Here is a 72,089-nt window from a genome sequence, read left to right as displayed (position 1 = left end):
ACTGACCCTGTTTGTTATGACCTTCACCTCTAAACAGGATATGTCAGTCACACGGAGGCATGTGAGGACCCTAAATGAGGTACTGAACCCTTGATCTTAATCCAAAGCTGAGCTTCCCTGCTTTGATCCCTCAAACAGGAAACAGTCCTGCAAAATGCCTTCACTTCCCAAGGTGACCTTATGCACTTTCATAGGTCCTCATTATTAAAGTTCCTGTTTCTTAAAATATCCTCAATCCTAAAAAAAAAAAAGTAAATGTTTTAAAATCATAAAAATTACTTTTAAATAAAAATCATCTTTAAACAAAATGTTCAATTTCAAAAACATGAAAAACTAAAAAAATATCAAAGAAAAATACAGAAAATAAAATCTCTTTGATTGTCACAAGGAGAAGACATGAACTACCTCCAACGTTCCATGTGCTTGTACACAACAAGGTGACAAAGAACCACCCACACACACATTCACACACAGAAAGCACAAAGGTACATCACATCCTTCATCCCCATCTCAACCCAAGAGGAAACAGACAGATGAGAGAGCTGTGAATCATACCTCTGAGTTTCTGTGTGTTGTACTCTGAAACATGATTCAAGATTCTACGAGTTTCTTTGTAGCGTATCAACAAAGGGTCATCTGAGCGCAGAAATACTTGGCAGGTAAGCATCTCCATAAAATAGACATAAAATAGATAAATAAAAACTCATTTAAAAGAAAAATGAATAAACTATATATTTATTATACACACAAACACACATCATGAAAACATTATATACATGTCCGATATCAGACCAGTCCTCACAAAGAGAAGGCCAAGACCAACATTCCCACAGTGTCTTGTCATTAGTGACCACCATGTGGATCTGCTGTGACGGTTAAAGCAACCTCTCAAACTCCAGACCAGGACATTAAAGGAAAACTGCAGTTTATTTAACGGCTCCAGCCGTCAGCCTTAGCAGTTACAAACACATACTTAGGGATGATCAAGTGCACCAACACCTGAATCTGGATCTGCTATTGTTATGACCCTGGCTCATAATTTGTATTGCATATTTCTGTAAACTACTGTTGGTCCCCTCCCTGCCTGCAGGTGGTGCTGTCTGTTTTGTTGTGTTTTTCTTGCCTTGTTTCTGAGCTCCAGGAAGCAACTGCTTATGGATGGAGAGACTAATGGACGTCCTTTGACATGGCACAGTGTCAGCTAAGCGGGCTTCTTTCTGTCCCTGGATCCCCGTCAGACCCTGCTCATCCTGTCCTCTGAGTTGTTTGTCGCTGCAGATCACGAAGTTGTGTGCAAATACAGACAATAATTCTGATCTACACAAGCAGTGCTCAAAGCTCATCATCCTTGTCTGATCAGCACTTCCTGTCAGGCTTGTTTTTTTGGGGCAACAAGAAATTATCAGAGCACTAAAGCGCTGACACTTGACATATGAAAGAGTGGCTGCTTGTTATGTTGGCAATGAAGGAAGAGCAGCTTTTTACTCTCACTTGACCCAAGATAAAAGCATCATCACATAAATGCAACAGGAGACGCCAAAGAGGCTGAACTAACCCGCACTCACTTATTCATTAGAGTGTGTTATCCCACATAGCGCTAACATCTCTCTGTGAATGTGCTCTGCTCTTTTGACACTTAATGGTGTTTTGGATAAACGCCTCTACTAGCTGACACAACATGGTGTACACTCCTGAGTTCTTCAGACAATTGTGAAAACTACTCTGTTTAAAAAGGTGACGGGAAGCAAAGAAACTTGACATGTGACATGGTGCACATTTGGAAAAGTGCTATAAATCTTTTTCAGGCACAGTCAGAATATACACACAAGGTTTTTGAAAGCACATATTTTAATAGTTTGTGGGCTCGGGATTTGAATGCAGTCGCTGCTTCTGTTCCTTTGGTGTAGGTCAGGTGGAACAGAAAGTTCCAGAAAGTGTAAGCAGGACTGTCATTCAGCACGTTGACCAGTTTTGTTTTGTGAGGCTGGAGCGCCCTGCCATTCGTCCCTGGATTGTGTCATCCATATGACCAACGCCACGCCAGTGAGGCCGGTCACGAGTGCTTTCGGAGTGCACGCACTCTCCCGGTTTCGAGCGCTCGTCTTGCTGCACACCTGTCCTGCATCAGCCTCGTCAGTCCAGCCCTGTTCTCTGCGCTTTCCCCAGCCAATCAGCTCCTCCTCTCTCCTCACCTGTGCTTCTCCACCTGCAGCTCATTCCCTCGTCAGCTCAGTTTGTACTTCAGTTCTTTGTCAGGCCATCTGCTCTGTTTGCCTCCTTCTGTTTATCTGCCATCTCCTGCATTTGGCTCTGAATGCTCCACTCAGACTTGTTCACCTAGAAATCTGCAGTATTAACTGCAGTAAAAAAACCCTCCTCTGTCTTGTTGAGGCCTTGCTGTAGAGTAGATGAAACTCTTGCTTGAGCAACTTATCAAATTGCAATTTGTTGCATCTGGTATGAAGAGAATCCTAAACAAATAACTTCACTCCTTCAGTGGACTTCCATTTCTATTGCATATTAATCATGAGAGACAGGATACTTCATATTTCAGGCTGGGTGTGTTTTTACATTCAGATTTTGCCCAGTGCAGCTTTAAATTCTAAACTACTCTCAGCCTCAAGTACTAAAAAGTTTCATTTGATCTTCAGTTTATCTGTTTTTCTGGAATAAATGATTAACAGCAACTGCTTCAATTTCATTCGGGTAACCCAAAGAAACTGGAGGCATTTTGCTCTGCTTACTGGGAAACTGGATTTAAGAGTGTGAAGTTTGTAGAAAATTCTGTCTGCAGTCTTTCTGCTGTACCTCACTTTCCTCTTCCCAAGAAATATTTGCAGAATGGTGAAAAGCTAAGTTCAGTGACAACCAAAAATGCATCTTCAAGATAAACTGTAGCAGAAGGAGAAGCATATCAAACACCTTCCGAGCAGATAGGAAACCACACAGAGGGAATTCATGCCATCACTTCAAATGTCCTGAGCTTCTCCTGCCCTGTGGTCACACCTGACTCTCTGCCCTCGAGCTTCCTCCCTTCATCTCTTATCCTTCTCTGCATCAGTCGTCCCCTGTCCTATCTTCTTTGGTTATGAGAATGGAGAGGCAACCTTTAACAGTCTTTCATCTCTGCTCAGACATGCTGTGCTATCCATGCAGGAGGGAAGCAAATCACATGTTTTTTCTTCAAATCTGGAAATCGAGTAGGTGTTTTGAAGAGGAGAGCGAGATATATGAATGGAGACAAAACAGAATAGGAAGGAAGGAACAGAGAGACAAAGAGACGAAACGAGGAGAATGACTCAGTCAATTCTCATCACTGACGCTTAAAGTACAGAGCCTGAATGTATGACATCTGTATTATTTCCTCCATGCACAGTAAGAGCTCATGTTGACATCTTGCATGTTCTGCAGGACATCTTGGGGAATTCTTGAGGTTTTCCCAGGCCAGATGCCGTATACACTGTAATCTCTCCAGTGTATCCTGGGTCTGCCCCAAGGATTCCCCCCGTTTTGAATATGTCCAGAATACCACAGGAAGCCCTTCAGTAGGGCTGAAGACTGACTACAACAATTTTTAGAGAACGACCCCTGTTCTGGGTTCAAGATTCTATTCACACAGTAATATTCCATCTTCAAAACTCTGTGTTCAAGGAATGAAAAATGACAACTTCTCCTGCAAAACACTACAAAATCACCTTGTTCTCGAGGCAGCACAAATCGGGCAATTTTGTGAGCAGCATCTCCTTCAGTTTCACTGTCCTGTATGAAATGAACAGCTGCCTGGGGGGGTGAGTGAGGGTTCACAAACACAGCTTGGCCCTAAATGCAGAAGTAATGGATTCGAAAGTGAACTAATCTCCAGCGAGCGCAGCACTTCAATCATTCAATAAACCTCACACCCTCCTCGAGCAAAGCTTTTAAGATTTAAAAAGTCGGCTGCGGTAGAGCATCAGTCTTTTGAACAGCACCTGCAGGTCTAAAACGTTCCAAGGTTTATTCTTGAATTTAGTTTAATTTTTTTTTTCCCCAGTGGTGTGCTTACTTTCTATTTACAAGATTCTGAGCAGAGAAAACCTTGCTTGAGTAGGTTCTGAGAATCACTTTTCTAACTTACGCACCCGACTGTGATCTATAACTCAGAGTCCCTCAGAAAATCAAACTTTGAGACTGAGGCGTAATATTAAAGCAAAGTAAGACAAGACAAGACAACTTTATTTGTATAGCCCATTTTTACAAGCAGTTTGTCTCAAAGGGCTTTACATAACATCATAGCAACATCCTCTGCCCTTCGACCCTCACATCGACTAAGGAAAAACTCCCAGAAAAACCTTTAACAGGAAAAAATGGGGTCAGGGTGAGCAACAGAGGAGGGATCCCTCACCCAGGACGGGCTGACGTGCAATGGATGTTGTACAGGCAGGAAAGCAGTTAACAACATGAGAACAACATTACTAAAAAGACAAATAAAACAAAATCTCAACCCATAAAAATTTTACATTTTCATCTGTTCAGTTTCACTTTCCATAGCACCACAATATGATTTCACAAGACTGAAATTATAATGAAATGCTGTATCATTCATGTATTTTTCATGTTCTGTTGAAAACCACTATCCTATCAATTCAATTCAATTCAGTTCAATTCATTTATATAGCACCCTATACAATCAAGACTGCCTCCAGACAGTAGCAAGGAACATCCTGACAATAATGAGTTGCAGTAGTCCAGCCTAGAAGTAACGAAAGCATGTTTTCAGCATCACTCTGAGAGAGGACGCTCCTAATCTTAGCGATATTACGGAGGTGAAAGAAGGCGGTCTTAGAGATCTGTTTAATGTGATGAATAAATGACAGTAATGCTGTCCAGAGAAAGAATATTATTTGCTATTCTAGTTCTAAGATGTTTGGGGCCTAGAACAATGATCTTAGTTTTGTTTGAGTTTAAATAAAAAATTGGAGGTCATCCAGTCCTTTATGTCCTTAAGATGTGCCTAGAGTCTGGCTAACAGCTCTGTTTCTTCAGGCTTTAAGGATAAGTACAGCTGAGTGTCATCAGCATAACAATGAAAGTTTATGCCATGTTTCTGAATAATATTTCCTAGCGGGAGCATGTATAAGGTGAACAGGATCGGCCCGAGCACTGAACCCTGAGGAACACCGAGGCTAACCCTTATATGTGAAGAGGAAACATCATTAATGTCAACAAAGTGAAATCTATCTGTTAAATATGATTTGCACCAGCGTAGCGCAGTCCCTGTGATCCTAGTCTCATGTTCTAATCTGTGTAATAAAATGTTGTGATCTACAGCGTCAAAAGCAGCACTGAGATCCAGTAGAACGAGTATGGAGACAATGCCATGAAGAGGTCATTTGTAACTTTAACCAGTGCTGTTTCTTGTTGTCTCTGAACTTCCCTGCATGCACCTTTTTTTCTTTTCTCACTTGAAATAGTTATTGTACTCTTCAGTTTAAACATGTTCTGTCAGCCATTGGTCATAATATTCTTTTCCTCACTCCCTTCTTCCTTCGCCAGATCACTTGGTCATCACTACTGTCCCTGGAAATTATGTCCATAGTGATTCTACAGGAAAAAATATCCAGCATCACACCAAGAAAAATAATATACAGTTTTACTGCCATATCCTTTTCTTGCTTGAACTTAATCATTGTCAGTAAGGTACTGCACAGTGTAATGGCTGTAGAAAAATTACAAACCGACACCGAGCTTCGTTGGCTTCTTCTTCTTCTGTGGTAATCGTGTCGCTAATTCTATCAACGCAAAGCAGAACCTGGAAGGAAACTAGAAGATAAAGAAACTAACATTAGCGATCGGGTTGTCTTTGTGACAGTGGCACCAAAAATAATTTTCTTTACAGCAGTTGCACATTTTGCGTGGATAACAGAGCAAAGCCTATGAGCCAGTTCTGTCAGAATCTGCTCATCTCTACAACATATATCCCAGTATCCTTTGTGACGAGGTGCCGTTAATGCTGTTGTTGCTGTGATCAGTTGTAACTGCAGCTGTTGACTCACGTGGCATTTCATTAGCATCCACCGCGACACCACCCTGTAGGCTCGGTGTCCATGTGTCCCTGAGGTTATTATTTCACTCTGAATGTAAAAGAGCGGATGCTTGGGAAGTTTTATTCCTACATGGAGTAGTTAACATTTGAATTGAGTGTTTTTATTGCTTTAATTTGAAAGATTCTTGGACAATTTTGCCCTTATCAAATTTGTAAGATTGCATCTCTGTGTGATTGATTGCCTTCTTAGTTTTGGAGGACTTTTTCTTTGTTCTTTACAAGAAGCCCTTCAGGTCAAATCTACAAGGCAATAGCATTAGTTGCAGATTAAACAAAGCCGACCTGCCCTGCTGGTTTCCAGCAGTCCAGCCATTCTGATAGTCAGCCATTTCCATAATTGTCAAAAAGGTTTCTGAGCCCGGAGCTCACAGCATGAGTGAAATAACGGCATGTTCCAGCTTTCAGCTTATCAGCAAAGGTCAGGGCTGCTTTTCAATGTGTGCTTCATCTGTCTTGTGGTCCATGCATCATTCATGGGACGAAGGAGAGAGAGAATGAGAGGAAGATAGAGGAGGAAGGTCGACAGAAAGACAAGACAGTGCAAAGAAACAGCCAAGCTCTAAACAAACAGTCTGCTGTCTGTCTCGCTGTCCATTTGCCTGTCTGTCTGCTTCGTGCATTGCTGTTAGGTTCAAAAGGACATTACCAAGGTTGTTCAATCCTGTTTCTCACAGTTAAGACAATTAAGAAAAATTCGACCGTTGCTTTCCCCACCTCTGTTTGAAACTGTCATACATGCCCTTGTTTCTTGCAGACTTGACTATTGTAACACCCTTTACTATGGGTAAACATAAAATCCACAGACTACAGCTGATCCAGAACGCCGCCGCCAGGCTTTTAACTCATCCCAGGAGAAGTGACCACATTACACCTGGTCACTGGCTTCCTGTGAGTTTTAGAATCGATTTTAAGATTTTACTGTTGGTTTTTAAAGCCGTAAATGGCCTGGCTCCCTCATACATACAGAACCTTTTAATTCCATATGAGCCTGATCCCCTGGCATGACCCTCCTGTCAGTCCCCAGATCCCGGCTCGTCGCTAAGGGTGACCGCGTCTTCCCTGTCCCAAACTCTGGAACTCCCTGCCAGAGGATCTCAGGCAGGCAGACTCTGTGTCCTCTTTTAAATCTCCTCTTAAAACTCACTTTTATTGCTTGGCTTTTCCTAGTCATTGATCCTATCAACCTCAATTTGTTTTTTTACTTTATCTTAGTCTTGTTTTATTTTATTTTACGGAATTTTACTGTATTTTATCTAATTAATCATTGATTGACCATGTTTCCAAACCTTTGCATCGTGAACCGCACACACAAATCAGATAACATTCTGTACATTTTAAATGTTTTTAAAATCATACTCACATGGCATCTGATATCTGGTGTGGCAACGCTAACCAAAAGTGTTCGGGACATCCATTTGCTACATTTTACGAAACATTCAATATGTGTAATTAGTCTGTTGCAGTATTGATATTTCAGGAAACAATATGGACGAGTCACGTCAAGCCAAGATGGTCGGTTAAATAAAGTCTGTGTCTGTGCTGATCCAGCTTATCAAGTCGATGCGTCACTGTCAGCCTGCGTCTGTGTCTCTCTCACTCTGTCCTTCTTGTCCTTTCTTCCCATCATTCTTCCTCTGTGCTCCCTCTCTCCCTCTCTCTCTTCCTCTCTCGCTCATATCATTAGCTGATTACTCATCCATCAACATGAATTACGGAACAGCAGAGTAAACTTGCATTTGTGTGTGTGTGTGTGTGTATTTCGGTTGTAATTCCTCTCATACAATATTCAGGCTGTTGACATCTCAAGGCTTGCAATCACACAAGTGTACGCACAAACACACACACACTTTACGACATGCTCCATTATGTGATGGATCACCTCTCACCTAAATTAGCAATAAAAGCAGAGGCAGCCTAAACACACACGCAGTCAGAAATGCCTGTCTCTCTGCGTATCTCAGCAGACGAGACGGTGAGCTAAAGTTTATTAGGGAGAGAGACATGTAAAGTGAATTGGGAGATTAAATGGAATGAGAGACAAACTGCAGGCACTTCTGTTATAACTTCTACGTGCAGTCACATGATCAAAACTCAGTTTGACATGAAAACGCACGCTTTTTGGACTTTTTTCAGACCAGCCAAACCAACAGGACTGAAAGACTTGAAGGTTGAGTGCTCACAGCAAAAGGGTTCTGGGTTGGAACCCCAGGCGGGGCCTTTCTGTGTGCAGTTTGCCCCCCCATGTCTGAGTGGGTTTCCTCACAGTCCACAGACGTCCAGGTTAACTCAGTCGGTGACTCTAAATTGAGATTCTGAATGGTATTTTTTCTCTATATGCCAGTCTAAATGAACTGTCAACCGATCCAGGGGGTCCCCTTCTTCCCCACCCCCACAACCCTGCAAAGGGTTAGCAGTGATGGATAATGAAGGGATGGATGGATGCAGGTTTCCATCTGTATCCTGCATTGAAAACGTGATGAGGTCAAAGCACATCTTTATTGAAGACAAAAGTTTCTATTCAGTTTAAGACAAATTTAAAGGAAATTAATGCTCATTTCTATCAACAGCTGCTCCGTGAATACTATCAGGCAGTCCAACCAACCAGAGCAGTAAATCTAGTGGAAGACGTGCCGTTCAGAATTTAGTGTACTAAAGTAAAGATAAGTACTCGTTTATGTGCATTCATTCAAGGTGCAATATGTAACGATTTGTATGCTCAAATACAGTTTATAATCAAACCACTTATTAACTGCTGTCTTCAAAGAGTAGCTACAGAATGTCTCCCTTTACAATTTAACATTCGCTTCAACACGCAGCCGCAAGTTAGCCAGGATGTTAGCCGTAAAGTCAGCAGCCATCAGCTGAGGACATATGTTCTTTAAACTTGAAAACTTGAGTTCCCCAGAGAACCTTTAACAGCAACAAAGGTTCACTTATCAAGAACCAGTTTTTCTCTGAAAGTAGGGGTTGGTTCATCTGAATGATCTGCTCATAGCACCCAATTTAAAACGCAAAAATCTCAATGTGAAAAAATGATACTGTGATAACATTTTGTTAGGGTTTTTACCTGATTTCAAGTTCAGTTTGAAGTTCATTGTGAAAGCAGAAATCTCATAAGATCAGAGGAGACAAAAGAGCTGTCTTCATTAGGCTAACATGACACTATTAGTATTATAAATTCTATATACACTTTAATTTCTTTCACGTTATTGAATTATCTGTCAAAATTATGAGTTACGATTGTGAGTTTTGATTTTAAAAAATGATCCAACTCGAAAGGAATCACATAATTGGTACACGTTATTATAACATCAGTTTGGACATTTTATTACATCACGGTCAAGTTATGACATTATCTGGTTTTATTTCATTTTCAGGAAATTATTACATGATCGAGTGTTACGGGGATGTTCCAATGGGTATGAAGGAACTCAACAATATGGCTGCACTGTGACTAAAGCAAAGGTGAGACAGACAGACAGACAGACAGGTGGTTTGGAGCACAAAGGCCATGAATCAAAACCTCATTATTCCTCATTTAAATACATTAAACATAAAGTAATTTATATTCTGATGAATATTTCATGTTCCATCTGGACCCTGAGCTCTGTTTCTCCTAACGCCTTGTCTTCCTGCTGCTCTCACCGTTTCTTTTTTCCCTTCCTCCTCACTCGCTTTTCCGTCTCGTCATCATCACTGCTGAAAAATGACGGGAGACCAAATTAGTGCATCACCTTTCATGCTTTTTCGACATCCATTCTTTTGTCTCTACTGATGCAAAATAAATAAATAAAATAAAATAAAGTTCCATCCATCCATCCATCCATCTTCTTCCGCTTTATCCGGGACCGGGTCGCGGGGGCAGCAGCTTGAGCAGGGATACCCAGACTTCCCTCTCCCCAGACACTTCCTCCAGCTCTTCCGAGTGGACCCCAAGGCGTTCCCTGGCCAGCCGAGTGACATAGTCCCTCCAGCGTGTCCTGGGTCTTCCTCGGGGCCTCCTCCCGGTGGGGCATGCCCGGAACACCTCCCCAGGAAGGCGTCCAGGGGGCATTCAAAACAAATGCCCGAGCCACCTCAACTGGCTCCTTTCGATGTGGAGGAGCAGCGGCTCTACTCCGAGCTCCTCCCGGGTGACAGAGCTCCTCACCCTATCCCAAAGGGAGCGCCCCGCCACCCTGCGAAGAAAGCTCATTTCAGCCACTTGTATCCGAGATCTCGTTCTTTCGGTCATGACCCAGAGATACTTAAACTCCTCCACTTGAGGCAGAAACTCTCCTCCAACCCGAAGGGGACAGACCACCTTTTTCTGGTCGAGAACCATGGCCTCGGATTTAGAGGTGCTGATTCTCATCCCAGCTGCTTCACACTCAGCTGCAAACCTCCCCAGTGCACGCTGAAGGTCCTGGCCTGAAGAAGCCAACAGGACAACATCATCCGCAAAAAGCAGAGATGAAATCCTGTGGTTCCCAAACCAGACACCCTTCGGCCCCTGGCTGCGCCTAGAAATCCTGTCCATAAAAATAATGAACAGGACTGGTGACAAAGGGCAGCCCTGTCGGAGGCCAACATGCACTGGGAACAGGTCCGACTTACTGCCGGCAATGCGGACCAAACTCCTGCTCCAAGAGTACAGAGACCGCACAGGCCTTAGCAAAGGACCCCGGACCCCATACTCCCAGAGCACCTCCCACAGGATGCCACGGGGAACACGGTCGAATGCCTTCTCCAAGTCCACAAAACACATGTGGACCGGTTGGGCAAACTCGCATGAACCCTCAAGCACCCTGCGGAGGGTATAGAGCTGGTCCAGTGTTCCACGACCAGGACGAAAACCGCATTGTTCCTCTTGGATCCGAGGTTTGACTATCGGCCGGATTCTCCTCTCCAGTACCCTGGCATAGACTTTCCCGGGAAGGCTGAGGAGTGTGATCCCTCTGTAATTGGAGCACACCCTCCGGTCCCCCTTCTTAAAAAGAGGGACCACCACCCCAGTCTGCCAGTCCAAGGGCACTGTCCCCAACTGCCATGCGATGCTGCAGAGTCGTGTCAACCAAGACAGCCCCACAACATTCAGAGCCTTAAGGTACCCAGGACGAATCTCATCCACACCCGGCGCTCTGCCCCTGAGGAGCTTCCCAACTACCTCAGTGACTTCAGCTTGGGAAGTGCTGACTTCGACTGGGGATATTGTCGGAAGGTGGAAGGAATACTTCGAGGATCTCCTCAATCCTGCTGACGTGTCTTCCGTTATGGAAGCAGAGGCTGAGGACCTTGAGGCGGATCCATACAAAATAAAGTTCCTTCATATTCAAATGTTCCACTTTTGCTATGTTTCAACTTCCTATTTTAATTTAATGATAGTGATGAAGTAATTCATTTCAATAATAAAAGATAAAAAAATGTTGCTTCTTCTAGACTGCACTGCCACACTTTAAAAAGGTGTCATTTAAAATACTCAGCACTTCTAAGTGTTCCTTTTGCATGCATGATTGCACCACACTACAAACCTGAAATCCACTGTGCTTTCATGCAGGGTTCTGCCTCTGTGCATGGGAACTCATGCTTTTTGTAAAAAGAAATGTTAGCAATGACAGAGTTCAGTACAACGAAATGTACACGTCTGGTTGCTTTGCATTCAATACATGTTATTCATTTCAACAATCCAATTTCAGTCACTGCCCTCACCTCGCTGTCCTCCCTGACGTCTGCCATTTCCCATCCATTGGGTATTTTAGTTATTATCTCTCTCAAACAGACCTTAAGCCTTTGAGCTGGAGCTGAAACACTGCAGTAACAGCAAGATTATGAAGTATGTAGATAGAAAATGCGTTGGGGGTTGTTGTAAGAAGCTGATGTTCTGTTCTTGTGGTTACCAGTACACGTTCAGTGGCTGTGTGTGGTTTTTCTGAACACAAACTCTGTCATGAGCACCTTTACACCAACAGCATGCGCTCATACTTTACCTGCTTAACCCAGGTGTTCCGATTCCAGCTTACTGACCCAACCCCGGGACACAATCTCTGACCAACTTAGACAGATTTAAGCCATGTTCGCTTCATCTAAGCCCGGTCTGAGTACCCAGCGGCTGAACAATACACCAGCCCGTCAGGAAGGCACTCTGGGAAATGTGCAGAGGGAAAGAAACCCAAGAGGGTTTTAAGGAAACTGAGGAGAGACTGGCAAAAGGACAAGGCCAGTTACTGCACTTTTTAGTTCTGAGGGTTTGGATTGCATCGTTGATCAAAAAAAAAAAACAGTGATATGAAAGTGATAAAAGCTACCGCAGGAGAAACGTCCAAGGGCGGAATTTTTCATTGGATTGTTGGTGGAAATCACAAAAGGTTAACCTTTGAAATGGATTTCCTCCTGTGAAGCCGATAACATCAAGCCTGTTTGCTGTTTGCCCAAGTCCTGCTGAGGGGAAGAGTGTGTGTGTGTGTGTGTGTGTGTGTGTGTGTGTGTGCGTGTGTGTGTGCGTGTGTGTGAACAAGCTAAAGATCTCAGAGCAACACTGTCAAGCAATCTATCACTCTCATGAGAGCACCGTGTGTGTGTGTGTGTGTGTGTGTTTACAGCCCAGCAGACTGAAACTACTGACCCAGGGGTTTTCTGCTCTGCCTCACTGTTAAAACTGCTCTGAACTGTTGACATTGAAACTCCACTGAACTTGATGGTCCACAACAAGCCAATATGTTGCCATAACGCAGTGCTTCTCAAATAGTGGGGCGCGCCCCCCTGGGGGGGCGCGGTGCGATGCCAGGGGGGGCGCGTGTGACCCTGGGGAACATGCTTTTTTTGCCGTACTAGAATAAAGTGTAATTGCACATCCACTACAGTAGTTGGCAGTGGCGCTCTCATTGTCAGAGTGTGCGCAGGGAGTATTAGCTCTGTGGTGTAGCGGCTTTTTTGCACCGAGCAGGCGATATGAAGTGCAGTAAGCGAACCCTTAAGAGACAACATGAAGACATTTTTAACAGGGATGAGAAGAAAGGCGGAGAGAGACGAAGATAATGAGACAAAAGTAACTCACCCGAAAGCTAAGACGAGGAAATATGACGAAGCATATGTAGCGCTTGGCTTCACTGTGACTACAGTGGGAGACGAAAGACCGGTGTGTTTACTGTCTAAAAATGTTGGCATCGGACAGCATGAAGCCAAATAAATTAAGGCGCCACTTGAAGACATTACATCCCAATCATGCTGATAAGCCGCTGGAGTTTTTTCAGCCAAAACGTGCCGAATATTGCCAACAATCATCCCGCTTTGTGAATGCTACTTCAGTAAACCAGCGACAATTGTTAGCATCCTATTATTACATATTATTATTATTACTATTATTTATAGTCGCAGTGGGGGGGGGGGCGCGAATTGTTTTCTACTTGCTGGGGGGGGGCGCAACAGAAAATAATTGAGAAGCACTGCCATAACGGATTTGCTTCATTAAAAGCAAGGAATTTAAAATTACATTATATGTTTCAAATGCTGACACTCACTTGTTGTTTGTGGGAAATCTTGTTTTTGAAGCAAATCCATTTCTAAATGTGACTCCTTATTTTCATTTGAAGCACATCTTCAGATGCCTCACTCATATTTTCTCACTTTACCCAAACGATCTCATCTCATTTATACCTTCCAAGATACTTCAGATCATCTGTGCCAGGTCCAAACCTTTTGAATTTTGTATGTGGTGGTTTTCTCTCTCCTTCTCTCTTGTGTAACAGTTGTGTGGTAGGCTACTTGTCATCAACAACTGAAATATGGATCTTGTGCTTCCTGTATTTGTTCCACATATGATTACTGTTACTGTTTATTTTATCATTTGTACAAATGTATAAGCATTTTTTTGATAAGTGATAGTGGCCTCAATTTTCTCTTCTTGCTGTCTACCTCCAGAACAGTGAGATGTAAAGCCTTGATAAGGTGAGATGGCCCTTAGACTGATCTGATGTACTAATAATAGCACTGAAGGTATCAGCAAAAGTGAGCAAGATGTACCGATTGTGTGCGCAGCTCTGCAGTGTTCGGCACAGGTTGTACCAAGCAGCTCAAAAACACATCCAGATGGTTTCCTCTGCTCTCTTTGTGTGATACTGGTGTATTTGTGTGTTCTGATGTAGCTGCACAGGCTTCTGTACGACCCCAGGCTGCGGTGGTGGTGGTGGTGGTGGTGGAGGGGGACATACCACAATGAAAAGCAGACTTCATAGTTGGAAATTTAAGGCCTTTGCATGCAGACAAATGCAAATCCAAAACTATTCATAGCAGCAATGATGCTAACTTGCACAGCTATATTATCACAAAGACAAAATGTCCCACAAATTCTTAAATCCACACACACTTAGGGCAGATCAAGCTTGACAGGGACTGGCAGTAAAGCAGCAGCAGCCTCCAGAGCTCAGCGCCGACCTGAGCTATGCACTGCAGCGCTCAGCAGCCCGCTGACACAGAGGTCACGATCGCCGAGTACATGGCAGCTGCCGGGCCCGAGGCTCCGCTTCAAAGTCATGAACCGACTGATGGAGAAACTGCCATGTTCTGTGAGGTGAAATGAGAAAGTCGTTTGGTGGCTTTGAAGACAACACAGATGGATGCTGCTCATCCACCCTACAGTCTGCACAAGTCAGGGTTACTATTCCCAAGTCACTTCAGTCACGTTGTTTTTATCATTTTTGTGTCTTTGGTCTTAATACAGGGAGATGACAGACATATTCCATCAGCTGCCATTATTATTAGGAGCATGTCTGTGCAACGTGACCGGTTGATTTCGCCATAAAAATCTCAGAATTAAACGCACAAACAACAGCAATAAAATGTGTAACTTTAACAGGAGAGACTGTCACGGTCATGTTTGTGTCCTCAGTGGTTGTTTCTCACCGCTCATCTATCCGTCCGTCCATCTGGTCGCCTCTCACTGCTCACCTGTCCTGCATCAGCCTCGTTAGTCCTGCCCTGTTCACAGAGTTTTCCCCCAGCCAATCAGATCCTTTGTTACTTCACCTGTGCTTCTCCACACTTGTCTCCACCTGCATCTCATTCCCTCGTTGCTTTGGTTTGTATTTTAGTCCAGTTTTGAGTCCAGTCTTTGTCGAGTCATCTGCACAGTCTGCCTGTCATAAAGCGGGGGGATAATTCTGTAGCTTTCGCTTTCACATGGTTTTGATGTCAATTCATACAAGATTCTTATAAGAATCACACACCCAGTTTGTGGTAGATTGCCTGATTATTCTGTAACAGCATGGAACCTGCTTCCAGATGTCAAAAAGAGAGATTTAAAACAGGGTGAAGACCCTTTGATGAGAATAAGAAGTGATAGATTTCAGCACCAATAAAAGAGGGGAAGCGATCGAGTGCAGCTGATGAATCTATTCTCAGTCTGCTCAGACTGTGATTGGCATTCACATCTGTCAACACAGACTGACAGCTCGCAGCAGCGGCTGATTTCCCCCTGCCAAACGAAGGCGCTCACCACACGGTGCGCTCAAAGGCACAACTGCATGCACTTCATCTGTGTTTCCCCTGCACAAACTGACAGTTGTGTGTGTGCAAATTTCCACATGTCAGCTTTTATACATGCTGGGAGGCACAAATGTTGACCTGAAGACACACTGACATGCATGGACACACACACATTTGCTGACTTGCACGTGCATGAAAGCGACACACGCAAACCTACTGCTTCAGCAGGCGACAGCCAGCCCAGTGCTGAATGCAGCAAAGGTCAAGCCCATGGGTGCACCGGAACAAATTGTCATTTTATAATGGTTTGTCTGTCTGACTCTCTCTCTCCTTCACTCGTCTCCCTGGCTTGATCTGCATCTTCCTCTCTTCAATTTCAGCTGATTCATTATGTCAGTAATTCTGTTTGTGCAGAGACAGAAAACAGAAGAGTAGCATTGTTGTGTTTCTCCTGCCGGCTGCTGCTCTCCCCAGCCATCCCTCACCTTAACTCCCTTCCTCCATCATTTGTTCCCTCCATATTCCTCTTAGCCTTCTCTCCTTTCTGCTAGGCACTTCTTGGTATTTCTTCTCTGTTTTCCCCTTTCCTTCCCCCCATACAGACAACTCCTGTCTACTGTTCTAAATCTACACATTTAGTAGCACTCCTCCTTCATCACTACCTTTTTTACTTCAATTCAAATATTTTTATCGAAATATGAACCGAGACAGAATTTGGTGGTCAAGCTCCACTGACTGACACAAAGTCTTCACTAAAACACGAAGTGTTCATGACTGTAACCCAGGAATTCATGCACCAATGATGATTTCACATAGATGTCTAACAGGATTAAATTAGGACGTTTTCTATCCAAAAGGTTGAAGGTCAGCTTCACCGTGACACCTTAATAGTTTCTGTCCGTTATTCCATAGCCGAACTCAGTTACAGGGCAGGTTGTGGTCACAAGCTGACCTGATTGTATTGATCTTCTGTGCTGAATGTGTGTGTGTCTGTGTGTGTGAAGCCTCTGTGTTTCACAGTCTGTAGCTTCTTTGCATAAACATCCCAATGGGAGGCTTTGTGGTCCATCACAAGCTCAATGCTGTGGATGATACTGAGCTTCAGGTGAAGCTTGAAGTTCTCTCAGTCGCTGCACGTGAGTCTGGACAGACGTGGATGTCCTGGTCATTCTAGTTGTCCGTGTCTCCTTCACCCACCTCCCCTGCCTTTTCTTCCACATATCTTCCTTCCATTCTCCTTCTCTTTCCCTTTTCCTCATCTTTTCCCATTTATTTCCAGAACTTCTGTTTAAGTGCGTGGTTTTTTTTATCCTGTACTTTTCCCTCCTCTTCCTCATTTTTCTCACCTCCACCTTATCCACCCCCCTCCTCCCTCAACCTCTCTTTTTTCCAGGTGTTTCCTACCTGATGAATTGATTGTCTCTCTCTTTATCTTAATGCCTCTTTGATCCATCAATCCTCCAGTGTGGCTCATCCAAACAGTCTTCTCTCCTTTCTGTCGTCTTTAATTCTCCTTCACACTTCTCCTCTTCTGTGTCTCTTTTACTCAGTCTTCCTCTCCCTATCTCGCTTCCTCCCCATCCAACCATCTGCTCTCCTGTGTGATATCTCAGTCCATCACTAATCCCTTAGTGATGGATTAAGGCCCCGTTTCGCACTGCCGGAGGTGTTCAATATCACATCTGTCAGAACGGAAATGTTAAAAAATAATGTAAAAATCTAATAACATACACAGTGTAGTTACAAAGTTTCTCACGTTTGGCTCAGAAGCAAGAATCGTGTTCTGGCTAGTGAATTTAATTAGTTTGAGGTTAAATCAAATTTAACTGAATTAGACTGAAGTCTTCGCAGGCAGACATCTTTCAGTTTTGGGCCCTGATTCACCGACAGCGGTGGCGGTGGCGGTGGCGGCGGCGACTTTCCTGTTACACAAAAAGACTCAGTGTCTGCTGAGAGAGAAGAGAAAAATCCAGTTTTACACTTATTCATTTTGTGTCTCTGGCAGATCACATCATCAGAGGTGTAAATGCATCCAGGAGACATGACAGGGTGAAATCTGATTGAATGCTAACCAGCTGCTAAATGCACACAGAGACTCTCTGAGGTGCAATCTTTACTCCTTTCAGGTGTAACTCCATCAATAAGCACTCAGTGCAAATAAGCACTCACAGGGTCTGTCTACTGACATAATGGCAACTGAGGGAACACTGAAACTGCACAGAAATTAACGGCTGGTGTGTGTCACTTCAGGAAAGGAGAAAAGCAGCTCCAGTGATTTCAGCATATCACAGCAGACAGTTGGTGTTTTTCTGATCGATGCTCAGTGGGTGAGGGGGAGGAGCATGTGAGGGTCAAAGACATTGAAACTTTTGTCACACTCATAGTCCATAAATGCAGTTGTTAGCTTGCTAGCAGTTGCTGGTAGCTACTCATTTTTGTTCACTAAGGATGGTGTATTCCATTCGAACTGGGCAGCAAGGATTTCTGACTACTCAGTTTTAACTGGAAACGCCCCCTGAAGCTGGATTCAAAGTCAGGAGAACCTCACCAACCCCAAACTCAAATCCAAGATGACCCTCACCACAGAGTCAGTGTTGGGGATCAAATCTGCAGGTGGTTTTACACCAGCACAGTTTTTCTAACACACCTTCACTAACTTGTGCTCTGACTGGAGCTCGGAGGGGGCGGAGGACGCAGAGACGATGACTTTCACGGCTCCATCACAGTTTTAACCCCCCGAGGAACTGCGGCTTTCAGATGTGACGTTCTGTGGGTGTTAAACTGGGCAGTGAAGGTAAACACATTCGCTTGTCTTGCCCTGGCAAATAAACAAATAAATCCTGGTCATAAAGCACACTGAGAGGGAGGATCCACCATGTTGTGCTCTGGAGGAATATTGCTGTGTTTTTTAGTGGTCCTGGTCAATCCTGGAGGAAGATAAGGATAAACACAGCAGGACCTGAGGGATTCCATGACCGACCCATGAAATCATTGGGAACTGGGGGTGGCAACGAGAAAATCCCCACAGATTGAATTTGTGTGAAAATATTCAGGAACCAAAATGATTAAAGTCTGCCTGGTGCCAAAGGATTTGAGTCTGACTCGTGAAGACCCAGATAGGCTTTAACTCTGCTTACTGCATGGATGAGAAACAAGAGCGACAACAGCTCTGCAGGGAGAGCTCAAAGGGAGACAGCAGTAAACTTCAGCATCACCTGGTGAATCCAGCTCTAAGAGGAGCTTGACGGTTTAAAAGAACACTCCTGCCTATAAGAGAGGAAGTGAACAACCAAAGCAGCAGAATAAACGTTGGCCCTGTACATTTCGGCATGCCAGGGATATGCTGAACCTTAAATTTGAATTTCCCTTCTGTGGGACTGATAAAGGCCGATCTCATCTTACTTTTACTGTACTTTTCATAAAAAGTTGGTTTTGTTGCCACAAACAGGGCTGGATGATCCCCAGCAGTGCATCACATCGTTCAGACTGTCTTCACAAAGTCTGTTTCCCTTCAGACCTCAGAGGAAAGTGTGAAAACTGTCACATCCAGCATTATCGGTCATTAGGTATCACATTAGATCTCATGTTATAAAAATAACCATCGGGAGGACTGATGGTTGCAGTTAATTAGCCTCCCTAGTGCAGCAGCACTGGAAGACAATCACAGCATGGTCCTCTGTGAAGAGCTCCATGTCTGCAAAAATACCAAATATTAGATGCACCGTTGATGTCTTACAGTGTTGCCATGGATGCACATTACGCAGTCTGAGATATGAAAGCATCTGCTGTGGAATTTTCACATTACATGATTCCAATGATGTTTTCTCTCTCAGCTCTTGCTGCTTCACTAATAATCAGTGGGTTGTCTGGATCGAACTCATTTCATCCAGCAGAGACTCATGGAAGGTAAATATCTGTTGAAATAAAAAGCTGATGAGCCAGTTCAACAGTGGTCTTCATAGGTTACGTTCTGTCAATTCATTTTTATAACATTTTGATTTTTTTCGTTATCTAAGCAAACTGTCATGGATGTCAGTGGCAGAAAGTCTCGACGAAGACGGTCTTCACGTGTTGGTCTTTCTAAAGAAATCTCTGAAGTTCCTGCATTCGGTGAAAATCACATCTCTTTAATATCCAGACTACATTTTCTTTAACTGTTTGGGATGTCAGTGCATACGACACTAAATGATCCTACCAATGAAGGACAGATTCAGAATATATAATTTCTCTCTTCTTTGTTAGAAAGATTTTTTTCACAAACCTGAGAGGCCAGTGGATGACAAAATGAGCCCACACGTCACACTTCTCTGGGTCAAATCCAACTCCTCGCGTTTGTCAAGTGTCATTAAACTGACATGATTTCAGGTGACAACTGCCTAACAACTAACATGTGTAATATCTGCTTTCCTGTAGTGTAATTTAGGAGGATTTTAAGGCTCACACCTTTTCAGACCGACTAACTCTTGTCTAAACCCTGAATGTCCCGTTGATGTGCACAGGATGAAGGTGACAGCTGATGAGGAGAGTCAAACAGGAAGTCAGCAGTCATTATGAGTCACTGTTACCTCTGGTCCTTCCCTTTTATTCCTTTGCCAATGTTGTTAGTCCTTTTCAATTAAATCTGAGGTGCTGATGCTCTTTAAAAACGTGCTTGTTGTTCCAACGACAGCCATCTGTTAACGAAGAGCGCAGCGAGCAGGAGGGGAGGAGGCAAAGGTAGTCGAGGCTGAAGGCAAAACAAGCGTTTATCTAAATGAAAAAGCTTTTCCCTGGTTTCTCTTCTTGTCTGTTTGTTTAGAAACCTTCTACAGAAGTGCCATTTCCAAAGAAAACAGATTGTAATTATAACCTGAAATTTCTCCTCCTCCTCCTCCATTTGTTTCTCTTCTATCTATCATCATTTTGTTTTTCATTAACATGCATCCAACCTCCCACCTCTCTGAAAGAGAAGTAAGTCCCAGAGGTCAGCACCGGGAAGTCAGTGGGAAGGACAGTGAAATGTCACATAGCTGAGTTTACATTCATTTTCACAACAGAATTTGCATTTCTGTGGATTCAAAAACATTGCAGTGTGTGATAAACAGCTGCGGCCTCTCGTGGTCGCAGGACTGCGGTTCCTGTCACTCATCAACACAGCCACGTCACTCGGCATCTCACCCACAGCCAGAAGGACTGAAACGGCATGACTGACAGCTGAGCTCTCCTGCTGACTGGGTCAGACGGGCATGTGGGGGCGGAGCTCGATACCAAGGCTCCACCTCCCGATCCCTGATGCTCACGATTGGTGGTTGTTTCTCCTCTCCATGTGTTCATCCACAGGTGGGCATGAGTGTGTGTGTGTGTGTGTGTGTGTGTGTGTGTTTGGTGTTTTCGGGCTTGGCTGGTTGGAGTTGAACTACTTCTTCCTGCCAACTCACCTGCGCAGTGGCTCTTCCTCAACCACTAAACTCACCTGCCCAAATGTGTATTCAAGGATCAGCTTTTTCATTCACTCTCTGCCAGATCATTACAGTCCTCACTGTGACACACGCTTCAGGCCAAATCCTTTGGAGGTTTTGATCCTTTGGATATATTGGAGTCCCCTGGAAATTAGTCCCCCCCCCAATATGCTCCCCGGGTGCTTGATGCTGCCCACTGCTCCTGTGTGTGTTTCACTGCATGTAATTTGCTGGGTGTTGCATGTGTGTGTTCAACTAAGGATGGGATAAATGCAGAAGACGAATTCAATGTGTGTATGTAAGAATATATATACTGTCAATAAAGCTGATTCTTCTTCTTCTTCTTCTTCTTCTTCTTATATGTACATATAGTTGAAAGGCATATGTAGGGACCAATTTCAAATATATGCATATATGTCGGAAATATATATGTGGCACAGATAAAAAACATACATGTTCATATATTTTCTTTCCATGTTTGACTGTATAGTGAAAAAGGTGTAAACAGCATGATGCAACAGCAGTGCTGTTCTACTGTTGCATATATTTGGATATTTGGATATGTTCATATATTTCCTTTCAGTGTGGCCATTTCCTGGTGTTAAATATTCTGCTTTCATTGTCCAAAATTTTAAGTTTGTTAATTATGACAGAGGAAGAGGAGAAGAAGTGTCCATCTTTATATCTTGTACAGTACCCCTGTGGGTACTGACCCAGATAAACACACCAGGGACTCGCTTGTACAAAAACTGTATCAAAACACTACCAGAGGACAAATTGTTCACGAGGCGTCTTTGATGCAGACGCACTGCTTAACTGAAAAAAAAAAAACAAAAACTGTTAAAAACAAAAACAATTAAAATTCAAATTAAATTCTACTTCCTGTGGGAGATACAAACCCAATTTGAGTTCTCACAACTGACAAACTGAATTGAGATGAAATCCAAGCGGACGTGCCCTGTTGATCGCCAGGGAGCCGCCATTTTTGATTGTAATTTTGATGATTTGTCAAGGTGCTAAGTTTATGAAACTGCAAACGGCAGAGCGCCAGCCTGGGATCATTTTCTGATGAGAGAATATTCACAGCTGTTTCACTGTTCAACAGTAATGAGCAGATTTACTGCTGAAATGGAAATGTTTGGTTTGATAAGTTATTGCAGAGAATTGTGACAGTAGGGAGGAGGAAGAGGATGCTGTGGTGATGATGCTGACTGATAGAAACAGATGTCCCACTCATGTGCATTGACCAAGATTTAAATCAAACACGTCTGGCTACACAGAAATTATTTGCTGCTTTGGATCTGCAGAAATAATGAACTGCTGAAATGTGTTTTGGAGAAACAGCCCACTGCCTCCCTTCAGACCTGCTGTGAAACACGTGAACTTCCTGAATACACCGACTGCCTCGCCGGCCGGGAGACACGTGAGCAGCGAGTTCAATTTTCACATTCAATAAGCTCTCACAGCTTTTTGTTTTGATCAGATACATATACAACTCTATCCACAATGATGAGAAAAACAAAAACAAAGAAAAAAATAAGCAAAGTAGCCAACAGAAATGCACTTCGGTCTGAAAAGGCTCAGTTACTGCGTACATACAGCAGTACGCAGTAACTGTGTGTTCACTTTGTGCTTCTCAGCAGCTGAACTGTGACGCTCATCCGTCAGTCCAGGACGAAGTCTGTCCAACTGCCCCATTCACAGACCAGAGTAAGCAACTTACAATATGGTAATGAAAGTAGAGGACGAATAAGGCTGTTGATTGTAAGAGTCAAACTGAGGGCACCTTCTGTGTGGGACGTGCCAGTTTTCTACAAATATAACAAGAAATGCTTGTAAAATAACTCTGAGTCTGAAGATGTGCTGGAGTGCATCTGGAAGCCCACATCGACCAAATGATGACAAGCACTTTAGAGAGACATTAGAAGACTGAGAGACTTGAACCCCTTCCCCGCTCCTGTCACTCTGCAGCTATTTCTGTGCAGTAGTGCACAGCCAGTTGCTCTTAGACAGAGGACAGATTGTCCATTAAGGAGAGTCTCCATGTTGAGGTTGATTAATTTGTCCTGAGTTGGCCTGTGCGTGCCCCCCCCCCCCGTCACGTCATCTTTCAAAAGTCCACTGCCAGCAGCTACTTTTTACTGTCGATTCACTGTCGTACTGCATGTGGTCCATAAGCACGTCAGGCAGCTCACACTTTGCTCTTTTTTCTGTTGAAGCACACACACGTGGGTGGATATGAAAATGCACACACACGCACTCACCCTTTAATACTGCTCATACTCCATCTCATCAATGTGAGATTTAACAGTTCTCCATGTCTCCCCCGTGAGCCTACATCTCTGTCAATGTTTGGTCGAAGGTTTAATCTCCTTTTAATTATTTTCCAAAGGAAAAAAAAAAGTCTGATCTGTTTGTTCGGAAAATCGCTTTCCAGAGCAGATTACATCTCTTCCGTCCGTCTGTGTGTCCTCAGTAACCTGTCTGTCCGTCAGACAGTGTGTGTGCTGAAGGTCATCACTCCTCAGCATCAGTCTGGGGACTTTCTCCTACAAAGACACACACAAATCAGAATGGACACAATCCATAACAGTAACATCACACACACACACACACACACACCACAGACCACAAAGTGTAATAGTGAAAATGGATGTAAAGACACAACAGTTGTGGATCAGCGGTTAGGGTGTCGGACCCGTAACCGGTGGATCGCTGGTTCGATTCCCCGTACCGGTGTCCATGGCTGAGGTACCCTTGAGCAAGGTACCTAACCCCCACTGCTCCCCGGGCGCTGCACGCGGTCGCCCACTGCCCCGGGTTTGCTGTGTGTGTGTGCACGTCACTTGGGTGGGTTAAATGCAGAGCACGAATTTCATTGGAGTGAGTTCCCTCCAATGACAAAATATGTCACTTTCATCATCAAGTATTTTATTTTTATTAATTTACATTCTATTTTTATTCACATATTGACATCTAATTAATGATGTACTGCTTTATTTAACTGAAGGAGACACCAGGCAAGACTGAAATACACGACTCGCAATTAGATCTTAATGTGGAGCATCAGCAGGCTTCTGACCGTCAATATTTGTTTTCACTGAGCGAAGTTATGTTTACACTATAACATTTAATGACACAGTACATCTTACATATCAATAAAGCTGATAAATCTATTATTGAATGTGTAGTCCTCTTCACATGTGGTAATGGGATAATCCTGAACAAATCCACACACAAAAATAGAATTAAAAGGAATATTGAAAGTGAAAATAAGTTCTTTAGTTTTGAAGCCAAAAAGTTTTCCACATGCCAGAATATACTAAAAAGATGTGAAAACTCCCAGCAGGCCTCAGGAGGGATGACATGACAGGCAACACGGGGAGTCGTCATCCTTCCACCTGTTCTGCTCTGAGAAAGAGCGGGAAACTGCACCTGTACAGCCGGGCTGCACTGTCAGAAAGAACTCAGTGCAATCAGGAAGCACGATTAGTGAATGCAGCGTGACTTCCTACGCGTTCTGTTGCAGGCAGAGTGGACGTATTCACCCCACAGAGTGTCTTCACTCTGGCATTTTCCTTTTGGTTTGCTGCTGCTTTTTTACATGGAAGTTTATGGCCGGTGGTATCAGTTTTCCCCGAGTCAGGTGTGGGGACGTGTTGCAAACCAACTGGATGTGCCAGTTGAACGTATGTCTTCAATCCATTCATACAAATAATGGAAAACTGCAGCCAGAAAAGATAAACAAAAATTCCCCATTGCCTCGATGAAAATAAAATACTTTCTCAGCCCTCTCAGCCAGCTGTGTGTTGACACTTCAACTATTAATAAACATCAAAATGTAAAATGTACTCTCATTTCTAGAAAATCCCCGTGGTGCTTATGCTTTATTCTTGGCTTTGTAGCAGTCAGAGTTTTATGTTTTCTGGTTTTGTCCTGCACTGATAACGTGTGCGTGAAGCTGCATGTGCACTCTCGGCCACACGCTGCACGTCCGTGTGTGTGTTAGAATATGTGTGTGTCTTTCATAACCTCCTCTTGAGGCAAAGTCTTTCATCTTGGCTGTGCCTCAGATGTCTTTGTTTGGGCGGCTCCGAGCCTCATTAGCTTATTGTTATTTTCTCTGAAACTGTGGATGAATTGATGCTAACATACACTATGGATCATCTCTTTATCCTCTTACCTCTTTTCTCCTCTTCTTTTCTATCTTGTCCTTCATTTGGTGAAAAGAGATGCATATCTTTTCTTTGATCGTTCAACACCTTCTACGTCTGTATTTGAAAAGAGAGGCAGTGACACACACACGGAAAGGATTTTCTTCTCTTTGCCCCCAGCGTGTTTTTTAGAGAAAAAAAAACGTAATATATTCATGACACGACCTTCCAAGTACAAAATATAAAACAGACAAAGTTAGGGACTCAACATAGCTGAGCATTCAACACACATTTTTCACCCTGCAGTGTCAGTGATGTTGAGATCTAAACCAGCCAACAGAAGGCTTTTGGTTCATTAAATCGTTTTATATATGAGTTGTTAAAGGTCTCTGGGATTATTCGAGACCATTTCTTTAATAAAGAGCAGGATTAACAGGATATGCCAGACATTTTGTTTTCATTGCATCTGTAATAACACAGCTGGATGTCACTCTTCTTCTTAGTGTTTCTTTGAGCGTCAGAGAGGTTATTGGCTGTGTTCTGCCAGCGCTTTGTTTCTTTACTTTGGGTGTCGAATTGATCTTAAAGCCAATTTCAGGTGCTTTTCAAAAGGTGTTGAAATGTTTTACATTTTGTCTCACAGCAGAAGCTGCCCTCCAATTTCCAGAGCGTCTTTTCCCTGCTGAGCGCCTGGACAGCAGTGGCCCTCACAGACAGTTAGTGTTGTCACAGAAACCAATATCACATCAGCAGCCTTCTCCAGGTGTTCGTGTGTGTGTGTGTGTGTGTGGAGATAAGTGAGTGGTGGCATATGGTATTTTTCTCCTGTCTCCACGTTTCTCTCAGGTAATCATGAGGTGTTTGTTGTTTGTGCGCAGCCAAGTAAGTGTTTTCTTAGTCCATTAACCCCTTTGTTTGCTCACCAATTCATCTGTCCATCAGACTGTATAGCACGTCTCCTCTCACTGTCTGACTCATCCTTTAATGCACCTTTTGTCCTGAAACACACATTAACTCTGAGTTTAAATCAGGTAGCATAAACACCTCAAAGACGCCTGACGACTGTGTTTCACTCTCATTTCTACTCTCTTTTAACTCCATCGTCTCGTTTTCAGTGGAGGTGGAGAGAAGAAAGCTTAGGATGATCTCTACACCTCCCAGGCTGCATTATTTGATTGTATTCTCTTTCGTTTTGTTTCTGCTTGTTCTTGTCCTCTCTTGCATTGGGAGAGGTGCACTCATTGCACCGATGACCACCTGAATGCAAACACAAGACAATCAGCAAAATAAAAACCACTGAATGTAAAAACTGTGGGGAGGATGGGGAGACTAAATGAATAATAAATGAAAAAACATGAAATATCCCCCAAACTGGTAAACTGGTGAGCTGGCAGATCAGGAAATAATCACAATGATCAGTTTTGTGATGTTAATATGGGTTATTGACTGTGTGACTTGTTTCTACCAAGCTAAAGGAGCTGATCATGTTAAAGAACTGGGAAAACAAAACATTTAGCAGAAATTACGGTAAGCAAACAGAGGTCACGCTCCTGCTCAGAAACAGATGCTCTGCCCCATAACAGAGGCATCAGGGCGGGTTGATCACGGAGGAGGAAACAATCCAGACTCCTGAGTGCACCTGGGAACTGAGGTTTGACCAGCAATCCTCAGTTCCCGGAAAAACAAACAACTCAAACAAACTTCACCAATAGCCAGACATGTTTGTGTGGCCGGCAGCTTATGGAGGAAGATCTGAGACAGGCCTAAAATTAAGAAATTTGTAAGATATGGTGGAGATGACAGAAAATGGAGCTTGCTTTGGCTCAGAGGAAGGAAGAAGAATCGTCAGGCCAGCTACACATGCTGAGACGTCCCCAGTGACGGGTGGCTCCCAGGGGACGCGAATTACAGCCTGCACCGTAGTCCAAATGTTGGAGAATAATTTTTCTTTCATGAAACATTATTTCTTCCTGGACTAATGAACACTACATCCTCTGTTTCTCTGTTTTCTGGTTTCTCCAGGGCAGGTCTGCGATGTTCATACACGACTAATATCTAAAGTTTAGTATGTGTATATATATATATATATATATTTATATGTATGCATGCATGTAACATCAGCTCTACGTTTACGCTGTGTCTCCTCGATCGAGTGTCTTCATCGTAAGACATCAGCATCTCCTGAGTTCGAGGTTTTCCACAACACAAAAGAGTTACAGAGGCCTGACAGACTGAGCTGAGAGCTTGATAATCCATTTCACACACACACACAGTTGGCAGTTGGATTTTATGTAACCTGTGCTCCCTGCAGGTGCATTAGCTCGTCACGATGGGCCCCAGTGCAATATCTTGTATGAGTTCTTTTCACAAGATGCACACAACACACACCTGAAAGATTGTTGATACAAATACAAACACCTTAATATATTAACTAACACCCTGATGTTGTTTCTCCCTCGACTGTAGTGCTCAGCCAACAGTTTTGGATTTTAACTTCGTTAAGTTCCTTGTTGCTCTTGTGAGTGTGAAAGGGGACATCATTATTGCTAGCAGAGCAGTGCAAGCATCACTGAAAGGTGATCCTCACTAAGCAGTTTTTGGATGGCTAAGTGCATGCTTCAGCAGTGCCATCATTCTGACTGAGCATCGGCGCTGTGATTTGTATCTGCTCCAATATTTAAGATCCACTGCAGTCCGGGTGTTGTACAAACACGTTCAAGCCCACAGAGAGATGATGAGTTACTGGTGAGTTTATGAAGACGGTCTGGATTGTAAAAAGTGTAAGTGGTGATAAAGGGACAACTGAAGTAACATCATCAGAGTGGGGTTTTATCGTCTGTGAATATAATGTCTATTGATTTCAGTGCATGGTGGAGGAGCGCTGACCAGCGTACAGCGTTCACTCATAAACCAAAATCCAATAAGAGCTGCTTCTGTACAGCCTCTCATAAAAGCTAATGTAATCATGTTCTATCCTTTCAAGTTAACTGAGGACTACGCTGAAATCACATTTGAGATGACAGTAACAGCAACAGGATAAAGTAATGCACTCTGACAAACGAGCGTCATCGGGTCTCAGTGATAACGAAGAATGTGTCGGCTTATCTTCTTACTGTTACTGACATGTGTTGAAACATCTCTAAGCAAGCCAAACCGGTCCTGGTAGCATTTTCATCTGCTTCTGGGCATTTTTATAATGGCAAGAATCCGTGAGCTGTGGATCATGTACAGGACTGGATGTATTCAGTCTGCAGGCAGCGGCTCTGTTCTTGGTTGGAGGTTAGCGGGAGCCCAAATTCATTTAGGATGTGCCCTGCTTTGGTTGAATGCTGATTTGAATATTAAAGTAACAGAGGAAAGATTCAAACTCAGGAGAACTACAGAGTCAGGGACGGGTGGTCCATACCAGAACCCACCAGCAGGAACGAGAAGATAAGATGAACTTTATTGATTGAAATTCACTTGTTGTGGCAGCTCACAAGAACAGAAAAAAGAGTGCAAAAAGGAAACGGGAGACAACAAAATGCTTTGGTTTCACAGATGACTGTGATTCTGGGAGAAATTATGGAAATCAATAAAGCGTTTGTGGTAATTTTCTTGTCCAGAGTTAGTCACACTGACTGACTTGGGTCAGATGTGACCACACTTTTGCAGGGGATGCCGTTAATTTAGAATTTATGAAAGTACTTACATCTCTTTTGCCGCATGGGATTGCAAGAAAAAAAAAATTAAAAAAAAGAAAAGGCAGACTTCTCAAACAGCTCATCATTTAGACTAAAATGTTATTCTTAATTGATCCATTAGCTTTCCACTGAGCAGAAGTGCCTGGTTTGTTTTCTACTCAGGATATTAAATGTCATTTTCAGCAATTTCTGTAAACACCACTAACAGTTTATAGCTGAGATTTGATTACGAAGCCACCCACATTTTGAGTGCCAAGCATTCATTAGTTTATGAGATTAGTATTATGGGATTGCAGGTTTATTAGAGAGGGCACAACACAGCAGAGGAGGAGGAGGAGGAGGAAAATAACAAAATGCTGCCAGGACTGACGGGAGTTCAGCCCGTCATCTCCTGACACACGCTGCCTTTCACCAGCCCGACCTTCACTTCTGATGTTCCCGTATCAGTAATGCTGATCTAGTTTCAGTATCAGTAATGCTGATCTAGTTTCAGTATCAGTAATGCTGAACTAGTTTCAGTATCAGTAATGCTGATCTAGTTTCACAGCGTCTGAAGTAGAAGTCTTAGCTTCTTTGTCAAGTGCAGTTTGATTTGCAGCTGTCCATCATGGGACAGTCTGAGTCTCCCTAAATCCCTTACGCCACCCACAGAAGTATGAAAACTGATTTCCTCATGCGGTGACAGTTACATCATCTTTATATCATCAATCCAGGAAATTGTATTTTCCGGTAAGAAATATAAAACCAACCAACAGAAACCAGCCTGTTCTCAGAACTTCAGTGTGTCATTTTCTTGACTCATGTGCAGGGAAATAACTGAAATATTGTTCCTCTAACTTCCCCAAATTAAGTGACATGAAATGGACAGAATGAAAAGTGTGTGAAAGCTGCAGACATCAGGCTTTTGTAAGGTAAACACAGTCTCTTACACAAACAGCACTAACGAAGCCCTCACGCAGGTGCTTGAAACGTGACTTAAAATCACTCAATCACTCTCCATAATACTCAGGACGCATCCTGATTGGCCAAGAGGGGACTGTACCAAGCTGCTCTCGATCATTCGTCAGGAGCCAGTCTCCACACCCTGTGCAACAGGTGATCTGAATACACTAATCAACCTGGAGACACTTTGACATTCAGCTAAAGTCAGTGAAATGTTAGCAATTAATGGGACTGTGACACTGCTATCAGAAACTGGTACTGAATGATTGGTCAGAGTCTGCTTTGCTTATTTCTTTTCCATTTTATTCATTTATTTCTTGTTTACCACAGGTTTCTGTGTTTTGGTGAGTTTCCTGTGAGCACTGTGTAAATCAAATGAATTCCCACTTAGTTATTGTGCTGTGCTGAAGTTTCACATCGTCTGAATGTTACGAATTGTTTTCCTGATTCTAAATGAGAGAACTCAGAGCGCTGCACTCTCACGAAAAACAACCATGAAGGAAACCTGTCACATTCAGAAAAAAATGAAGTAAAACACAAGCAAATTTATTTATTTATTTTAGCTTTTTATTTTGTGGAAACTTCACTAAATTTCAGTCTTGTTCTCAAACTCAGCATCGACTGAAAAGGTCCTAAAGGTGCGAAAATGACTGTGTCTACCTGAGTGTCACATTTACATCAGACAGTCAAATCTGAGACCAATAAAGACCTGTGACGACTGTAGACACGTTCAAAGTGGAAATGAATGCTAACTGTCCCTTTTCCTACTGAGAACAAAATCCAGATGTTAGTGGGTTTTTGTCCAGCATGACAGTAAAGGTATGAGTCTTGTTAACACCTTTGTCTCCTTCATCCATCCATTCATCAACCTCCTGTCTATCAGTATTCATGCAGTGTAGCGGAGCCTCCTCGCCAGCAGCACTCATCTGCTGGAGGTGACGCCCGGGAAGGTCCTGAGAGACTGGAATTAACTGCAGGGAGGGATGGGATGGAGAGAGAATAGGTATGAAATTACAATGAAGGGGCGTGTGGCAGATAAGGAAAGGAAAGGGTGAGGAAAGGGAGATGGCTGAAAGGGTGAGAAGAGGAAACAAATCAGAGATTAAAGATGCTCACATTATGCTCACATCACAGGAGCAGAAACAGGTAGACTTGGTTGATGGTGTTGAGGAGGATCATCAGGTGCTTGCTTGTCTTTGGACACACCTGAGGCTCCACACAGATGTTCTGTTCTGCTGCATGGGACCAAGAACACAGCAGCTTCTCTCAGTACTCTGCAGGGCCATGGACCAGAAAATTGTTAAGCAGGACGTGGCTGACATGGCCTGGGACTTGCACAGCTTTGACAGAGATCAGTACAGAGTGATGGCAAGACAGACAAAGAGAAGGCGAGTCGGTTTTATTTCTGTAGTCTACATTTTTCTCCAAAGCTTTTACAAACTGTAAAAATAATGTAAATGTAATGTAAATAATTAAAGAGACCCACGAAAGAGCAATACAAGGGATCCTTCAGATTGTCTTCTATACAGAATAGACAGACAAAATAAAATAAAGGGTGTTCAATCAGTAGACAAAATTATAGCTTGACAAACACGTGAACATATCTGACAAATATCGACTGGGGAGAAGGTTGAGCAGCTTTCAGGCCTCGCCAAACAGGACTGAGCCGTGCACGCAATGTCCTCTCCACTAAGGAGACCTTGAACAACAACAGACACAAACACACAAGAGGAAAAACTCAAGCACATCATTCACAGAGAAAAGGAAGTACAAAAGGAGGAACACAGTGAGACAGGGACAGCGAGCACACAAAGAGACAGAGAGACGAGAGGAGTGGCTTGATCTCTTGAAGGATGAGATCCAAAACCTCTGGAAGAAGAAGCCAACAACAGACTGAGGAGAAGGAGATGCGACAGGACGCAAGAGATGCAGTTTAGGCCATCGCTCACAAAGTGCATTTAAAAATGACAAACCAGTTTACTGAGTGGTCACAGTTTAATGTTGCTTCATATAATATAATATATACATATAATAAGAAAATGATTGACCCTGTGAGACAGTCAGAGCAGCGTGTTACCACAGCAGGGAACTGGATTCACTCAGTTCTTGCATGAACCTAAAATATCAAGCCTCTGGCTTGGCAGACAGCCAGCCATGATTAAAGATGATGAGGTGACACTTCTTACAAGGCTTGAAACAAATTGTCCATATTATTCCAAAAATTGGGAACAAGAGCTAGACAAGAGAGAGAATGAGAAAGAGATGCTGTTAAATTCCAGGTTAGTAGGAGCATGAACTCCCTGGACTCTCTGTCCATCAGTCCCTCCTCCTTTCCATTTGTTGCTGATCAGTGCTGATGAAGTGCAGCGCAGGGGAGTCTCAATCTTTGGCGACCTGTCATCACTCTGTTATTTGACCCGAGTTGTTATCGAGAGGCTCTGGATGAAGGAAATGAAAAATGGAGGATGTGAAAACAGGGTAACAGTGAGTCAGGAGACAGGAGGACATTTTGGATGAAGGCAGGACAACTTAGTTAGTGCATTTAAAGGTAAAGCTTTCTGAAAACACAATGATGGACAAGCACCAAAAGTCCATCGTGCTTTCTTTGTAACAGCAGAAAATCAACATTCTGAACACTAAAGAATCTGAAGGAAGGAATTCTGATTCTGATTCTGATTCTTAAGAAGGCTTTTCTCTAATGTTGTCTCTTTTTTTGTTTGACTTGCCTTTGTGTGTGAAAGTGCTGGACAAAAGCACGCCACTGAAACAGCAAGAAACTAAATAAAAGAGAAATAAGACACAGCCGAGCCGAACTCAGGAAGAGCTGCCATCATGACCCTTCAGCAGAGTGGACATGCTGCCATGTGGGACAAAAATCTACTTAAGGTGTGTTATAACACTTGGAAATTTCTTCATTTGTTATGCATTTTTCCGGAGTGGAGGCACTCGACTGGGAGGAGCATCCTGATGCAGCTGTCGGTCGACGGGCGTGCTGAAGCGAAGAAACGAATCCAAGTCCCCTCAGAAATGTTTTCTGGAAATATTATGTCGAATACTCGAGTGCTGCCCTCTCACACACGCTTCATGCTGACTTTGCTTTGCTCCTCCGGTGCTCCCAATCTGCTCAGTCCCTCTCAAGCTTTGTCTGTGGCTGCTTTCAAATCATTGTTCCTTTCTCTTCTCCTGAAGGTCACTCAATAAACCATAACCTTTTATATCTAAGGGCCAGCTGGAGACGTACCCCAGCAGCATGATGAAGCATGTCCATAAACATGTTCTACAGCTGCTTGCACAAATAAACATCACAAGCCAGGTTATCATTATTATTATGGACTTGAACTTAAACAAGACGCTTTCTCTGGTATTTGAAAGAATAGTTTGACATTTTGGAAAATTTGCTGATTTGATTTGTTTTTTTTTTTTTATGAGATTCTCAGCAGGAAAACAAATATTTCTCACAATCTTGAACTACTCCCTCGTGTATTAGATATAAAACTGTAAGCTGTTCAAAACAAATCACAGTGACTGTTTATTATTACTGATTTTAGCAATGACACTGACACCCAGCTGCTTTGTTTTCATCTGTCCTTTGAGATTTGGCTTTAATAACAAATTATTGTTTTTGTGCTGAATTGTAGGAACATTAAACATAACAATACATGGGGAAAGAGGACCATAAAACATCTTGACAAGCAGAAGTTTGTGTTAAAGAGGCTCTTCTGTCTCCATCTATTCATCGTCAGCCCCGTTGGACGTTCATCAGCACTTGCAAACACAGCAGCAGAGAAAAGACATTGACTTTAAGGGACATTACACATAGATAAGGACAAAGGGAGAAAAGTGTCCACTCGGTCTTTCAGGAGGACCCGTGTACCATCACATATCTATGTTCCTTCTTTTCTGATTTTTCTGCAGAAAGAATGAGAAATTCCTTTTTTGTTTTCCTTTTTTGAACAAGTGAGCGCTCTTTTGTTTGTTACACCACAGTTTGTAGCTAACATCATGCCTGACTGACAGCTGAGCGCTGCTCCTGATTGGCTCAGATGGGAACTCAATACGGCGGCAAAATTCATCTGTCAGCAACAAACAAATGTCAACAAGTATGCAGACGATACATCTGCAACCACTGGGAATGTAACTATACAAATGTATCAGAGGTAAATTTAATTTTTCACAATTTAATTTGTCTTACGGTTTTCATAATATTTAGATCATTTGGACTGAAACCGAAACATTGAGGCTGAAACACAAAAGCATCTTCTTTTTCATGAACCGTAATTGTTAAGGCTGGGCTGATCTTCACTTCAATGGCGTTGCTATGCATGAACATGCAACAACAGAACATAAAGGCTTTCAATGGGCGGTGGGAACGTGTGGGAGTTCTTTTGATGAGCTCAGTGAAGAGCAGCGTCTCTGCATGTGGGCTACAATCAGAACAAACCGTGCTGCTTTGACCGTGCTTTCAGCCTGGATACCCGCATGGACACAAGCTGAAAGCATGCGTATCTGCTCTCAGCTGCGTTCACCTGGATGTTTAAGCTAGCAGAGAAAGAGAGACAAAGCTGCCAATAGAGGAAAGAGTATGAGCGCATACACAATGCTGTGTCCATATAGACACACATGACCAGAAATATATTATCACCCAGGCACAAGCGTAAAGATGAAGATGGTGAATACAGAGCAATCAAACTGAGCGGTCTGCAAAAGAAGGCTTATTATCTTTGTATTTTAGCTTTTTTAACTGTTCTTAAAAACATTTTGGTAAAACTTTCCATGAAGATCACATCTGTAGTGTGTTCATTCATAGTGTGTTATAATGCATTCCTGATGCTTAATGACTACACTCATGAACACACATAATGCTTTCTGATACACTATTTATCACCAGTCATAAAACGTTACAGATGAGGAAAGTTTTTATTGTCAGAGCTGCAAATGAATAAAGCAAGCAGCTCACTTATTCATTCACACATTCACGCGGATGCTGAAGATTTCACCATTTTTGCAGCTTACGTGGAATTGCAGCGATTGGAAGTCTTTAATTGTGTGTGTAAAAACTTAACACCAGCAGTCAGCTAACTTCATAAACAGCTAACCAGAGGCCTGTACTACAAAATCTACAAAACCTTTATGTCTGCCACTTTCACATGAGCTATGATGAGAAAGCATCGGCTGACAAGCAGGGACTGACCACTAGAATCCTTCATTACCGCATTCTTGTTCGACCTGAAGGACATCAGCAAAACATCTTTTTGTTCTGCGTGATCATGTCAACTGGCTGAACTATACTCTGAATGGAAAATGAAAAACAACAGATTAAAATGGGATTTGTTTGAGTTGGCGTAAAGCGACCCCTTTAATTATTGTCTGGGTATTTTGCAGTAAAAATCTAAATCAGAAATTCAGCCTAAGCTCTTGCTCAGCAGCTGCTGTCTGCTGTCGTGCAGTCTCATAGAGGCAGGCCCTGCTCACCGAAACAACCTGCAGAGCTGCTCTGATCGCTCTGCCTGTCAGATCTGAACTCTGGCGGCTTATCTGTCGCGTTCGCCAACAGCAGCTGGGCGTTGCTCCATCTCCAGCCTGACTGAAGCTGACTCAGGCCGGATAACAGTCACACAGGGCGGACTACACAGTGCGAGAACGGACCTTTGAGTTCATCTTATGATCCAGGGATTTTGTTTCTCTTCGGTGGCATGGGGACATCAGATTATTTGGAGGGGAGGTATGTAATAATGTATTTTAGCATGACACAGCAGAAAACCTTGTATCAATAATTTGGGGTCTTTTCTGCACTGAGAGCAAAGAGCAACATAAACGAGTTTCTTGAAGGTGTTGCAACACTAAGGCAATGCTGTTGCATCAGGATTGTTATTTTCACTGAAATTTTCGTCCTCACTGTAGGGAGAATTGTGAAGAAAAAAAAATCTAATAAAACAAAAACCATGTAAAACTTCTGAGGAAAAGGGAACAAACGCATATATTCCTAATTCATTAAAATATCTTTTCAACTATCTGGTCTGTATTTTTTTTTCCCTTGTGTGATTAAAGCTGAACATAAATATGTATAGTCAGATGTATAGTCAATATGTATAGTCAGATGTATAGTCAATATGAACAGTCAGATTTCACCACTTCATCATCCAGTAAGGACATAAACTTCTGGCAAATGATGAAACGAGGGACTACCATAAATAAGACTTCATTGCATTAACCTACCTACACTATAACTCGCTGTGGCCCAGGGTTTTTCTGTTTGTTTGTTTTGTTTTGTTAATTAAAGATGAACATGCACAGTCTATGTCCACTGGGTCAAAACTCAGGCTCCGTCTTGTCAGGCTTCATTTCTCAACCAAAATCCTAAGTTTTATCTGGCCAAGCATAACAACATAACAAATCTTCAGTGTCTCATTCATGAACCTTAGTTTCCTCACTGTTGCTGGTGGTTCAGAGTCTAAATAAAGACAGACATTGAAGGCTTTTATATTCTTGGGGCAGTCGTGGATCAGCGGTTAGGGTGTCGGACCCGTAACCGGTGGATCGCTGGTTCGATTCCCCGTCCCGGTGTCCATGGCTGAGGTACCCTTGAGCAAGGTACCTAACCCCCATTGCTCCCCGGGCGCTGCACGCGGTCGCCCACTGCCCCGGGTTTGCTGTGTGTGTTCACGTCACTTGGGTGGGTTAAATGCAGAGAACAAATTTCGTTGGAGTGAGTTCCCTCCAATGACAAGATATGTCACTTTCCTTTCCTTTCCTTTCCTTTCTTTTTCAATTAGATTAGACTTTATCGATTGAGAGAATCCTCTGAAATGTATCTCCACTTCCCTGCAGTAAGTGGACAGTACTGCATCATACCGACCAGCATTTTATTAGAAATACTCTTCATGGCACTCTAAGGCAACACAGCACCTCCAACTGTAATGCATCAAAAACTTTCATAGAAATGGACATAATAATCTTCATAAAAGTAAATGTTACCATTTTGAAAAATAGGCAACACAAGTAGCCAGCACAAAACCTTTGATGTCATTTCACATCTCGTCACTCTTTTTAAGCTTTTCGGCTGTCATTTTGTCAGATTGTTATGAGTTTTGGAAAAGGACAAAGTCAGGTTATCATGTGACCTTTGTTGTCTTGGTCAGTTGACCTACAGTCACAGTTTGCTCAGGTTTAGGCATCTAATTACTTAGATATAGGGGAAAAAACACTTTGACCAAGTTTATTTATGTGGCATCAATTAAAAAAAGTTAACTTATGGATGTCAGTTAAAGCAGATCAATCACATCAAGCCACAGTGGCTTAATGGATAAGGCAGTGGCCTCCTAAGACAGGGTTCGAGTCCAGTCTGGCTCATCCATAGCAGAGTGGCACAGAGGAAGCGTGCTGGGCCCATAACCCAGAGGTCGATGGATCGAAACCATCCTCTGCTATCCGTATTTAAAGAATTTTCCACTTGGGGACAAATAAAGGAATTCTGATCAATGTTTGCTTTCAGTTTCACATGTGACTTGAACTCTGCGATCCTGGATGAATGTCCTGCATTTGTTTGACCCATCCCCCACCTCAGTCTCTTCTTTCACGCTCTTTATGCTACATCACCCAATATGTTTTCTTTGTGACATTTAAAATGACGTGCGAAAAGTTTAATCCGAAGGGCGTTAAGTGAGAAAAACCGTTTTGCTCACACGCAAGTAGTGAATAGATCATCTAGAGTGAGCAGGCTGCATGTGTCAGACTAACAGCATATATGTACTGTATTTTTAATATGCCAATTTCCTTCTTCCTTTCTTTGTGAGTTCAGCCCGTTGCTTTGACTTGGGTGAAATGGGTGCATGTGTCAACAGAGACCCATGAAGGCCACATGGCTAACAGCATTTGTGTTTGATATTGTTTTTCAGTAGACAGTAACGTTCACTGTTCAGTTGTTTAAAAGTTGACATTTTAGAGACACAGCAGTGTCTCCACTGTTTATTATCATAATATGACACATCACGGTCTGCTGGTTAAGGTTGTCTTTCCTGTTCCTTGTCCTTAGTTATCACTTCCTGCTTTGTTTCAGCTCTCTTCCTCCCACCTGTGTGACTGCCCTGATTGGTGTTCCTTCTTGGTGAACTTAGTCTTTGTCCTCCCTCCTCTCAGCTTGTTAGTTCCTTTTAGCACCTCTGGGTCCAGATGATCCTGTTGTTTCTCCATGGGTGCCTCTTGAGTTCTATTAAACCTCTGATTACTGAACTGGTTAAATTATGTACCAATGCACAAAAAAAATTCTAAAATGAGAAAAAGCGGCAGCAGCAGGACTGTTGAAAGGTTAACGTGAGATTTGGCCCATAAAGCAGTCTGGCTTAACAGGAATCAGATTACTTGGCAGAGGCTACCCTCTCTTTGATAAGGATTATAGCAGTTGGCTAATAGAGCCTGGTTTCATTTAGACACACAATGGGATAGAGAGTCTATCTCATTTCACACCACTCAAAGTACAGACTGAAGCCCTGACAAGGCAAGAGCAGGAGAATGAAAATGAATTGTCTGCAAGAGTCTCCTGGGGAGTCTCGTGTGTGTGTGTGTGTGTGTGTGTGTGTGTGTGTGTGTGTGTGTGTGTGTGTGTGTGTGTGTTCTGACAACATTTCTTTCCTGCAGGGACATTCTGACTCACTGCTTTTCACAGCATCCACAGGTAGATTTTCAGATTAGTTTAAAAAATGTGGGTTACAAATGTGGCTACGCATGTACAAGTCAAGTAGGGTAAGCTTTAAGGAATAAATAAGTCATAAATGAGATCACATGAAATATAGGAAAAAATGGCTTTCTGATGCATTGTGCCAACACTCATCACACAGAGCAGGCGGCCGTGGCTGAGGAGGTGAAGGGTCTTAATGGAGGGTTGGCGGTTCGGAAACGTTCTTGGGCGAGATATTGAATAGGTAAGTGCAGCAAGTGTTGTGAAGCGTTGAGGAGTTCACCATAGATATGGATGAAGTTCAAGTGTCTTGAGCTTGTCATAAACTAGTGGATGACTGATGGAACTTATAAGACATTATAACATACTTACAAACTATTGTGACTACCTGCACACATAGCTGTAGAAAGGACTCATGGTATGCTAAACCATACCACACATTATCTTAAGTTATTGTTATGTGTGAGTTTGTAATTGACTGTGAACTCCGATAGTCATGAAGTGCTTTGAGAGACTGGTCATGGCCTGCATCAAAGACTGCATCGACGTCACTGTGGATCCACACCAATACGCATACAGGAAGAACCGATCCACAGAGGATGCCATGTCTTCTGTGGTCCACACAACTCTCACCCACCTAGAGAAGAAAGACTCCTATGTCCGCCTTCTCTTTGTGGATTTCACATCAGCCTTTAACACCATCATTCCGCAGACACTGATCCACAAGCTCAGTGCTCTCGGTTTGAGCTCCACCCTCTGCAATTGGGTCCTGGACTTCTTGACGGACAGGCCGCAAAGAGTGAAGATCCATGACATCTCCTCCTCCCCCATCACCCTCAGCACCGGCTCTCCCCAGGGCTGTGTGCTGAGCCCCCTCCTGTTCACCCTGCTAACACACGACTGCTCAGCGCAACATCCGAGCTGCCTCATCGTGAAGTTTGCGGATGATACAGCTGTGGTTGGACGCATCGCCAACAGCGACGAGGCCGACTACAGGCAGGAGGTGGAACGCCTGGAGGGTTGGTGCACAGAGAACAACCTCTGCATCAACGTGAAAAAGACCAAGGAGATGATCGTGGACTTCAGAAGGGGCAGACATCTCCCCCTTCCTCCCCTGTACATCGGAGGGACAGCGGTGGAAGTGGTCTCCAGTTTCAGGTACCTGGGCGTCCACATAACGGACGACCTCACCTGGAACAACAACACTTCCTGCCTCATCAGGAAGGCACACCAGCGCCTCTACTTCCTCAGGAGGCTGAGGCGTGCCGGACTGGGGAGTTCGGTCCTCACATCATTCTACAGATGTGTGGTGGAGAGCGTCCTGTGCTCCTGCATCACTGTGTGGTACAGCAGCTGCTCTGCAGCAGAGAAGAAGGCTCTGCAGAGGGTGGTGAAAGCTGCACAGAAGACTGTGGGACACAGCCTGTCCACCACCACAGACATTTACACCTCCAGGTGCAGGAAAAGGGCCTCCTGCATCATGAAGGACCCCACCCACCCCTCACACAAACTGTTTGCCCCTCTCCCCTCAGGCAGGAGGCTGCGGAGCATCAAGAGCAGGACCACCAGACTGAGGAACAGCTTCTTCCTGAAGCTGTGAGACTGTTGAACTCTGGAGGTCCTCTGTAGCCCCTGCTGCCAAACTCACACCTCACACACCAACAAACACACAAACAACCACCCATGGAACATTTTGCACAATGCAGCATTTGCACAGAACTCAAACTACACATGTTCATTGCACTACGGTCTTTTTGCACTACCCTGTCAGCCATTTGCACTACTGTTTATACTGTTTACACTGTTGTTTATATCATCTACTGTTTTCACTTATATTCCACTGTTTTTATATTATATAGCATTGTTTATATTTATATTTATTTTGTTTAGGAAACTGGGCTTATACTGGGACCGGGGAAACTAATTTCGTTCCACTCATGTTTTACGTGTGTGAAATGACAATAAAGCTCCTTGAATCCTTGAATCCTTGAACGCCACTCATCCTCTGCTTTGTCCTCGCCGAGCCTGGTGACTACAGACACTCTGGTGCACACAGCAGACCTACGACACACGCTGCAATTCTCAACAAAGACTGATGTAAGATATCGAATTTGGGAATCTCGAGACAGCCATTGAGGCTCAGAAAATTACAACCCGTGAGTGAGCTTCATTTTTCCATGTTTCTCCGGGCTACAGACGTCAACACCAAGCTGTCACAGCAGCACAGCAACAGTATCAGCATCTGGATCAGAGAGATTGTAGGAGCGACTGGACTGCAAAAACTCCAGGGTGGATGTGACAGTAAAAAGGCGGAATTACAAATCTGTCTGCCACATCAGCATCATGAATTTATTGAGGCAATGGCAGCTAAACTAAAGGGGATGCATTTTTGGTCTTTTAGCTAACAAAGGGGACAGCATCTGTAATTTCCCAGCCTGGGATCAATAAAGTATATCTATCTATCTATCTCCCTTCCTCTCAAATTACCACGTTGTGGTCTTAGATACTGAAAATGTGAAAACCCACTTGAAGTAGAAGACAAGCAACAGCTTTCACATTTCACCAAATATCACGAGAGGGCGATAGAAAAGCTCTTAAACCGCTTGCTTGCTGGTTGATTTAGTTTGTGACCATCCTGTTTTCATACTCTGAGTTTTACCCATAAGATTTGAGATGTTATTTAAAAAGGAAAAAAAATAATGATCAGTAGATTCAAAGACACACTCAAGGAACAGAATCTTCAATGTGGCTCTTCATCTTCAAAGCTGCTGCGTCATCTCACAGGAGGAGACACTGATTGTCTCTTTTCAAAGGTGAGGCTTAGTGCTTCTTTCAGTATTTTTGAACGAGCCCCTAGAAAGAAACGACCACACACACAAACGGCCCATAACAACAAATGGTGATAATAAAGACAGCCAAGCACGAGGTTTGTTCGAGGAGCTGAAAAGGCTTAACTGAACTCAGGACCTTCTGTCTCTGAGGCACCAGCACCACCAACTGAGCCACGGGGTTACACCTTCAACATGTACCGCGTGTGTGTACCTAAAGCAGCCATCCTCTGTTTTCTGTCCCACAGAGCGTCTCTGGAAGCTCAGAGGTCGGCTCATTTATTCATACAGATAGATAGGTAGATAGATAGATATACTTATCTATCTATAAGTGACATTATATCAGACATCCTTATGTATCAGCATAAGATCCAAGTTTATGTCTGAATTTGTTATAATAATTTCACTGATATTTCCATCACCTGTAACTCTAGTCTCCTCCTGGCGTCCCAGAGTCTGCACCTTCACTCCATTCTACATTTGGAGAGCAACACACTTATGAATACACTAAACTGTTTTGAACTGATTTGAATTTAAGTCACAGGTTTAACTGGGCTGAAATCATGTGTGAAAACCAGAAAATCCAGTGCAGATCCACAGCAGCTGACTGAGAGAGGAGGTCCTGTTATTCAGAGAAATGTTACCTTTTTCTAGGTGAATAAATCTGACCTGTAAAAAGGGGAAGCTAAAGAGCATGTATTAAATGTTGTGCACCTTCCAGGACACAATAACAGCGTGTGCAGACATCAAATGCAATTTAAGCTTCATCATCCCCCCACGATATCAAGCTGTGGGCTCCATAAAACCGGCAGCATATGATGTGTAAGTGTTTTATATACCATGTTTTATTTTTAGAGAACATAAAAAAAAATTGCAACTCATGAATATGTTATCATGAGAGCAGCAGATATAAGAAATTACATGGAGATGATAGCAGTGTATAGCACAGTGAGTGCTATCAGGAGCACATGTCTCTTTTCTATAAAAACATTGGGGTCATTAAAGATTGGATGGATTTTCACTTCCACGGCTTCCACGTGATCTCGGGGTGTGTGTAACATCTTCAATTGCCACTTTTTAGAAGGCAGTAAATAATAATTAGTAAAACTGCAAAGGGAGGAAAGGTGAGGACAGCAGGAAAGTGCTCTGTAAACATAGATTTTTGGTGAATGATTTATTGTCCGTGAAAGTCACTTGTGGCAAAGAGGCACCCTGGTGAAAAGAAAACAAGCCCTCCACACGGGCAGAGACCTGGGTCAAAGTCATTTATCTGATATCATTAGTTTTATCTTGGCATCGCTCAGACAGGCACTCTGTAGTGTTTTATTGGTCTACCATACAGCCAGACAGAGGAGAGGAGAGGAGAGGAGAGGCAAATAGCTTCCCCTCAGCACAGGATGCTAAACGTCGATGATGTGTTCTATCTCCTCTTTTCTCCCTTCCTCTAGCAAACATTTGTTGAGATGGATGGTTTAAACAGTGAAATCCAGTATGTTTACATAAATATGATGCCATAATGAAAGGTCAAATACAGCTTAAATGCAGCCTACAGACATCAAGCTGCTGTGCTTTGACAAAAATGATCTTAACTCAAGGTTCACTGCAAACTGCACCACTTTGGACAAAACCATAACAAGAGTCCATGAGATAAGGCTAAAAGATTTATTACCTTTAAGTTATCTGTAAGCAGTCATGTAAATAATGTCTTTTCTCAGTAGCAATGGTTGCGTGAAGTCCTCAGGTGCAGGAAGCCCTGGTAGTTTAACTCGCTCGCTCTTCAGCTGCCACTTCACCTGCCGGCCTGTTAACCCCTGATTTTCTGCCTGGAACTCAAACTTCTGCTTTCTTGACTCAGTGCTGTCTGGTTTGACTCTAATTGTCCTTCCTGCCTGACTCCTGCCTACCTTTTGGCTCTGAGTAAAGACTGTATGCAAATATGTAGGCTGAGTTGGGTCTCATTCCCACGGTGTCAGTTACAGCTGTCAGATGCTGGTCTTGAAGCTCATGTTTCTGGCCCATGACATTTTCAGCCTGTAAACAGAGTTGCAATATACAATAAGTTATTCCAAATAGACATCCTGAAGAAACACGATGAGCCGCTGGGAAGCGAGCATGCTAATGAAATCCGAACACAGTAGCAGGATAGTTCCTCTTTGAGAAATTTGACTTGCTTAGTGAACTTCTTTTCAGAGAAAGGCAGCAGGCGTGAGATGCTTTGTGACGGTTTACTTCAGTGATTTAAGAGCACATCTCTGGGATCTTTGTCTGCAGGGTGTGTGTGTGTGCATACAAGCGTGTCTTTGTGTGTGGACACAGAGGAAGCAAAAAGAACAGCGCAATCAATGTCGTAATACACATGTTTGCACACAGTTAAAATGAAATGCAGAAAAGGTTTTGAGAGAAACGTAATGTCAACTGCATAACGTTTTTGTTATAAAAGGCTTCTGTACTGTCATATATTCCACTGTGAAAGAGGATCTGCAGGAGGAACATGATGTTGGGCAGTTCTCTGATGGCTCTGTCATGGCAGGGTGTATCAGGGGAACACAGTAGCAGGAGTCCAGAGGTCTGGTAGATTACTTTGGTGGGTGGTGCAGATTGAATTTCCTGCAGCTGAACAGGGAATTCAATCTGCGCACTTCCACCAGCCTGAGCCTCTTCTGATAGTCTGAGGTGGTGGATGTCAAGTCGGTTCTCTCCTGTAAATATCTTCATGTGAACTTGCACAACAGTCTAGATTGGACTGGAATCAGGGAGAACCACTACAAGGAGGACCAGACCCAGCTCAACTTCCTTCAGAGGCTTAGAAGGTTCAACATCTGCAACAGGATGCTGAGTATGTCCTACCAGTCTGTGATGGTCGGTGCTATCAGGGCAGGACCCTTTTACAACCTCTGTTTGACGTTCTGGAGGGGGTGACGAAGAAAACAATGTTGTCCAAGTTGGTTAACATAGAGAACAACATCTCCCACCCTTTCATGAAGACATCCTCAGCTTTTCTGAAAGGAGACTGATACTCAGAATGGGTGACCATACTCAGAATGGGTGGAGCTTAGTCAGGAAGCAGGTGGTGCATAAATTGACTGTGGGTGGGCCTAAGTGGAAGATGATCGTTGATATGGGTTGATCAGAGGTTGCTATATTTATTTATTTTTTTTAATCTATTTACAGAACCTCTTCAGAATTGAGCTTCAGACCAATGTTTATTTATTATAATTATTTACAGAACATTTGAATGTATAAACTTCATTCAGTTACCCACTGAAGATTTTTCTTCGCATTTCCTACAGATACTGACACATTGTATGTGCATAAGATTAATTTCTGTCTCAGCTGAGTACTCGCTCAACCCTGTCCACCAAACAGGAGAGAAATTCAGTTGATTTAGCTGAATGTGTGCTTTTCTCTGGTGCAACATCTGGATGTTGAAGGTTTTGCCCATCAAACATCGGTCACACTGGGCTGTTAACATGGCTGTAGACCTTTAGTCTCATTAATCCATGACCAGTATCTGTCCTTGGCTCAAATCATACCTCTGTTGCCATGCAACCTTTTTGAAAAATGGATACAAATGTTAAAAGTGACACATATGAATGCAGAGATTTGAGAGAGATGGTACATTTGTGTTTGTGTTGGACTGTACATGTATGTGCATGACAAAGAGAGAGAGAGAGAGAACGAGGATAGGAAATCATACCCTCATGCACTCATCCAACCTACAGCTACACACTGCCATCTACAGTTCTTATTCTTATTGAAACACACTTATCACTGAAACACTCATATCGAGTTACGGAGAGAGAAAGGTGGGTGTGGGGTGGTGAACACTGCATGAACCAACACTCCCCTCTAGTGACTGTATCACAGTATCACAGACACTGAAATGAGCACGTCTTTATGAATCTGACCACTCGGAGATGCTCATCCATTACTCTTTCTCTCAAACATGCATAAAGTCACATGCATGAAGCAGACACAGGTTCAGACTTTGTTGGGGATGGAGAAGAGAAGTGGTGGTCTGATCCCCTGAGGTACTGTAACCAAATTTATGCACTGGATCTGTCATTAAAGCTGCTTACATGGATTATTGATCACAAATATTATTATACAATCTCTCAAAATGAGGTTTGGCAAAATGGCTCCATAGCATGTGCGATCTCAGCACCTTTGCAATAAGGTTATTAAAGTTGTCTTCCTTAGTTGGGCTTGTTTCTCATGTCGGTTTGGCCACAGGAAGTTGCAGTGACATATCTGAAAAAATAAGCTTTATTATCTTTCTTCACCAACTAACTTTCTCTTGTGCTGGGCAGAAAGCATCAGGTGGGTTTATAAAAATAATCTTTACTTTTATAAGATCATTTGAATTAATTCTGATATGAATATGTTGACATTGTCATTGAGGTAGTGGACTCTTCTAAGTTCACCTCGACGGCAAATTGGACTCCACTGCACTGTGCAGGAAGGGTCAGAGCAGACTGTGCCTGTTGAGGAGACTCTGGTCCTTTGGAGTGCAGGGGACGCTCCTCAGGACATTTTTCCACTCTGTGGTAGCATCAGCCATGTTCTATGGAGTGGTCTGCTGGGGCAGCAGCATCCCTGCTGCAAACAGGAAGAGACTGGACAAAATCATCAGGAAGGCCAGAGCTGTCCTAGGGCGTCCCCTGGATCCAGTGCAGGTGATGGGAGAGAGAAGGACGATAGTCAAGCTATCACTACATCACCACAGGTCCTTCCTCCCTGCTGCTGTGAGATGGTTCAGCCAGCACTGCCCCCGCTAGACTCCATGCACTCCACAACAAACTGCATCTAAATAACTGTGCAATAATCCCCCATCTGAGTGCAAAACAGTACATTTTTTACTGCTAACTTTGCAAAAATTGTGAAATTCTGTAAATATTGTGATTTGATTTGTGATCCGTGTTTCTTTTAACAAGGGTGTAAATATCCTTGTGTTTTTTTGCTTTTTAGTTGACTTACCTGCACCTTTATTTTTGCTATCCTTGGGTTGCTGTAACAATATGAATTTCCCCATGCGGGACGAATGAAGGCCTATCTTATTGTATCTCATCTTATCTTATGTCATTAATTTAGATTCTTGTTTCAACACGCAGCCATCTCAGTGTAAACCAGCCACTCAGAGTCCGTCACACCTGATACATTAATATCCACCGCACAGCTCAGCAGTACATCACGGACACTACAAGCTGTTGTTGAGATTGAATCTGTGACCTTTTGCTGACAAGAGACTCTAACCAATAATCCATCCTGCTGCCCTTCAGCTGAGAAGTGATGTGGTCGCCCACGTAAAGAATCTCTCTGGTGACCCTGACACCAGCATGATGACACTGACAGCAACGGTAATATGTTAATACCACTCATAGTTACTGCAATATACGTGTAGTATTGTGACACCTGACCATTACACCAAAAGGGGTGTTAATGATATTGCATTCTAAACACTTTGCAGCTCTAACAGCTTCCACTCTTCTGTGAAGGCTTTCCACAACATGTTGGAGTGTTTCTGTGGGAATTTGTGTCCATTCATGCAGTAGAGCATTTGTGAGGTCACACTCTGATGTTGCAAAAGGGTGCACATAGTTGATTCTGACACTCAGACCTTCACAAAGTGATCCTGAGACCAAGATTAAATAGTACATCTGTAAAAATACAAATAGATTAAACAAAGTAACTTCATCCTGTCTTTGTCTCAGTTTCTGTCCACATTTCTGTTCCTTTCAGGCTGTCATCTGTCGCTTCAACTGCTCTCGTTGTTATCGGATTGTTTTTATTCGCCGTCACGTGTGCACTGGGCTGAATTATGCATCGTGTTCATGTTGAGAGTCAAGGATGACACGTATGTAAAATACGCAGAAAATGGGACCCGCGAGTAGCTTCACCTGTCTGTCTTTTATTTTGGAGCACTAAAATAACCAGTTTGCTGCGTCTCACCTTCAGTGTCAGTAAGGCCTTTGCTCACTCATTAATCTTTCCACTCTGCGTGTGTGTGCATGTGTGTGTGATAACAGGCAGCTGCAGCACTGAGGACTTCATTACTGAAAGTTGAAGCAGCCAAGCTCAACACCTGCAAAGCTGCCCCTGTCCACATACTTTTGTCTATATAGTGTGCATGTATATACATGCGCGCACACACACACACACACACACACACACACACACACACATACAGTAGGGCAGACAACCCCATTTGCTCAAATAGAGTGATATAAATAAAAAAAACCCACACAACCACACACTTATGTCCACAATAACCACTGAATTAAAATGACCCCCCATTTCAAATATATGAACAAATGGAAAACTAGAATATGAGTGTTAGACGGGCCTTATCACTGTGTGATATTATACTAATAAATAAATACATTTTTGCTTGTTGTTGTCGTTGTTATCATAGTTTTTTTTCTGGGCAGGGCAGACCCCCAGCAGATTTGTTGTTGACCCATGTTGACCACATGGCTATGGCCTTAAGCTGATTTAATTCTAAAATATTTTAAAAAATAAGAGGAAAAAAACAGGAATATTGATGGGAAAATAAACTGAAATTTATTGATTATTTATTGGCATGAACAGTTTCACAAACAAATATCATGATTCTTAATTACATGATGATTCATAATCTTTAAAACAATGATTCACAATCTTCAACTCAAATTTCATATGATTTCTCATGTATGTGTGACATGAGCTCTGATTTGAAGAATATCCCACAACACACCACGATGACTACACATTCCTCTGTACAGTTAAATGGCACAAAAGACTAAGTATTTACAGCAGGACGTTCTGAAGAGTTTCTCTTGTCGTGGTCGGAGCCATACAGACGAAGCCTTTTCTCAAGCTGATTTGTATCACAAACTGGTGCTGGGGGAAAACGGTTTGCTGATTTTATAGAAGCTGAAATGGCAGGTATTGTGTGCCCTGATCTGCAACATTTAAAAGAGCACAGTGTGTAAAATTCAAAAACAATCTGATAAGTGTAATATTCTGCACTAAAGTGTCCTACACTGAAGACAGAAACCTCCAGCAGGAGAGGACTAAATGAGCACAAAAAGTCTCCCTGTGAGCTCCTGAACTCTTCTTGAATGCTGATCCTCTTTTACAATCTTGAGCGATGCGTGTAAGTGACAATGAGACATATCATCGTATCTGTATTTGACGGGATGATACAGTCCTAGAACAAGAGAATCACATGCGAGTCAGTGTTTCAGTAAAGTGACTAAAATTGAAGTTCAAATCAAGAGGTAACGTGTTTGTTGCTGCTGAGTAAACGTTGCACAGCAACTGTTCTGCCCTCAAGTGTCATCGTATATCATCATGAAAGCCACACAAACAGTTTGAGTTTGAGATGCTGCAGAGGGCAGAAGCAACAACGGTGAACACAGAGAGAGATCTGATTCGCACTGGATTGCAGATATTCTCACAAATATTTATGACTGACGAGGCAGAAGATTCAACTCACTTAACCAAAATATCATAAATGCACATTACAGACGCTGAAACAAGCTGCGAGTATAAATGCCCTCAGTGTAAAAGTCTGTACATGACTCTGGCTGCATTTTCAGGTAACGCTGCCCTGTTGACAACAGGGGGCGACAAAAGCTCACAAAAAAATGAAAGATGTGAAGAGAAATGCAGATTACATTTTACATAGCCCTCCTGTCCCACGCCTGTCTCATCACAGGCCTACGGTGCTGCTGTCAGGCTTGGTTAAGGTTCCTATTTCATTCCCTTAGCTGTACAAATACATTCTGGGAAAAAAGCAACGCATACCAGAGACATTCTTCATCCAAAAAGTGCCCAATTACCCCCATAAAAAGAACAGATTCTCAGGCAATCCACAAAATGAATCATTTGGTCCCAGTGAAATTATTTTGCTGAAAGCAGCGCATAATTTAGAGGGAGAACAAGCCTTTGGGCACAATACTTCAATATGTCATCCTGTCAGTTTTCAGCTTAAAAAACAAAATTTTTTCTCTCCAGGTTTTGTATTGGATAACAGTGACAGATGAACACCCAGGCGCCTGGAATAACCTGACATGCATCCAGTGAGCCTTCACCCCAGACTTTTCTAATGACGTTGATTTTGATTGACAGCATGCAAATGAGTGACACAGCAGATGTTCAACCCCTCGGAGATGTTCCTCGGCCCTCTGAGTTCAGACAGAGTGCACAGAAGGTCATGGTTGTTTGTGGTGGCCTGATTCAACTCTTTGTCTCATAATTGGATTTATTTTTTCCTTTATTTATTTATTTTTTTTTTTTTGGTTTGTTTGTCATTGACAATTTTATTTGCAGCCTTCATTTGGAAAACTTTCAGATTTAATGGCCAGTTCTTCAGACAATGGACAATTCTGCTAACAGTTATATCAATGCTGTCGTTGTTGTTTTATTGTCTTGTATGTCACTGTTATTTTTCCTTATTGCAAACAATACTGCCCATTTCTGTCAACCTCCAAATTCTCTCATTGAGCTCTCTGAGCCATAAAAACCTGCACCAGGTAAATTTGGTAAAATGAGAAAGAAGATCATCCTGTCCATCATACACTATATAGACAAAAGTATTGGGGATCATCACACCAACAGGGACTTGACATCTCGTGCAGCTCTAACAGCTTCCACTCTTCTGTGAAGGCTTTCCACAACATGTTGGAGTGTTTCTGTGGGACTTTGTGCCCATTCATGCAGTAGAGCATTTGTGAGGTCACACACTGATGTTGGACCAAAAGGCCTGGCTCACAATCTCCGTTCCAGTTCATCCCAAAGGTGTTGGATGGGGTTGAGGTCAGGACTCTGTGTGGGCCAGTCAAGTTCTTCCACACCAAACTCATCCAACCATGTCTTTATGGAGCTTTGCTTTGTGCACTGGGGCACAGTCATGCTGGAATAGAAAAGGGCCTTCAACAAACTGTTGCCACAAAGATGGAAGCATAGCATTGTCCAAAATGTCTTGGTGTGCTGAAGCATTAAGATTTCCCTTCACTGGAAGTCAGGAGCCAAACACAAATCTTGAGAAACAACCTCATGCCACACCTGGATAAAAAAAAAAAAAAAAAACAGGTTTGTCCCAGTACTTTTGTCTCTCTAGTGTAACAGGCTCCAGATTGATTTGTGCTGGCAGCAGATCTTCTCTACCCGCATAAAGTGATGAATTTAAATTCAAGAGCAACACCCAAACAGCTCTTTGTCCAGACAAAGTTGGACTCACAAATGTTCTGTTGTTTTTCCTCTCATCACGTACGTTTACTGCATCAAAAGAAATTTAAATTGAGGTTTTGTCACATTAACAGCATTGTGTTCAGTCTACAGGCATAATTTTACATGTTTTCTACATATCTACAATAAATAAATAAAGCTAACTCGTGCTATCATGTGCAAACAATGTGCAAAGTTGCCTAGTGCAGCTTTAACAAACTGACATTCACAACAAATCAGAACAATTCAGGTTCCCATGATATTTTTCCATCACAGTTATGTGGGTCTACATTCCAACATCTTCTTAAAGGCCTTCCTGAAGCTGTCATCCAGGAAGGCGTAGAGAAATGGGTTGAGGCAGGAGTTGGCGTAGCTCAGGCTGGTGATGAAGTAGGAGATTCCAATCAGCAGCGGTGTCGTCCTCAGGTCAGTCGTCAAAGCCACAATGGTACTGAGGTGGAATGGCGTCCAGCAGAACAAGCACACAGCCAAGACAATAAACACCATGATGGTGACTCTCTTCTTGGCTTTGTCCAGCGCCTTGGCATTGCTGTTGAGACGCATGTTCCTCAGCTTGTAGAGCATCATTGTGTATAAGATACAGATGGTTGAGACCGGAATGGCAAAGCCCAGGATGAGGGTGTAGATCCGGCTTGCTTTGAACCACAAACTCTCAGGGCTGGGGAAGCTGAGCACGCAGCTCTTCCTCCCATCGTTTGGGTTGACGTAAACACCAGCGAAAACAGTGAAAGGCATGACGATGAGGATGACGAGGATCCAGACGCACAATGAGATTATTTTGGCTGCTCGGTAAGTGCGGTAAGGCATGCGCTTGGACCTGACTGTGGCCAAAACGACCAGGTAGCGATCAATGCTCATCACTGTCAGGAAATAGATACTGGAGAAGATGTTGTAGTGGTCTATGCTAAGGATGACTTTGCACAAAACATCACCGAAAGGCCAGTAGTGCAGCAAGTGTTCAGCTATGTTGATCGGCAGCACCAGAGTGAACAAATCATCAGCAATGGCCAAGTTCAGGATGAACATGTTGGTTACTGTTTTCATCTTGGGGGCTTTGAGGATCATGTAGATCACAGCTGTGTTGCCGGTCAGTCCCACTGCGCAGATGACAGAGTAGATGACAGGTAAAATGATGTAAAGGTCAGCGTAGAAGTTAAACTCAGAGGGAGGGGTGCAGTTCAGGTCAGTTTGGTTGCCTGATGTGAGGGAGTAGAAGTCCACCGAGTCGTTGCACACGGGCAGGACGCCGCCATGGATGGACACGTTCTCCATGTTTGAAGAGATGGAAGTTGGCAAACTAAGAGTCTCTGAGCATTGTGAGAAGAATATCCACCGATTTTAAATGAATTCTCCGTTTGTTCAATCGAGAAACATCAGTGTCTTTGACTTCATTTTTGGACATTTATTTGACAGGCAGTCGTCACTGAGCCTAAAAGGTTGGCTATGCACTGTTTCCAAAAGAGAAAAAAAAATTGAATTATCCTTCCTTATCTCACTGGAGAGAAGCTAAGCCTCTGACCACTGGCAGATGAAGAGACCTGTACTGAGAGCAACAGTTCTGAATCTGATCCAGGGACCACCAGCAGTCCTCTACTCAATTTATGGTCAGTAACTTCACTGTTGTTTCAGTTTCTGGGGTATTACAAAAAGAAAAATTATATTAGACTGTTCCCATGCACCCCGCTTCTCTACTTACAGACAGTTACAGAGCAAATCAATGAAATCATATGCACAAGTCATTATCCTGTAAGAAAATCTCACCCGAGGAGGGTTCGTCCGCGGTAAAATGTGGGTCTGTTCAGTGTCCCAGCTGTGAAAACGCTCCAGACGCCCCGCTTCATGCTCACTAGATGAGCGGTCCACCTTCACTTTTGTTTGAGTGTTGGATTACAGTTCCCATGTCTTTCTAAAACATCCGACACTTTATCTCCACGCGTGTTCATTCGTTTATGAAGTCGGCGTTAAAATCACATCCCACCGATGTTGTGATGTTGCGCATAATATATCCTGCCCCTCCTCCTCTGACTGTCTCCTCCCCCGGTATGGAAGATTTAAAAATAGTTTTTAATAGGCTGGATGTGTCCACGATACGACGCTTGTTTAGGGTGTCGGGTAAGTTTTCTCTCTGTGCGCTTTGGAGACGGTGCCAGGGTTTTACGCACGACTGGCGCTTCCCTAAATCTGGACAACAAGAGAGACGTTTACATCAGTGAGGTGCATCACACGTTTTAAACATCACAAGAGATAAAGTGGGTGTATTTAAATAGGTGCATCGTTCACTGTCTGACACAAAGTCCAAGCAGAAGTGGATCAGACCCTGGACTGCTAACATGTTTTTCTCTAACTAAAGCTCAAGTATCATGAACTTCACGTTATTATTTAGCAATGCATCATCATTTCCTGCTGTCAAATTAACTCGCTTTTACTTGAGAGCAGAAGTTATTTTTTTAAAAAAACAAAAAAACAAAAAACACACCCACACGAAGTAAGTCGTTGTAAAGAAAGAAAATCATTCCGCTCTTAAGTCCTAAGCTGCTATCATATTCATGTATGATGTACCATCAAAAGGAACTGAGACGACTTACTGTATAATCAGTCGATGACATAACAAAAAGTATTTCACAGATACTGAAGCGCATAAAGTGAGTTCAGGCGGCTTTAGCCTCCTCTGTGTCCCCAGCACAGTCACTGTCCTCCGGTCTTACCTCTGTGGGAGAGGCGCCGCTTTGCCGCTCTCTCTCTCTCTCTCTCTCTCTCTCCCTCGCTCTCTCTGACGTCATTCAGAAATCCCTATGTCAGTCATGTGATCTGCCAGGCTCGTTCCTCCCGTTGTGCCGTATCATTGGGGGTATTTCTGTGGCAGTTCGGAGCTGTACTTTCTAGGAATCACCTACCCATCAAACTGTACTTTCTGATATCTCCAGCCTCTCACATTCCACGTATTTGTGAGATACAGAAGTTTGATGGTAGACATTGAGAAGGAAAGGGGTTTTTTATGCATACAAAAGACTTATTTATTAGATTTTAAACACAAACTTGTTGGTGTGCTTAAGACTGGTCACAATAAAAGGTCACAAAGTTAACTTGAAGTGTACTCCACCTTAGATTTATCCTCACGTATTGCACACATCTTTTCGTTTCCTTTCACAGAAGACAGCAGCTGTCGGTTTGAATTTCAGTGCCAACGTCATGCCTCTATTAAAACATTATTATAATGGACTGATGAAGTCTGCCAAAAAGCTGATGGTTTGGGTTTGTATCGAGGCAGCAGAGTGTTTTTAGGCTGAAAGTTTCAGTGTGAAAGTCAGCCAGGGTCGGTTTTGTCCGCAGACAAACACCAGATAGAAAAACAAGTTTCCAACTTTTGTTTTCCTCCTCTTTAATTATTCATCACATCATATTTCGCTTTGAGCCAAACAACCTCCTCTCGTGTTCTCTCTTCCCTTTTCTTTTATTAATAAGTTTGTCTCATGTCTTGCTCATGTCCACTTTTTTGTCTCTAAAGATCTTGTTGTGCTTTAAATTGCCCAGATATGTGTGTGTGTGTGTGTGTGTGTGTGTGTGTGTGTGTGTGTGTGTGTGTGTGTGTGTGTGTGCGCGCGTGCGTGCGTGAGTGCGCTCTGAATCACTGTTAGCATTTTAAAGTGAAAAGGGGCAGACAGTGGTACAACAGGTACAACAGTATCACACAGTCGTCCTAACCGGACAGACTTTGCTTCATTGTTGTGAAGCCTTTTTGACATGTGAGCTCAGTAGCTGCTGCTGATTTGGTGAATGTGGGGCTTCTTCCATCCATCCATCCATTTTCTATACCGCTTATCCGTCAGGGTCGCGGGGGAGCTGGAGCCTATCCCAGCTGACTACGGGCGAGAGGCGGGGTACACCCTGGACTGGTCGCCAGTCAATCGCAGGGCCAAATGTGGGGCTTCTTGTCTTTGTAAAAGTTAAGAATGCACTGTTTAAATGACCTCACTTTGCTAGGCAGCTTCATGGATAAATGCCCCCTTATGTGTCTTGTAGTAATGTATTGCTACAGTGCAATGTCCTATTATGTCACTACATCCCAATTTAATTTGTAAAATCACCATAATTATTACAGATAACAATGAAAATTATACTTAGTTTGCAGAAAGAAGAAATTGTCCTTTTTAATCATGACATTTTTCTTCTCAACTCTCCGCTCAGTTGCCTTTGGGTTTATGAATCCTCCTTATAGCCTTCATCTTTCCTTTAATCTCATTCTCTGCTCCACCACTAAAGTGGATTAAATGGGATGAAATCAACAAAGGGTCATTGCTTTCATCTGGATTCATGGGGAGGAAAGTCAGTCCCAACGTTTCACAGGCTTCATGTTCAGTAAACACCTTTTCCTTTATCCTCCTTTGGCCACTTTTTTTCTCCTCTCTCGCCTTCTGTAAGCCGCCAGCCAAAATCACTTTGATCCCTCACCTCACCACAGTATTTGAGATTTACACTTTTCTTTTAACAACACCTCTGCTTCGTCCAGCAATTCTTATTTTTCTTGAACCTGTCACTCACCTGCTGATCACCTTTTTTCACTGCCCTCCTACAGCCTCAGTGCTGCTTTCTCCCTCACAGTTAGGACTTGTCAAGAAGGGGTCGGCGTCGCTGACGCAGAAATTTACTGAACCCCGATGCAGAGTAAGAAAACGGAGCAGGCAGGCAGGCAGGTCCAAGCAAAAGTCTTTTATTAAACAAAGCTAAACTCAAAAAATCACAAACTTACTGTGACTCGGGATCTGAGAATAACTGTGGCAAAATTCCTGACAAAAACATGGCATGGCATGGCATGGCATGGCAAGGCAAGGCAAACAAACAAAAGGTTCCTGGCATGACATGGAAATAACGCAGATCCTGGCATGGCATGGAGAAAAACCTTTTGTTCGTTTGCCTCACAAGAAACATGACCTGAACTTAAAACATGAAAAAAACACATGGGAGACAAACATGGAACATGGCACATGGACAGAAATCAAAAGACAAAGCATATCAAAAACCCAGGCATGACAGAACTATGAAAACCCTCTTCAACCAAACTATAACTAAAAAGCAACAAACATGTTGTGAAGATTTTTTTTCTTTGTTTTTTTTTTACTGAAATGCAACCTCTGGTATCCATGTGAACAATACATAACCTCTCCAGAAAAATTATCCACATTTATTATTTGATGAAACTACTTAATTATTGCATTTACAGTCCAACCTTCAGGTTCCATCGTCATGAAAATATTTGTTCCCTTACTTTAACAAAGTAGTTTTAGTTCTCCTAACTGCTGGTGTGTCTTCATCCTACCAACTGGTGTCGGATCAGCAAAATGAGCCATTTTGCAAGGCATAGGAAATAATCTATTTTGTTCATTAGACAAGAAGAGACAAGAATCATAGTCCACAAAGTCCAGATACCTAAACAAAAGGTAGAAAGCATCAAATGAAGGATAGGATGAGAGGTGGATGATATGCAGAGGAGAAAAGAGGAGGTATTAAGAAAGGTGGGGAAAAAAGTAACTCCACATGTCCCATTTGGCCTAAACATTAAATGTATCCTCGACAGCTTTGCCGTGCGTCCTACAGGGGTTTGACTTCTGATGAGTAAAGCCAGTCAAGTGGCAGCTAAGCGTACAGCACGCTGGCACATTCTTCAGCTGCCATCCACTGAGCAGCAAAGGAAAACCTCAAGTGAAGCCTGTTGTTAAAACAAATTTTGATGTCAAGCCAAGTTTTAAATGAACTGCGCTGCTCTGGCAGACAGAGATGTCCAGAGCTAAAAACACATGACATTTGCATCCAGAGACATTCAATAAGGCACCCTGTCTTAGTGGGAATATTTCCTACAAAGTGGTGTAATAACCAGTACAAAACAACAGACCTTTTCACAGTCAATATAATTGATTTTTTACTGCAGGAATTGGCCTGGGTGACATTAACGTGATCAATAACCAATAAATAATTAAACTATACTATACACTGGTGTATATAGGACACACGAACACTGTAGCTCTTTCACTGCTCTTTGGCTTAAGTTTTGTTTCCAATCAGATGTTGCTCAAATCTAACCAATAAAGGTTAATCTGTGTTTTCATCAACTGAAATTAAAGCTCTGAAAAGATTATTTAATTAGTTAAATGTTTGCAGTCTACCCACCTAATATTAAGGCATGGATCCAGGAGGACATCAAGCCATCAGGTTATGGTAGTAGTACATAATCAGAATACAAGCCCTCCCCTCTACTGCAATAACATGGAAGTAGGTATAATACACATACACACAAAAGGCAAACATTCACGCAGATGGAGAAGAGACAAGGGCACAGCTCACACAGAAGGAGAAGAGAAAACGGCACCATTCATACAGAAGGAGAAGAGACAAGGGCACTGTTCACAGAGAAGGAGAAGAGAGAACGGCACCATTCATACAGAAGGAGAAGAGACAAGGGCACTGTTCACACAGAAGGAAAGAGACAAGGGCATCACTGACACAGATGGAGAAGAGACAAGGGCACTGTTCACACAGAAGGAGAAGAGAGAACGGCACCATTCATACAGATGGAGAAGAGACAAGGGCACCGTGACAAGGGCTCTTGCCCAGATGTAGAAGAGACATGGGTACCTTTGACAGAGGAAAAGAGACAAGGACACTGTTCACACAGTTGTAGGTGAGACAAGGGCATCACTGACACAGAAGGAGAGAGACCTACGCTAGACTGATTCATTTAAGATAACTGTAAAGGGTTCCTCTGTGTGTCACCTGCCCAGACTCCTGTCTGCAGTGTAATGCAAACACATCACACAATTACACAGAATAATTACCAGATATTAAGTTTTGTCTTTTTCCCTGCTCTTTGTGTAGTCCGTTAAAAAAAACACTGAACTGTCTGTGTAATTAAATGGTACAGATCCTGAGCAACATTAAATGTACCACCAATTGCAAAGTTGCTAGGATGCAAATCCTCACTGTTGTGTGAAAAACGAGCATCTTCTACATTACGAAAGCATTCTTGAACATTTCATGAGTTAGTAAGAAGAGGTCCATTTTATCTGATCAGGGTCACAGGAGGGCTGGAGTCTACAGCAGGAGGCAGCATACAAACACATTCACACCTACAAGCCATTTACGCTTTCCACTTCATCAAACCTGAATGTGTTTTCAGTGTTAGGGGAAAACCAGAGCACGCAGACAAAAGGAGAATCTACAAATGCACAAGAAGGAGCCCATCCAACAGGTTGAACATGATGTTTTGTGCCTTAATGTCATTGCTTGCTTTAAGAAAGTGGTTTTTGACAGACCGGTGACCACAGGTCGGTAGAGCCACTACAATTTATGGCTGAACATAACTTCAGGAGAGATACTGTACATGAGAAAGTGCTCAGTCGAAGTGAAATATGTTTCATGTGTTAAAGGTGCTGAGAGTTCAAACCCTGAAAGGTGTTTATATCAGTCTTAAAAGCCCTGTCAACAACAGCTGATGGATCGACTTCAGTTCATGGTCAAATAACACAAAGACCCTGCAGTGTGTGTGTGTGTGTGTGTGTGCGTGTGCGTACATGGGGAGTGTAAGCATACATTCACACCATGCATTTTCTATTTTCTCAGTTTCCCGTTTTTTGTCAGATTGGTTTTCTTTTTGGTTTCATTTGTTTGTCATTTTTCTTGGGGATTTCTGCCTTCAACCTTATTTGTCATTTAGTTTGTGTTGCTCAAGGTGTTACAAAACACTTACAAACAGGGTCTCAGCCTCAAAAGTCCCAGCTCTTATTGACTAAAATCCAAGGTAGTACATAGTACATAGTGATAGTGAAGCATGAAAACAACTCATATTAAGAGATTTTGTCTTTATTACTCTTAGTTTTGTTTGCTGATGAGAGTGATGATAGTCAGGCTCTGGGTTTTGAAAGTACCTTTCCAATGCACCGTACCCTCTGGTGTGCACTATGTGAACCGAAGGAAACTTCAAAACGTGATGATTCCTAGTCAAGTTCTGCAGTCATCTAAGTTATCTTCCAAGCAGTTTGATTGATTTAACTGAGCTATGACTCAGAGAAGGAATATGATTTTTAACACTAGCTGCTGCAATCGGGGGCACCGAGGCTTTTGAAATTCTCTAAATGTCTCTTTGAGTTATGTGTCAAAGCTGCTGCTTGTGTTCATAAACAGTCCAAATCAAGAAGCCAGGCATGCACTTGGCAGTTTCACCTCTTGCCTTATGTTTTCTTCATGTCTGTTTTGAATACATACACTGATTTACAGTAAAAGTACTTCAAAATACAGTACTTCAGTACTTTAGCTACCTGACTTCCCTGGACAGCTCACAGTGATTCTATTAAGCTGTGACCTCACACTGAGGGACAGTCTACATGGCTTATTCAACTCAGGCATAGTGTCAACATGACAAAATGTTTGTTGAAGCAGTGAGCTTAATGCAGCACTTACTGTCGATAATATCTCTGAAGTCAAATATCACCCATGACCAGGCTGGTCTGGTTTTCCATAATACCCCATGAGCACACAGGGAGACTTCCAGAGAACATAAACGTCCTGACACAAACCCAGAGGTGGACCAGTGATGATAAATCAAGTCCCAGTTTGCTTATGTTGGGGGGCAGAGGATGAACTCACAGCTTCAGCCTCCTCCAGTGAGTCAAACTCAACATGATAAAGTTCATAAAAGTCCATTATGCCAATAAATGACCAGTAGAAGCCTAATGCACCAGCTGCTGATTCTTGGATAAAAGCAATACCAAAGAATAGAAAAAACAAAAAAAGGACAATGATACTGTTGCTAAACAATCTCTAAGATCGTTCCAAACAAGCTGCTGTCAATATTCCTGGAAACATCCGTGCGTTGCTGGGTGCTTGTATCTAATAGAAAATGGTTCATCATACTTGGAAAGCTTAGCAATAACAGAATGCTCTCTGGACAGATGCTCATATACAACTATGTGCTCACAGGATCATAAGTGGTAAGAACACAACGTATCCTCACAGGACAAGAATTTGTGTTGTTTTAAAAGTACATTTTACTTTGGATTGACAATTCACCAAGCCCTACTGGTGGAGTAACAGCTAACAACAACTTGCTCCACCTGTCAGGCTCTGGGTTATTAAAGATTAGATTAGATATGTCAGACAGGTGGCAGAAGATAAACATTCACTTTCAATGTTTTCATGAATTTCCTGCTATGAGAATATGCATTTCTTTTATTCAAGATAAAACTGCACATAGATTAGTTGGCCTTTTATTTTGACCAGCCCAAGACACGTGTGTGCAATGATCACGCATGTTTAATCAGTGTCTTGATATGCCGCACCTGTCCAATGGATGGGTTACCATGGCAAAGGAGAAGTGCGCACAAACACAGACGCAAACAAATTTGTGAACAAAATGTGTATAGAGAAAAGATCACTAACCAGGAAAACAGAGTTGAGTTTTCCCGGTTAGTGCGGCTTGTCTGGGCAGGTGTGGAAGCTGTCGATGAAACCGTAGTGTAGACCAGGCATGAGAGCTGAGAGCACTTGAAAAGGTGGACTCTGGAGCTGCTTGTTTGTGGTGTGAAAGCAAATGAATCAACCACAGGATTTTATAATATATATAATGAATGTGATTATAACACAATTCCAAATGCTAAACTGCAAAGAAAATCTCTCTGCTGATCGTGAATTGTGTTCATGACGTGATCTTATGAATGATCTGTATAGACCATGTATATATTTATGCAAATCATTAGGTTGCCATGGTAACACGTCCACATCAGTGTGTGGATTTTCTCTGACTAATAGGTCACAAGCTGTTGGTACTGTGCACGGATTGTACTCTGTGTACTTTATCAGTTCATTAAGTCCACTAAAGTGTGTGATGGGGATTGCACAGTCATAAGCCCTGAATCATTACACCTCCTTTTCATCCTGTTGGTCATTATTTAGAACTTGTGGCTGCATTGCAGTCTAAAATTACTAATAATGCTTATAATCGGTGAGGTGAGGTCATGAGCCACCAAAGAACATAAGTGTAGAAGCATAGAGTGCTGCATAAACTACTGGCATTCTGCGGAGTTTGATTTCCCGACATGGGTCCCGATGATGTAGGATGACAATTGCCAAAACTGGGCAGTCAGCAGGTTACCTGTCAATCTGCAAAACTCCTCTTTTTTCCAGTGAACAGGAACCAAACCAGAACTGAAATGCAACAATGCATCAATTTTCCATTTTTGATTCATGTTTAGCCAGAGGAACTGATTTGATTGAATTCGGTGAACTGGCGGACACTTGGGCCGACTGCTACACATCGAGACATATGAGGTGTGGTAACCGTCAAATGAAAGGTTGAGTGGTTCTTTTGTCCTTTTGTTTGTTCTGTTGAAATTCTCTCCTCTTTGCTCATTCACGGACTGTTGTTGCTGAAATGGCCGCTACAGTGGAGCTCAGGATCGTTCTCTTCTACAGATTGATCCTTCCAGATGGGATCGTAGAGTCAGTCAGTAATTTGCACAGCAAATAAAGAGGCAGGGTGGAGTAGAAAGGGAACTTCAGGCTTCTGGTCATAGAGCTGAGTTTTTGGGAATAAATTAACCAACTTGCTCTCAGTGTCAGATGTCTGAGACCAAAGTTCCCTCATGGTCACCTGATTCAGTTGTACCCCTACCTACTGAGCTGCCATCACCCCCCACACCCAGAATGTAGCAGAAGCTGTTGTATCAACACATCCATGTTTGACAGAGCCACGTTTAGCCACTGGATATGGTGACTGGAAGACAAGCTTGGAGCATAAACAAAGTTCGGGCAGCTTGGATGTCCAGACGTTACAGTGCCTGCCCCAATACACAAACCCGGTGGCAAATGCAGCCCTGCAAAGACGTGAATGACTGCTCCACCAATCCGCCTGGTGAAACAGCAGATGCTAGAAAGAATAAGAGTGGCCCTCCTGTCAGGAGGAAAGAAAAGAAATGTGTACAAGGTGACAACAAAGATGGACAAGAATACAGGAGACAAGAGGTAGTCTGACTGTGATAGCTGATTTCAGAACAGCTGGCTGGCTCTCCTCCATGAGCACAAGGTGCATAAGTGAATGACCCTGTGAAGGAAGTTTTCCTTTTTACTTTTACTGGAATACACTTAATGAAACACAGACATTCAGACTCTGGGAAGTAACAGACTGATTCTGATTTACTGAAGACAGGCAGCAACAGTCCCACTCTGACAAACAGTGGCATTTGTATGAAGGAACCTAATGTATATAGATGTATACAGAGACATATATAATATAGAGACATACGCGTGTTGTGCATTGCCTGTCTTCAAAGGAAAGAACTGCTCTGTCAACTTAAAATAGCAACTCTGCTCTGCTGATCAGGTCAAGGGAGATTGGAAGTGTAATTTTATGACTGTAAGTGCAAGACCAACCCAAGTACATTAAGCTGGGTCTAAAATGATTAAATAATAAATGATCTAAAAACAAGATTAGAAATTTAAAACAAAAACAAAAAATGAAAACAGATTTTTTTAAGCTGGCACAACACCATGGCTGGATGCTGAAAGAGATCCATTTAATCAGGGTGGAAATACTTTCTATGATTTAACTTACTTAGAACTCCATTAACCCCAGAACCTCAGAGGCCAATTCATTTTCCAACTCACTTGTTCTTTCCAGGGTTTGCGGGGGGTGGATGTCTATGCACACATGCACTGGACAACGGAGACTATTGTCTCTTGTCTCCTGTATCGGTTGTACCTGTCAGACTCATTCACTGTCCACCCACCAGCCCTTAACATTTGACAGGTCACCTGACATGCATGTCTTTGGACTGGGGGAGGAAACAGGGGCACTGTTCACCTTGATTCTTCTGTTTTTGGTTACGCAACAAGGCGATCAGCATAACACACGAGACTCACATAAGTTTGTACATGCAGTTAAGCTTGTATGTTTCGATGTGCATGTGTGACTATAAGAATTATGTGTAACATGTGTGTCAGTGATATTTCCCTTCCAACTTGTCCAACTTGTGTGCTCAGGGTGACTCATGCATACACACACACACACACTTTACGTTCTGTTGACAAAATGTGAGTGAATAAGAGAGGGAACAAGTAAGAAAGATGACAAGAGTGTGAGGTTTTTTATTACTCTGACTTTTGGATATTTTTATTCCTTTGGCTCCCTTCAGACATGCTGCAGCTTTTGAGCTAATACACAGTATAAATAAAAAAAAATTGGAATAACAAACTGGTGAGGCGTTAAGGGAAAAAAGAGCCGGTGACAGTTTGATAGAGAGATTTAGACACATATCAAGAGGTTAAAGAAAACACGCAGTACACCTGCAGAGAGACGGAGAGATACTGAAGGCGAGATGAAGGGCTGAGACAAAGTGAGGTGACAAAGAGATGACTGAGGGAGGATAACAAAAGGCCCAGACTGAAAAGAATCACCAAAATTTGAATAAATTTCACTCACAGTCCTACTTAAAGCAGTTGCTAAGGGTAGCATTTCAGTTCAGGCTATTTCCACCTTCTGTCGGTCTCACATCTGCTGAAGGGATTTGTTTTTCTAAATAACTATAATGGCAGCAGCTCAAATGTTGTACAGAATAAAAGTACCTCTTAATTTGAACAGCAGCAAATGTTTGGTGTGGATCGGCAGTCACTGCGCACAGCTCCAACACAGATGAAAGCATAAAATAAGGCTGATATCCGAACGCACAAGCAGGAACAGAGGAGAGAAACTAAATTCCAAACCACAGACATTCAGGCAGAAGCTACAAAAGTGCTGTGCGTTCTAAACTAAGACAGAATCTTAAAAACAGAGCTTTCTGTCTGTTCTCCAGCACAAACGTGACTTCACCAAGCAGAACCACTGCAACGCTGCCATCACCTGCTGGGAGAAGAAGCCCGTGGAAAACCCTTATGAGGTTTGTTTGCAATGTTTCCCCACCAGAAGGTTTAGTGTGTAGCGTGATGGCGTAGACATTTCTATAATGACACCCATGTTCCTAATGTTCTGTCTGATATCTGGGACGTGCTCTGCATTAATGACCTGCCTGCTTCAGCCCTCTGGATTTGTTTGTTTCTTTAAAGTGCCTTGTTGGGCCTGAGCCTGTTAATTTGAACAGTGAATTAAGTCATTTTTCTTTGAACCGTTCTACCTCAGCACATGCATTTGAGTCCCCAGGTCCATTACCTTGTACGCCTCAAATCCGTGACACATTCATTCAAACTGAAGGAGATAAGAATAATAAGATAAGATAAGATAAGATAAGATAATCACAACAAAATACATTAATATCATCACCTGAACCTGTGGCTCTGACCACAGCTGTAGACCTTCATACAGTGTCACAGCTCCGTGACTTTACCTTTTCCCCTTTGTTTCCCCCTGTGCATGTGTGTGTGTGTGTGTGTGTGTGTGTGGTGGGCGTGGCATCCTGATTCCCAACACCTGGTGGTTCTCCACACATGTTCCTCATCTGTTCATCAGCCTCCTCTACAAAAGTCCAGACTCGCCTTCCACTCGCTGCCAGAGTGTTTTATGAGCTGTGTGTGGATGTGCTCAGTCAGCTGATGTTCATATGCTTGAGTTTCTTGTTTCTTGTGATTTTCCCTGTGCTTTGAAACCACCTGCCTGCTGTCACTGCATCAATTTTCTCGAGCCACTCTCCACTCCTCAGCCCTCGGCCATTCGTTCACCCAAGACTGAGTCCGCTTTCTTATCTTGTAGAAGACAAAACATAATTGTCTAACATGTCTAAACTACAGGTTTCACACGTTACACATTCAAGCAACATGAGTCAGCAGACAGGAGACGGCCTACCAGTCACTTCACTGGGCCTGAAGGAAAGAAATGTATTGAACAAACACCTGTCCAGCAGTCAGCATAGATGGGCTTTGGAGGAGGCCTAGAGGGAGGGGATGGGATTTATTCCACCTGGGTACTTGACTGGTTTTTCCAATGTTACTGACTACAGCTTTAAGTCCCATTTATTTTACACTTTGTTTTACACTATTTTACACATTGTCTGTAGTGACACAACAACGCAGACACCAGAAGCAGTAAAGAACGTTTTCTTAGATTCTTATTTTATCTTATATTCTTATCTTTCCTTCAACTCATTTTCTTTACACTTTTAAGTAATATATTGAGAGTTAATCCATCAAGGAGCTAAACAGACAAACAGAAGCTGATGAAAAGCCGACGACCTTGGGATTGACTGACGAGTGACGGATCCTCTAACAAAGCATCTCTTTTTAACAAAAACATCCACTCACCCAGAATGAGTGACAGCATCAGGTTTAAACAAAATGTGGCACCACTCAAAGGATGGTGGGTGGCAAAGTCCTTGATTCACAAACAGCAACATTTTAAACACTCTCTAGAGTGGATAAAGAACTTGGATATCTTTTGACGGGGGTCTTTTAAAGAACACTAACATCAGGCAGACGAGTTAAGGATTGTGACTCTGCGTTTCGATCTTCTTTTAGCTCTCTCCTCCCTCTGATCTGCAAAGTGAAAGTTCAGTTCGCCTACTCTCCACAGAGCTTCATGTCTTTGAAATGAAACGAATAGGCCAAGACGTGAAAACATGCAGCAGAATAAAATAGAGAATCTAAAGATATCAGATCTCCACTGTCTGTTCCATACATGCTTTTCAAGGCTGCCTTTCGGTGTGTGTGCGTCACAAATTCGTAGCATTTGTTTGGTTAGTCTTGTTGGCTTGTAAGTAACATTTGTTTTTTGATTTTCGTCCCCATTATGCATCTGTCCATACAGTGGATCATGGCATCTTGATAAACAGACTTCAGCATTTTATTGTCGTATCATAGGTTCATTTTGACAGTGTCTGCTCTTTAGCCTCAGTAACGTGGAGTTCCTCAGGGTTCAGTATTAGGACACATCCTGGTTTTCCTTTACATGATGCTCCTCTGTCACTCCATAAGGTGATATGATCTGTAACAATAACCCTGTAAATGCTGAGGTGGCATGGCAAGTAATTCACTTCACTTTCACTGTGTGTGCTCCTGATTCACTGCTGCTGGGTCACTGTTATTGTTTCATCAATCTCAGGAGGCGCTAATTAAAACTAAGTGTGTGTGTGTGTGTGTGTGTGTGTGTGTGTGTGATCTCCTATGTCAGTACTTGAAAAGGACTCAGCTCCCCACTAGGATGTAAAGGATGGAAAAATGCAGCAATAGTGAATCTCTCTGAACTAAACTGAAAAGGGGGCAGCTTTTCGCCCTTCTTTCACACAGCTGATAGCTGACTGGTGTATTTACTCTCAGGGTGTCAGCCAGAGTGTCCCACGCTGCGCCATGAGTTTTTTACAGATTTTGTTTTGGTGATCAAGAGGACAGAAATATTTTAATAAATATATTTTTCCCTATAATATTGAGTTTCTCTGGAAAAAGAGAAACAGCTTTTGTTGCACTACACACACCATAAAAACAAACCAGAATGTTTCTATGCACATGCTGTTCTTAAAGATGTCATATCTGAATATTTTCTAAGTTGACTGCAGGCGACAAGAATCAGCATCAGGTTTTCACAGTTATTTTTTCTCTCCTACAGAATTTGTTAACTTACAGCTTGTCTTGATTTATGCAAGACATTCTTTCTTTTAGTATTCGAGTTGAGCCTTGGATTAGATGTATACAGTAATCAGTAATCTCTTCTGAATGCCCTCAAAATTGTAGGTTTAGTAAGGATCGTGATTAAATGGTGTCTTGAGCAGTTCTCCCCTAAATGATAATCATGTCTTTCCCTCTTTCTTGATACCTCACTCTTTTCTCCTCGCACAAGTTCTCCAGTCCCTCCTCTGCTCCTCATCTCCTCTCCCATCTTCTTCTTCTTCTTCTCTTTAACCCTATAATGACCTTCCCTCAGGTTTATACTCATCCTTTTCTCTAAGTCTTCTCCACCCCCTCCACCCATGCCTGTCAGGGTGATTAGGCTAGTCTCCCTTGTTGCCTGGTAACCCCACTAATGGCAATGGGCTGATTTCCCTACTGCAGGTCCATCTGTCCACAAGGAAAAGTGTGAGAGAGAGTAAGACTGCTGTCAAAAATATGTCCATTTGTCAGATATTTCTTGTAAATTCTAGATGTGAGGATTATTGACCTCTGAGCATTTAGCTGGCAACCACAGATTTTTAGGTGTGATGATGATGCTGATGGTCTCTGACATAAATGTTATAAATAGATAGAAAAAGAATCTGTATGTTTGGCCAAAAAAAGGTATTTTTCAGCTTTGCAAACATGAGCAGTACACAGACAATCTACCTCTAATTCAGTCGCAGCAGGGTGGAGAAAAGAGCCCTTCAGAGATAAACGAGTTATCTGCAAATCACCGTGTCTGGCCTTGGTCTGCTGCATCCTGCTGCTTCGAGTTTGTAGCTGAGATAAATACTCACCTGTCCCACTTTGTCTTCGTGTGATTGCATATCAGCCTCTGTCTTCTGTGTCAAAAAACAAAGTGTTTTCTTTTAAACATGAGATTACTGGTCTTAGAGTCTGCTGTGACAGCTTGAGCTGGTGCAGCTAAAATGGACTGATGGGTTCAAAGAACTGACAGACTGATATTTTTGAAGAATTTCCTTTACATTATGGCAACATAACCACAGAGTTTTAGGTCACTAAGTATTTGTGAAAATGCTTTCAAAATTTTTCAAAACTCCAGTTTATTTGTAAGATGAAAGTGAAGACATATGCATCCATTATACCTGCAATATTAAGAGACCATTTGTCTCTCATTCAGACAACTCAGACGTTTTGACTTGTCATAGCAGAACAAGCGTACACGTTATCAATAACACTGACTGATTCTTTCCAGTCAGATGTCACATTAAGAGATCACTGTGTGGCAGGGACAGCATGCACAATACCAAAACCCTGAAGCAGCTGCATGCAAATCAGCCAACATTAACACAGAGACTCCAGTGTGCTAAGTAGCTGTTACACCTTTGTGATGTGTGGATCGGCCCCAATTTCATCCAAATCCGCATGAAGGCTTAAATCACCCACCAAACTAATTCTTTTGTCTAATAAGCAGCGCAAGTTTTCCAAGTCAAAGGCTAATAGGAAATTCGGGCTGATACCTGAAGGGAAAGCAGGCTACAATATTTACAATGTTTTGCACTGAAGCCAAGTCGCTGATTGACCTACAGGCCAGTCACTCTAACCAAAAGATTGACCATGCAACTTGAAATTGAATCAACCTGAGGACTAAGGGCTGCTCTTGCAAGCCAGCACCCCAGCCACAATCTGTAATTTATGAAGCCTTATATTTTGGGTACAGTATATTTGTTTCCTGTTTCTAATCTCCTTCTGCCCATGTTTCCTGTTTGCTTCAATGTCTCATGTTTGTGGGATCCACAGTGATTGTTAAGCTCCAGCTCCAGCAGAAAGTGCAGCCTAAAATTGGATAGACAGTACAGTAATAGTCCTGCACAAATTCTCTTAGTCAGGGCATGAAAGTGGATCGGCGGCTCCGCTCTTGTTTTCCCGGTTGATTTTGTGTCCAGTGGGAAACTAAATGGTATGGTGAAAGTGGAGTTTCTAAGGAACCAATCTAAATGCTAAACGTTGTTTCATATTCATATATGTGTATTTCCTTCATAATGATACGCTTAAACCTGCAGAGAAGAACTTATGCCTCCCCCTTCTGGCAGTGAGAGCAATTACCCCCCCACACCACTGGCAAATCAATCTTTCTTCTTCTTGACAAGGGCTTGAAGGTAACATACCGTAATTTCAGGACTATAAGCTGCTACTTTTTTCACACGCTTTGAACCCTGCGGTTTAAACAATGTTGTGGCTGATTTATGGATTTTGCCTCAAGACGAAAGTGACATTGAGAGCGACAACAAAAGAAAGACTGACAATGTGGACACCTGCAGCTTATAGACAATTGTATATATACTATACTATATACATACTATATATGTGCAAGGTTTTTTTCCTTTTTAAATTTAGTGGGTGCGGCTCGTATTCAGGTGTGCTCAATAGTCCAGAAATTACGGTATATTTATGCTTTTACTTTTGTTTATATGACAAAAGTACTTCACTTCAGGTTTAAAGCAAAAATCTCACCTAAAGCCCTCTGATTTGTGTGTGAATGAAACGTTGCCCTTCCTCGACTGACAGGGTTTCGCAGTGCATGTGCCCATTTCAAGAAGGTCCAGTGGACCACATGGGAAAAGACGACTTCACAAACAGAACCTGGTGACAAGCCGAGCTGGACACACACAATCCACTTTGGATTTAGGAACTCTGCTCTGAATCTGCAGCGAGCTTCAGAGAGCAGCAGGTTCAGTTTACTGCAGCTGCACTGAGACCAGAGAATTCATGTTATTTATTAAAAGGACACGGTTTACAACTTAACGACTTGTCAACAGGCTGCATGTGTCTTTGGGCATAACTATAAGATAAGATAAGATGAACTTTATTGATCCCACAGTGGGGAAATTCACTTCACAGCTCACAAGAGCAGAAAAAGAGTGCAAAAACTCAAAAATATAGAGATAAGAAGTTTACAATTTACATGTAACTGACTGTAATACTATTACTTTGGTTTTATTTCCTCGTTCCCTCTCACAAACGACTGCTTAAATCCTGTGTTGGATGGAACTTTCCAATTAATACAGAATTAAAGATTCATATTGTCGTGACTTTTATTAGTCACTGTGATAGGAAATGTGAATCTTCTCATGTAATCTTGTGATAGTCCTCATTTGTGTGTTATTTTGTGTTTCAAAGTCTCCTCTTTTCTCAAGAATCAATTCATTGATTTGCCTGTTTGGTGTCTCACTTCACTTTCTCCTTGTCCTGCACGCATCCCCTTCACTTTTTCCATGCACTTTTTCACTCCGGCTGTATTTATTCTGTCTATTCATCACCGTCCTTCTGATGTGCTTTTCTAATGCATCACAGGCACTCAATAACAGAGACTCTGTTTGCTCTACTGTTGTTTCTCTAAACACTTTCTGCCGTGGGCTCCCCGTTACAGTGCATAAATGTTAATTACTCCTTAATTGGGGCTTTTATCTTGTTTAGGCTTTTAGCATGTCCCTGTTACATGTCAACAGTCAATGTGCTTCATTGTTTACAAAAACAAACTCAATGAAGTGAATACTTCTGTTCTAATGAGAAGTCTGCAGAAATGCTCACACTATTAAAAATAAAGTTTAGATTTAGTTTCCACACCACAAACTGTCTTCTGGTTCTGGTTTCACACTCGATCTGTTTTTATTGTGGCAGTTTTGCTTTGCTTGGACTTTTCATTGGATCCTGTATTGTTTTAAGGAATAAAGAGCCTTGTTTTCTTGTGGGGATCGATACTCTGTCATCCAGCGTCCCCGAGGAGACTGTGCTCAGCTGTCCTCCCAGCGCTCATGTCCGTCAGTATCCTTGAATTAACAGTACAATTAAGAAACAGGAGCAGATGAGCAAACAGGGAGGCTCCTCAACAATATGTTAATAATTTAAGAAGAAAAAAATGGTACTAAAAGCTTGTTTCTAAAGTAAAACAATTACACCACAGGATCAGTTCTCTGTGCAGATGACATAGGATGAAATAAATGTAATTTTCCTTCTTGTGCAAAGATAACGTTTGGGCCCATGCCAATGTTTTTTTTCCCCTGCATGTTTGGAGATTTAGTCTTTAGCCAATGTGAGCAGTCACACACTTAACATAGTGGACTGTTGCAGTTATTTTTCTGTGGTGAGAATTCAACGTTGCTGTGTCATGTTTATATCCATTTTTAAGACTTCTTTTGACTGTATCCACGTCTGAAACTCTTTATTCCTCCTGTATCTCCTGCCAGATCTCATCTGTCACTCCCAGGTGCTCCTTCTCAGCACAGCTTTGATCCATGATTGATCTCTGACTTCAGCCTGCTGACTACAGTACAAATAAAGAAGTCAACCAGTCAAGCAGAGAGGCAGCTTCTGAGATTCCCAACCCATGTATTTAGTTGAGATATACAGAATATTATATTTGGGAGCCAATTTTTCAGCTTTACAACTGACCATCTTAGAATTTGACTAATTGTGAGCAATTTCCAATGAAATCTTTATAACTTGTGTGTAATTCTTGAACTTGAACTTGAACTGGCATCACAGTTTAGTGTGATGCTCAGTATTCTGAAATGGTCCTTGGGTTTTTTTGTTGTCATGAAAGGGCTGTTCTCCTTGCTGGAAATAGACTCTTTACATGCTCTTGTGCTTTTTGATGAGAGCAGCCAGCTGTGGGTAAGCAAAGTATTTTGACTTTCACGACTGATTCTTTTACATTGCAGCATTTCAGGGCTGAAAGCCTTTGAAATGAATAAAATTTGTTTCATCATTCTCTCGCCTTCTCTTGCTTTAATTCATCCACTGCTTTGTCCTCAGCTGATTTTTCGACATGCACGATCTTTTACTCAACCCGCAGCAACATCTAGCAGGGCCATCATTAGGCAGTGAAAACACTCTCTCTGGTGAAGTGCTGCTGGCTTTAAACCAAGCTCGTAATGAGGGAGCAGGAGATAAAACACGGGGATTCATTTGTTTGGTTGTCTGTTATCCTCTTCTTCTTCTCATCCCGTCTCTTCTCATTTCCACCTCCACCTGCTCACCCCCCATGTCTGTCTGGGTGTCTCCCTGTCTAACTGGATATTGTTTTTGTTTCTCTTCACTCTTTAGTCATGCCTGCTTTATTTTTCTCTCCACTGTTGAAGGCCTTCATCTCGATGTTCTGTCCTCTGTCCTTCATTCTCACCTTTTTTGCCTTATTCTGCTGATTGCGTTTTGATTTGTTCATCTCTTTTCGTTGCTTTTGACAGACATTTACAGTCTAGTCTCACCACATGGCGTATGAATAATGTGATAATGTCCTACGTCATTTCCTGTTTTGTTAAAGGCAAGAACGTCATAGAGAAAAAAATGTCACGCGAGCAAGATGGAGGAGGCTGGGCTGGTGCAAGGGACTTTACCCAGAAGACCAGTGCTCATGTCTGTGCGAAACCTAAAGTAAAATATTTAACCAATATAACATGTTCATATTTAACCAATGTAACATGTTCAACTAAAGTCACATACAGTAGGTAACGTAACGTAAGTCAACTTATATTAACACAAACCACATTCTTTTCCTAGACAGACCCAAGCCACTTTTACATCTATACCTCACCAAACCGCGACGGCAGGTCATGTGACCACGAAAACGAAACTGAGATGACTAAAGTTATCTGTATTCATTCTTTCCTGCGCATCCAAAACTCATAATATGCAGACGGTGAAGTGACACTGATGCACCTTCAACATTCTGTGAGCTTCTCTGTGTCCATCCAATCAGAATCAGAAGACCTCCACAGCAGCAGAATTCGGCTGGCTGCTTGTCAGGCACAGGCGATGTGAGAAGAATCAAAAATAAAGAAGAGGTGTGATGCACTCAACTCTGGACCTGCTTGAAACTACTGATTTCCACACTTGTTGTGAGCGTGTGTTTGCAGGATGTTTTGCATATGCTTCACCCGGTTTGCTTTTCAGCAGGGGGGAATAATAAGCTAAAGCCTCCAGTGGTCAAATAAACACTTTCCAACCCCACAGAAGTGTTTAGCAT

The 72,089-nt window shown here is 42.6% G+C and overlaps 1 protein-coding gene across 1 annotated transcript; it reads right to left on the bottom strand.

Annotated features, from left to right (window-relative positions):
• Positions 1–50,320: 50,320 nt before the first annotated feature.
• npbwr2b (neuropeptides B/W receptor 2b) lies at positions 50,321–53,229 on the bottom strand. The gene is made up of 3 exons (XM_046398174.1): positions 53,077–53,229; positions 52,253–52,672; positions 50,321–52,123 (listed from the first exon to the last, which is right to left on the bottom strand). Exon 3 carries the CDS (start codon positions 51,761–51,763, stop codon positions 50,747–50,749), a length of 1,017 nt encoding a protein of 338 aa, XP_046254130.1. The 5' UTR covers positions 51,764–52,123; positions 52,253–52,672; positions 53,077–53,229; the 3' UTR covers positions 50,321–50,746.
• Positions 53,230–72,089: the final 18,860 nt, after the last annotated feature.

Source organism: Scatophagus argus, chromosome 8 (assembly GCF_020382885.2).
Source record: "Scatophagus argus isolate fScaArg1 chromosome 8, fScaArg1.pri, whole genome shotgun sequence".
NCBI lineage: Eukaryota > Metazoa > Chordata > Actinopteri > Scatophagidae > Scatophagus > Scatophagus argus.
The sequence above is the reverse complement of the archived record's forward strand: the minus strand, read 5'-3'. Positions and strand labels throughout refer to the sequence as shown.

Bases quoted from the DNA above. Each gene is read 5' to 3' on its own strand.
- npbwr2b (XM_046398174.1), bottom strand. From the start codon at position 51,763: ATGGAGAACGTGTCCATCCATGGCGGCGTCCTGCCCGTGTGCAACGAC.